This window comes from Myxine glutinosa, chromosome 7 (genome assembly GCF_964187855.1).
Source record: "Myxine glutinosa chromosome 7, kmMyxGlut1.1, whole genome shotgun sequence".
NCBI classification, from domain to species: domain Eukaryota; kingdom Metazoa; phylum Chordata; class Myxini; order Myxiniformes; family Myxinidae; genus Myxine; species Myxine glutinosa.
Genome location: NC_136267.1, coordinates 83,964,134 through 84,036,222, shown reverse-complemented (window position 1 = coordinate 84,036,222; position 72,089 = coordinate 83,964,134). Strand labels below are relative to the sequence as shown.

Below are 72,089 nucleotides of genomic sequence, written 5' to 3'. Positions count from 1 at the left end.
GATTTATCACAGTTAAGCTTGAGGAAGTTGATTTGAAGCCAGGATTTTATTTCAGTGATGCAGTTTGTCAGGATAGAGTGGGTGTCGGTGGAGACGGACTTGGTGGAGATGAAAAGCTGGATGTCATCGGCGAAGCAGTGGAATTGGAGACCATGACGGCGGATCAAGTGACCGAGGGGGGACAGGTAAAGGATGAAGAGGAGGGGGCCAAGAACTGAACCTTGGGGGACACCTTGGGGGAGGGGAGCAGTGGGGGATTTGCAGTTATTGATGGAGATGAACTGGCATCTGTCAGAGAGGTATGATTTAATCCAAGAGAGGGCAGGCAGGTAACGTTAAAGGTGGATTCAATTCGGGTGAGGAGGATGGTGTGATCGATGGTGTCAAAGGCAGCGCTGAGGTCGAGGAGGACGAGAATGTTGAGGTTGCCAGCGTCAGAGGAGAGGAGCAGGTCGTTGGTGATTTTGAGGAGAGCAGTTTCAGTACTGTGGTTGGAGCGGAATCCGGATTGGAATGTTTCATACAGGTTATTGGCAGAGAGGTGATGTTTGAGTTGAGTGGCTACAGCGCGTTCCAAAACTTTTGACAGAAAGGGTAGGTTGGAGATGGGTCTGAAGTTGTTTAGGGTGTCAGGGTTTAGACCAGGTTTTTTTAGAATGGGGGTAACAGCAGCAATTTTGAGGGAAGGTGGGACGATGCCTGTAGACAGGGAGGAGTTTATTGTTTGCAATGATAAGTCGAGAGAGACCAGGGAGGGAGGCCTTGACAAAGCTGGAGGGGATGGGGTCAAGAGTGCAGGTGGCAGTTTTCATTCCTATGAGGAGTTCAGAGAGGTCAGTAGGGGAGATTGGGGAGAACCGAGACAGGGGATGGCAGGACAAGGGGGGGGGGCAGGTGGTTGGAGGGGGAGCGGGTGCGGCGGTGGTCAAGCTGTTGTAGATGTTGTCAATTTTGCGTTGGAAGAAAGAGAGGAAGGAGATGCAGTTGTCTACTGTGAATGACTGGGTGGTGGTGTTCAGGGGGCGGAGGAGTTTGTTTATTGTCGAGAAGAGTGCTTTTGGGTTTCCGGAGCCAGAGTGGATAATTTGAGAGTAGTAGGCGGAGCGGGCGCGGGAGAGGGCATCTTTGTAGTGTTGTAGGTGGTCCTTGTAGGCTTGGGAGTGAACTGTGAGACCTGTTTTATTGCGGAGTCTTTCAAGTTGGCGAGCACGAGTTTTCATCAGGCGGAGTTCGGGGGTAAACCAGGGAGCAGAATGGGTGAAAGAAACTGTTTTGGTTTTTACAGGTGCAAGCTGGTCAAGGCAGGAGGAGAGAGTGTGGTCGTAGTAGTCAGTGAGGTCGGAAGGGGTGTGGAGGTCAACGAAGGGAGAAGTGGACATTTTTTCAGAGAACGTGGATGAGAATGAGGTAGGTGAAAGAGCGTTTAGCTGACGGAAGGTGATAGTGCGATAATGTCTTGGTGTTGGGGTGGGGATGTTGATGGTCATAGTGATAGCTAAGTGGTCAGAGAGGGTGAGGTCGGAGCCAGAGAGATGGTGCAAATTTAATCCAGTGGAGCAGACAAGGTCCAAAATGTGACCACGGATATGGGTAGGAAGGTCGACATGTTGAGTGAGGTTAAAGCAGGTGAGTAAATCAGTGAAGTCAGTGGTTATTGTGGAGTCAGTGGAGTCCATGTGGATATTGAAATCACCAAGGAGGAGGATTGAGGGGGAGAGGGAACATAGCTGGGTCAGAAAGTATGAGAAGTCAGACAGGAATGATGGGTGTGGTTTGGGAGGGCGGTAGACGACAGCCATGACTGACTGCGTGCGACCAGAGAGTTTAAAAGCCAGGTGTTCAAATGATGAGGATGAGGCGATGGGGATGAGGCTGGTCCTGATGTCTTGACGGTGGATAACGGCAATTCCACCACCTCGGCCCTCCGAGCGTGGTTTATGGACGTAGGAATATCCATTGGGTGTGGTGAGGTTGAGTGTGTCGTAGTCCAGAGGTTGTTGCCAGGTTTCGGTGAGACAGAGAAAGTCCAGTTTGTTATCCAGGATGTAGTCGTTCAGGATGAGGGATTTGTTGTTGAGGGACCGGGTGTTGAACAGGGTGAGCTTGATGTTGTTTTGAACAGCAGGGATGAATTCAGGTGATTTAGCCAGGGTTCGTAGGCAGGAGGTGCGATTGTGTGCGTTGCTGTGACCAGGTGCGCTGGGACGATGAGTGGGAGTGCGCTGAGCCGACCAGAGGATGGGGATGGAGTGACCTGATTGCAAATATACAAACTTACGACCGGAGCCACGGTGAATGTACCTGGGTCGTCGGAGGAGTCCATTGGATTTGATGGCAGAGATGCATGATGGGGTGGAGCGGGTATTGAGCAGAAGGAGCCTTGCGGCGGAGTACCGCAGAGCCATGCCAGGCAGGAGCGGAGAGACGAGACGAGGCCAAGGTTGAGGAGGTGAAACAATGGTCCCAACCCACGGGAGCGGGCCCGAGGAAACGAAGGAGCCAGGTAGGTGAAGCCAGGAGCAGAGCCGGCACCAAGCAGAGGGCAGGCAGGAGCAAAGAGATGATCACGAGCCCAAGGTTGATCACAGCAAAGCGGCAAATGCAGCGGCAATCGACCGCCGCCGCTACAAATCTAGATCACAGCGCGAAACCGCCACCAAACCGCTGCGATGGTCACAACCCACGAGAGCGTGCCCGAGGAAACAGCGAGCAGGCGAAGGAGCCGGGCAGGCGAAGCAGGGAGCAGAGCCGGGGCTATGCAGAGGGCAGACTCAATGGCCAAAAAAATCCGCACGACCACCAAAAAAGCAAGCAACTGACAGTGGCCCGGTCGAAGAAGCGGCGAGCATGTGACGCCTGCGTCCTCTTCATACCAGACCGGAAGCGGAGGTCAGCGAAATTACTTAATTTCTCATATAAATTGCTCAACACCTCCGTGTTCGTCAATCTGGGACAAGCCTGGTCATCAATGTTATCAATCTTCACACCGGCCTCAACCTCTGGATTCTCTTGCACCCTGACTACAGGCTCGACAGGTGAGACAGGAACCATTTTTTCCACAGGCTTCCTCTCCTGCTCTCCTACAACGATTCACTTCGGAACCAGAAAACCCGTCACGCAGGTTTATCTGTCACAGCGATAACGACTCTGTCACAGGAATCCCTTTCCCGGGAAAACCAATCTTCGCTCATGACCAACGTTCGCCAGCGTCTGCTCGATACCTCAAAGCAGCTCGGCCTTTCTCCCGACCTCACTTGCCCCGCTTTTCTCCTACTCCTCTTCTTCTTCCGGTTTCTCCCAATCCATTTCGTTTTTCTTTTAAAACACTCATTTTTCCTTTTGAAGACAGTTATCTCCATTTCACTCAAACTATAACAATAATAGTACATGGAACTAAAAATGCTTCCAGTGGATGAAAACCACAAAGACCGAAGTGACGAATCCATAACAGTAAGCAAGTCTCAGTTTCAACTGCGAAGAGAAGATTTCGAGCTGCAGGTTTGACAAGTCGAGTGGCAGTAAGAAAGCCATTGCTAAGACGGCAAAATAAGAAAAAGAGGCTTGCCTGGGCCATGAAACACCGCCAGTGGACTACTGAAGACTGGAAGAAGGTCTTATGGACCAATGAATCAAAATTTTAAATCTTTGGTTCATCACGCAGGGTTTTTGTACGCCGTCGAGTAGGTGAAAGGATGTTTCCTCAGTGTGCGACACCAAATGTCAAACATGGAGGAGGAAGCGTGATGATCTGGGGCTCTTTTGCTGGATCCAGAGTCGGCGACTTGCACAGAGTGATTGGCACCCGGAACCAAAAGGGCTATCACAGCATTTTGCAGCGCCATGCAATACCCTCTGGTATACGCCTAGTTGGTCAGGGTTTCATCCTACAGCAAGAGAATGACCCTAAACACACCTTCAGGCTATCTCAAAACTACCTTCGAGGAAAATAAGAAGATGGTAGGCTTCAAATCATGGAATGGCCAGCACAGTCTCCAGACTTAAACCCCATCGAGCTGGTTTGGGATGAACTGGACAGAAGGGTGAAAGCAAAGCAACCTACAAGTGCAACACATTTGTGGGAACTTCTGCAACAGTGTTGGGAAGAACTTCCCGAACAATATTTGATTTCTATTGTAGAAATAATGCCACGAGTGTGTTCGGCGGTTATATCTGCAAAAGGTGGCTACTTTGCCGAGTCAAAAATTGGTTCACGAGTTATCAAGTGGCCACTATATTCGTCATGTGTGTGTCTGTCTGTCCGCAGCATAACTACCCGATGATATCATCCGATCTTGATGAAACTTGGTTGGGAGGTTGATATCATGATCTAGTTGTGTTCTGCCTAGAGTGGGCGTATTGCGCCCATTGTCGGCGGAGTCACGCCCGAAAAAGATATATACACAAAGAATTAAGTTAAGCACCCCCCCCCCCCCCCCCGTTTTTTTACAACCTCGCACATTACAAGTTTGTTGTCGTCAAAACAGTGTAATATACCCATGATATTGCTATATTTTCTGGAGAAGTGATATTATGGTCACATAAAAACATAACAATCATGCCGTTTTCAATATTTTATTCTGAATAATTTAAGGTGAAATTTTTTGGGAAATTTAGGCATATTTTCACCTCAATTTAAGTATGGAGCTATAGGTCCATCACGGACAGTGTGGATGACGTTTATGTTTTCTAACGTACAGTCATTGTTCTGAGAAGACCTCTAGCGATCTTTGCGTCAATAACGTGTGTAGGACCCACGTGATCGGATCACTGACTCAACCAATCACTTTTTTTCACTTTGATCACTCAATTTCATCAATGGATAATTGCTAATGTCATACCAATCATTATTTGATCTCACATACCTTAGAATATATGCCAATGTATACATATACACAAAGGATATATATTAGGGGGTGCTTACCTTAATTCGTTGTGTAGGGGTGCTTAACTTAATTCTTTGTGTATATTTTTAGGGGGTAATCGAGTTCAAGCTACATCTTCTCCGAGGGAGTTGGTGTAATCTGACAGGGGTTTCGGTATTTGGTTAGGCCAATGTCATGTGTCCAGCCCCACGTAGCTCGATTTTTCATTTTCGCCCCAAGGTCAAGGTCACAAGGTCACGAAATTTAGAAAAGTCAATTTTTGATGGTTTTAATACATTGTTCGCTTCCTGATGGGGTGAAATGTCGTACATGATCTTATATTATCACATACATCATGAAATACAAGTTTTCCCACAAATTTCAGAATCTTCGACCTTTGACTTTTGAAGGTCACAAAGGTCAAATTTTCAAAGTTGCTGAAATCGAACCGAATTTTCGGTATTGTGTAGCTAACTAACCTCATAACTGATTATAGCCGGCGAAGCCGGTGTTGTGAATGAACGCCTACATATTATGTTGAAAAGCCAGATTTTGCTGGATCCTTTGAGAATTTCGAAGCTTTGATGCACCAAATCGCTCCATTGAGGCCGCCATCTTGCGTATGCGGAAGTATGCATAAAAAATTGCGAAAAAGTTCAATAGGAGTTTGTTTCACCCGTCGTACCGCGGAGAGAAAGGGGGACTATGGTTTTCCCCTTCATCCGTGTGTGCGTGCGTGCGTCCGTGCGTGCATCCGTGCGTGCGTCTGTGCGTGCGGACGTGCGTGCGTAAGTGAAGGACCGAATTCTAATTTGGTGTGTGGGTGCAACCCACGTCAAAATCCAAGATGGCCGCCGCCATGTATGTCTGACGCCATGTATGTCTGAAACTTGTGAGCGGAATATCTTGAAAAATAAGCGAAGTACCAACTTCTAATCTGGTGTGTGGGTGTATCTAGGCATAAGGAAGAACGCTATTGAAAATTGGGTTGCCACGTCAAAATCCAAGATGGCCGCCGCCATGTATGTCTGAACCTTGTGAGCGGAATATCTTGAAAAATAAGCATAGTACCAACTTCTAATCTGGTGTGTGGGTGTATCTAGGCATAAGGAATAACGCTATTGAAAATTGGGTCGCCACGTCAAAATCCAAGATGGCCGCCACCATATATGTCTCTGAACATTGTGAGCGAAATATCTTGAAAAATAAACGAACTACTAACTTCTAATCTGGTGTGTGTGTGGGTGTATCTAGGCATAAGGAAGAACGCTATTGGAAATTGGGTCGCCACGTCAAAATCCAAGATGGCCACCACCATATATATGTCTGAACCTTGTGAGCGGAATATCTTGAAAAATAAGCGAAGTACCAACTTCTAATCTGGTGTGTGGCTGTATCTACGCATAAGGAAGAACGCTATTGAAAATTGGGTCGCCACGTCAAAATCCAAGATGGCCGCCGCCATGTATGTCTGAATATTGTGAGCGGGATCTTGAAAAATAAGCGAAGTACCAACTTCTAATCTGGTGTGTGGGTGTATCTAGGCATAAGGAAGAACGCTATTGAAAATTGGGTCGCCACGTCAAAATCCAAGATGGCCGCCACCATATATATGTATGAACCTTGTGAGCGAAATATCTTGAAAAATAAACGAACTACTAACTTCTAATCTGGTGTGTGGGTGTATCTATGCATAAGGGAGAACGCTATTGAAAATTGGGTCGCCACGTCAAAATCCAAGATGGCCACCTTGCGGCTTTCACTTTGTCAACTCACATCACTTCACCAATGGAGGACCTCGGCGTAACGCTTGTTTCACCCGTCTTTGTTTGATTCACAATCTCATGCACCTCTAATTTGTAATTAAAATACTTTAAGACCAACCTCGTTCCCCGGGCCCGCACGGGCCCTGGTTATCTTCAACGAAAATCTTCACCAAACACTGGAACCAATGAGTTCGAGCATTTCAAAAAATATTTCAAAAAAGCTTATAAAATTTCTTAAAATAGGCCCTGAGCTAGCACATCGTATAGTTACTTCCTTCAGCTTCTTGTGACATTTATTGTTTGTAGGTATTGGGGTGGACTGTCTGCTCTTCTCTTTTACCAAGTCTTACCAGGTACAGTATCTACTACACCTACCTACTACCAACTACCCAACCTATTGATGCCATCGAGATGGGTAAAATAGTGGCAAGAGGCTTTGGCTTCGCCGGCTCATTGTGGCTTTGCAGTATTTTCTATCTCATTTCAAGGTCAGTAACCTTCGTTTTGACATTTCAAGGTCACAAAGTTCAAATTTTCAAAGTTGTCGGAATCGAACCGAATTTTCGAAATCGAACCGAAGAATACCGCTCGCTCATGAACCATCGTCGTCTCCTGACTTGTTTAAATTAAATTTTGTTAAACAAAATGATTTCTTTTTTATCTCTAATTGTTTATTTGTTCTATGCTTAATTTCAGAGTACATTGAGACCACTGATCTCTGAGATCAGTGATTGAGACAGTAAACTGCGTAAACGCGCGTTTGGACCCGGAAACAGAATTATGACGCGGTGCGTTACGTCATGGCTTACCAAGAGGCAGCGGCGAAGCCGGGCTTGTAAAATATTATAAACCATAAACATATTATTAGCTTTTTAAATAGTCGCTAATGCCGTTTATAACATTGCCGATGCGTTCGATATTTGATAATCATTTTAACAATTGGTTTGTTTGTTTTTCACACTGAATGAAAAATGTAAAGGGAACCTCTTGGTAAGCTGTGACGTAACGCGCCGGGTCATAATTCTGTTTCCGGGTCCAAACGCGCGCGTTACGTCACACTGAAATTGCATCTTGATTGGATGAAGTTTTGACTGGAAAAATTGAGGTGTTCTAAAAACTTTTGACCGGTAGTGTGTATATATATATACACACACACACACACCAACAACGCGCTTTTTATTCGAAATTTCACACTCGCTCGGATCGAGGAATGAGACCAGTGAGTGTACACAGTTAATATACAAACACACCGCCTTCCAGATTAACTTTACATTTTGATCACATACATTGTTTTGTACATACATATTCAATATTGTCAATATAATATGAATGTTGAAGGCACGATCATGACATTAATTGCCCGACCCCAGGTAGCCATGAAGTCATTTGTTTGCTTGCCCGACACTAAATTTTAGCTGCTCCTGTCAACCGGGCAACCGTTAATATCGAACTGAAGTGTGGTGCTGCGCACACAACTTGCTTGCCAAAGAGGTAGGCCACAACGCGTTTGATAAAACCAAGAGTCTTTATTATGAAAGCTCGAACTGCAGCACTGAGCGGGCCCGAGCCCGAGCTTAGATCCCACATATATGTGCCGAGGCCACGCCTCATCCCTGGGCGTGGCCGGTCGGTCGATAGGCGGGGCATGCATTCCAGTTCCCCGCCTGGACGTTCGCGCCACCTGCTGGTGCGCTGAGTTCGTGTACCTTGCTTGTGTCCGCCACACGCGCCCCCCCCAGAATTCTCGCGCACCTGAAGGGTGAGTTTGCGGGGAAGCCGGATGACCCCGCCGAAACGCCCCCTGGCAATGGGTGCCGGTCTGGGGGGGTGGCGGGACGGCAGGGCTGGGGGGGGGGGTGCCGGGGGTCCGACCGCCGGGGGGCGGCCTCGACGCGGAGGCAGAGCTGCTGGCGGGGGTGCCGGGGGTCCGACCGCCGGGGGGCGGCCTCGACGCGGAGGCAGAGCCGCTGGCGGGGGGTGGTCCGGATCGAGGTGGGCCGGCTTGAGGCAGTCCACGGAAATGCGATCCGGGGCACCGCCAATGTCGACCGTGAAAAACTTGTCCCCGGCCTCCAACACGCGGAAGGGCCCATCGTACGGGGGTCGCAGCGGTGCCCAGTGGGCGTCGTGCCGGATGAACACGTACTTTGCCGTGCGAAGCTCCGGGGCGATGTGGGAAGGCGGGCAACCGTGGTGTGCCGTTGGGACCGGGGTGAACCTCCGGGCGGTCTCCTGAAGGGCAGAGCGCTGTTGTGCCGCGGACCAAGGAGCCGTGGAGTCGGGGATAAATTCACCCGGAACCCGCAGTGGTTGCCCGAAGACCAGCTCCGCTGAGGACGCACGCAGGTCGTCCTTGGGCACCGTCCTGAGGCCCAGCAGGACCCAGGGGAGTCTGTCGACCCAGCCGCCATCGCGGAGGCTGGCCCGGAGCGCGGCCTTCATGGAGCGATGAAAGCGCTCGCACAGGCCATTGGACTGGGGGTGGTAGGCCGTGGTGTGGTGTAGCTTCACCCCGAGTCCTTGTGCCACCGCGGCCCAGAGCTCCGAGGTGAACTGGGGGCCGCGGTCGGACGAGATGTCCGAGGGGGCACCGAACCGGGCAACCCAAGTGGCGATAAAGGCTTACGCCACCTCAGCCGCAGACGTCGCCGCCAATGGGACGGCCTCCGGCCACCGTGTGGTGCGGTCGACCATGGTGAGGAGGTGGGTGAACCCTCGCGAGGGGGGCAGAGGTCCCACCAAGTCGACGTGCACGTGGTCAAACCGCCGCTCGGGCACCGTAAACGGGGCCAACGGTGCCTGGGTGTGGCGGTGGACCTTTGCGCGCTGGCACGCGAGGCATGTCCTGGCCCAGTCGCGGACGTCCTGCCAGAGGCCATGCCAGACGAACTTTGCCCCGACGAGTTTCTGGGATGCCCTCGCGCCAGGGTGGGACAGGCCGTGGATGGCGTCGAACACATGGCGCCGCCAGCCAGCGGGCACGATGGGGCGAGGCCAGCCGAGGGAGACGTCGCATAGGAGGGCCGTGCCCATGGCGTCGAACAGCACCTCGGTGACGCGGAGGCCCGTGACGGCAGTCCGCAAGGCCTGGACGCCGGGTTCGGCGGTCTGGGCCTCCGCCATCCGGGCATAGTCGACCCCGAGGTGGACCGCGTGCACGACGGACCGGGAAAGGCAATCCGTCACCGGGTTGTCCTTACCCGCCACGTGACGGATGTCCGTCGTGTACTCGGACACGGCAGAGAGGTGGCGCTGCTGCCGTGCCGACCATGGCTTGGCGACCTTGGCCATTGCGAACACAAGGGGCTTGTGGTCAACGAATGCCGTGAACGGGCGGCCCTCCAGCAGATGGCGGAAGTGTCGGACCAACAGGTGGATTCCGAGCAACTCGCGGTCGAAGGTGCAGTACCGGTGTTTGTGTGGGCGAAGCTGCCGGCTGAAAAACGCCAGCGGTTGCCAAGCACCATGCACCCATTGCTCGTGCACCGCGCCCACCGCGTAATCTGACGCGTCGGTGGTGAGGGCGATCGGTGCATCGGGCGTCGGGTGCGCCAGCATGGTGGCATCAGCCAGAGCCAGCTTTGCGCCCGCGAATGCCGCGGCCATCAGCTCCGACCATGCGATGTCACCTTTGCCCGGCTTGCCCCGGAGGGCCTCGTGCAAGGGGCGGAGGAGCTGGGCGACGTGGGGCACGAAGCGGTGGTAAAAGTTTACAATGCCCAGGAACTCCTGGAGCCCCTTGATCATGCGGGGCCGTGGGAAATCCCTGACCGCCTCCACCTTGGCCGGTAAAGGGACGGCCCCGTGCTCAGTGATGCGGTGCCCCAAGAAGTCGATGGTGGTGACACCGAAACGGCACTTGGCAGGGTTGATGATTAGGCCATGCTGGCCCAGGCGTTCGAAAAGCGTGCGGAGGGGGAGCAGGTGCTCCTCCCGGGACGCGCTCGCGACTAGGATGTCGTCCAGGTAGACGAACAGGAAAGGTAAGTCGCGCAAGACGCTATCCATAAGCCGCTGGAATGCCTGAGCCGCATTCTTCAACCCGAAGGGCATCCTTAGAAATTTGAAGAGGCCGAAAGGGGTGATGACGGCCGTCTTCGGGACGTCGTCCGGCCTGATGGTAGCCCCGGATGAGGTCCACCTTCGAAAACACGGTCGTGTTGGCCAACCGGGCGGAAAAGTCCTGAATGTGTGAGACCGGGTAGCGGTCGGGGTTGGTGGCATCGTTGAGCCGGCGGTAGTCCCCGCACGGCCGCCATCCCCCGCCGGGCTTCAGCACGATGTGCAGCGGGGAAGCCCACGCGCTGTTGGAGCGCTGCACAGTCCCCAGCCGCTCCAGCGTGGCGAACGCCGCTTTTGCCACCGCGAGCTTCGTGGGCTCGAGCCGGCGTGCCCGGGCATAGACCGGCGGCCCGATCATGGGGATGTGATGCTCCACCCCGTGCTTAACGGCCACCGCTGAAAAGGTGAGCCGCGTGAGGGCCGGAAAACTGGCGAGGAGGCGGGTAAAGTCGTCCGCTGCCGGAAGCGTACAAACCAAACTCGCCGGGACGGAACTGTCCAGCAAGCCGCTTGGCAAGCTGCTCGGTGAGCCGCTCAGTGAGCCGCTCAACGAGCTGCTCAGCGAACAAGCGAGCGAGCTAAAGGTTTCAGCCTGGATGAGCCGTCTGCGCTTTCCGTCGACCAACAATCCGTGCACACATAGGAAGTCCGCACCGAGCAGGCACGCTAGCGGCCACGAACGACCATTGAAAGCGCTGCCCTCCGAACCGCAGGGAGAGGCAGCGCTTCCCGAACGTGCAGATGGGTGTACCGTTGGCGGCAAGCAAAGCGGGGCCCCGACCCGCGGTTCGCTTGTCGGACGTGTAGGCTGGGATGACGCTTACCTGCGCTCCTCTATCGCAGTGGAAACGGTGCCCGGACAAGGTGTCCATGATAAAGAGGAGGGTGCCGGACTGGCTGACGCTCAGGGCCGCTACCGAGCGCCGGCTTGGTCGTTTCCCGCCCTGCCAAACGAGCACGGCGGGCAACACTTCTTAGCCTTGTGGCTGAACCTGGCGTGGAAATAGCACCAGGCTTGTGGCGGCGGGGGCGGCGGCGGTTTTCTCGGCAGCGGTGGTGGTGGTGGTCGGGGCGTGGCAGCGGCCACGAAGCACACTGTAGCATCTGCCTTGGGAACCACGACGGCCGCACCCTAACTCGCCCGCGTGTCGCAAGCCGCGAAGAACTTGTCGGCCTCTACGGCCAGGGCGCGGGGTTCCCTTATGTTGGAACCGGCCAGCGCGAGGCATACCTGTAGCGGTAGCTGGCGTAGGAAAAGCGCCCGAAATAAAAAATCCGGGGCTTGGTCACCCAACAGTGACAGCATATAATCCATCCGCATGGATGGTCGTGTGTCGCCGAGTTCGGGAAGGTCCAGGAGGCGGTCGGCCCGTTCGATCTCAGTGAGGCCGAACGTGGCGATGAGGAAACGTTTGATCGCCCCATACTTGTGGTCGGCCGGCGGGTGCCGCAGGATGGACACGACTCGGGCGGCAGTGCCGGGCCCGAGGGAGGCGACCACGTGGTAGTAACGGGTCTCGTCCGTCATTATGCCTCGAAGCTGGAATTGCGCTTCGGCCTGCACGAACCACACATCGGCCTGTGCTTCCCAAAACTCTGGGAGTTTTACCGCGACAGCATTGTTGGCCATGGCGCGTTCGGTGGTCAGCAACGGCCGAACCAATCGGGGTCACCAGTGAAGTGTGGTGCTGCGCACACAACTTGCTTGCCAAAGAGGTAGGCCACAACGCGTTTGATAAAACCAAGAGTCTTTATTATGAAAGCTCGAACTGCAGCACTGAGCGGGCCCGAGCTTAGAGCCCGCATATATGTGCCGAGGCCACGCCTCGTCCCGGGGCATGGCCGGTCAGTCGATAGGCGGGGCATGCATTCCAGTTCCCCGCCTGGACGTTCGCGCCACCTGCTGGTGCGCTGAATTCGTGTACCTTGCTTGTGTCCGCCACAGAACCATACTATAGGTAAAGCCCGTAAAGCCACCTGGAACCTTGATCAGGGAGCCAAATCGTTTCACTTTCAAACACTCAATGACCGTTCGTTCACTTTTCTTTTGCGCAGCGACCTCTGCACGTTGATCAATCGCTGCAATATATCGACACAATCGGATTGTGTCGAACAACGGATATGAAACCACGTGCTGGATGTTCCAGACCTTGCGCAACATGCGGCGGAGCGTCAACCGTTTGCGATTCAAGTGCCCGATCTCATCGAGAACAAGCATTCTGAGTATTGCGCTGCAATACATGTCCCCTTCCAAAGTTCAAAGTGCCATAACTTTGTCAAAAATGATCGAATATGCAAATTTATGCACGGTTGATGCTGGTTTTCAAACTTGATCTGAGGTATGCTGAGACACGTGTGTCACGCCTCGCCTCGTTGATAAGCCCGCAAGGTCGCTCCGTGGAGCGGCCTGCACGTATTGCACTGTGTGAATTATATAAATTATTACCAACTCACGGTCTGAGGTACTAGCGATTCAAGAGATATCCATTTTTTTATGGCACATTGGAGAAGCCAATGCGAGGTTTCTTCTTCCTCAGCTTGTCACAACTCTGTCAAATGCGACAGAGCACTCAGCAGAGTCCAGGCTGAGTTTAAAAAGTCAGAATTTGACCAAATCTGTTTTATTCGTTTGTTAATATACCTCAGCTATTGACAAATCTTAAATTAGAATTTATTTCAGGTTAAAATGACCGCGACAGGTCGTGTCCAACAATGCTTTCAGTCTGTACATGTGATAAATAATTAAATCCGCACACTTGATGCCGCTTCTTCTTCAGGCAATAACAACTTATAGCTTCCAGACCGTACATCCAATCATCTTGAAATTTTGCACACTTGTTACTCTTCATGACTTCTAGTATAGTATGAAGTTTCACGTCGATCAATAAAGCGATTCAAGAGATATCCATTTTATTTTTAAATATTTTCGTTTAATTAACGATATCTGCCAAACCACGTGAGCTATCGCAAATTCCAAAAGGACATTTTAGTAGACTGACATGCGGAACAGATCTGTGAAATTTCCCCTCGACTGGATCAAAAATGAGGGAGGGGCACGGTTTTAAAGGTTCATGCTTAGAAACGTCATAACTCTGAAACCATGTGACACATGACGTCATGCTCGCTGACTTTTTTGTTCGTCATGGGTATGCGATTCTGCCTGCAAAGCTTGGCCTCGATCTGTTCAGCCGTTGCAGAGAAAAAGGGGTTTTCGTGTTTTCACGAAAAACAATATGGCGCCCGAACCACGTGACCTGTGACGTCATAATTACCATTACAATATTCTACAGATCGAGTCGCTCCTATGGTGAAAATTTGATCTCAATCGGTCTTATTATTGCAGAGAAAATCTTTTTTAAAGGAAATTAAAACTTAAAATGGCACTGAGTTAAGGACCATCAGAATTATCAGAATTCCCAAAGTTCAAAGTGCCATAACCTTGTCAAAAATGATCGAAACGTCGTGAAGTTCGAACTTGATCTGTAACTTATCATGAGGAAACGATGTGCCAAGTTTGAAATCATTAGCATGAAGCGTTTAGAAAAAAAGTCCGGAAAACTGTTCTTTGCGTGACTGACTGACGGACTGACAGACTGACAGACTGACAGACTGACGGACTGACGGACGGAGGGACGGAGTGCAAACCTATAGTCCCCTCCGGTGTACACCGGTAGGGGACTAATAAACATGCGTTCAACTGTGGGGCTGTTTCATTACCTCCGCCACCAAATGTGGATGGACGTTATGTTTTCACCCCTGTCTGTCTGTCTGTTTGTTTGTGAACAAGATATCTCAAAAAGTTGTGGACGGATTCGGAAGACATTTGGCAGAGATATAGCGTATGTGACACGGACGAAATGATTAGATTTTGGTGAAGATCCGGATCCAGATTCGGCTACTAGAATTTTTAAAGTGATTCTTCACCATTGGGAGATCGGGTTAAAACCGATACATAGCAGGATATCTCAAAACGTTGTGGATGGATATGGACGAAACTTGTTGGACAGGTTGTGTGTGTGACAAGGACGATTCGATTAGATTTTGGTGAAGCTCTGGATCCGGATCCAGCTGGTAGAATTTTTTAAGTGATTCTTCACCGTTGAGTGATATGGCCAAAAACGAGGGGTAGATCAGGGTATGAAAGACTGGACCTATGGTGATTCCTGTGATTTATTTTGATTAAATGTGATTCTGTATTGTGATTTTCTGGTGTACTCTGAGATACAAAACGTAAACTGTTCACCAGGTGGAGGTATGCTCCCTACTGAGTGCCGTTCTCGTTTTAGATTTGATAATGCGTTCGTTGTTGAAGACAGGAATAACCTTGTGTCTGACACAAGCCCGGAGGAATCTCTCGGATAACTTGCTCGTGCGACACTTTCCATTTAGCCGAACAATGTCGTTAAGCTGCTTGACCTGTGGTCAGGGCCGCCAAGAGCCATAATGGGCCACGCCCCCGTAGCAATACGAAGTGTCGGGCCCCCTTCTGATGACCCGTACAATGCTGGTATGATTAAAGGTATTTCCACGACCGCTGTCCAAGGTAATAGACAGATAGCTCTTCCAGAGAAAGCTTCCTTGAATGACCTACAAATGGGGTGGGTGTAGGAGTTGCAGATAACGAGAGGGCGAGACACTTCTTAGCTTGTTCAAAGCTCCTTTATTCCAACAGAACTAACTCGCGACTGGAACTCATGCATCTTTTATAACACAAATCACTCTTAAGGGGGCGTGGCTCCAACAACCGAGCGCACGCCAAGCCCATACCATCAATAGCCCCACTGTTCCCGTGCCTGTGGATTATGTCCCGATGGGGTAACCACCAAATGCGCCCCCCCCCCAGAATTCACTCGCACGGGCAACGTCAGTTTTTGGGGGGCCTTAACCACCCGGCCGAAATGACTGATGACCCGAGCAGGGACTGTTAGCGGCTTGGCAGTAGGCGGGCTAACTTGGGACTTACCCGACGGGGGACGGCCCTGCCATGGGGGTTGAGCCAACCGAGGAGGCTGGTCTAGGTCCAAGTGAGCCGGCTTGAGGCGGTCCACTGAAAGGTGGTCCGGTTTGCTGCCGATGTCGACCACGAAGGACTTGTCCCCGGCCTCCAGAACACGGAAAGGCCCATCGTAAGGCGGCCGAAGTGGCCCCCGGTGTGCGTCATGGCGGACAAAGACGTACTCCGCTGTACGTAGATCTGGCGGGACGTGGGCCTGAGGAAAACCATGTTGAGATGTGGGCACTGGTGCAAACATCTTGGCATTCTCCCAGAGAACCGACCACTGACAGGCAGCGGACCAGGGGCTTGTGGCATCAGGCATGAACTCCCCGGGAACCCGCAGCGGCTGGCCATAGACGAGCTCTGCGGATGAGGACTGGAGGTCTTCCTTCGGGGCTGTCCTGAGACCCAACATGACCCACGGGAGTCTGTCGGCCCAACTGTCATCCCGGAGGCTGAACCTGAGAGCAGCTTTCATAGAGCAATGGAACCTCTCACACAATCCATTAGCCTGGGGATGATATGCAGTGGTGCAATGGAGCTTTACCCCCAACCCCTGGGCAACAGCACCCCAGAGCTCTGAAGTGAACTGGGGCCCCCTGTCTGAAGAGATGTCTGAGGGGGCACCAAAACAGGCAACCCAAGTGCCGATTAACGCCCAGGCCACATCGGCGGACGTTGTAGATGTGAGTGGGACGGCCTCTGGCCACATGGTGGTCCTATCGATCATCATGAGGAGGTGGATGAATCCCCGCGAGGAGGGAGGTGCCCTACCAAGTCCACGTTAACATGGTCAAACCGTCGCTCGGGCACTGTGAATTGCGCCAATGGAGCCTGGGTATTGCGATGCACCTTCGAGCATTGGCACTCGACGCAGGTGTTGGCCCAGTCACGCACGTCCTTCCTGAGCCCGTGCCAAACGAACTTCGCTGCCACCAACTTTTGCGACGCCTTCCTGCCCGGGTGAGAAAGGCCGTGGACGGCATCGAACACCAGCCGTCTCCAGCTGGTGGGTACGACGGGGTGAGGTTGTCCCAAAGATACGTCGCACAGTAGCGTGGTGCCCGTGTCCTTGAACGGCACATCAGACAGTCGAAGCCCCATGACTGCCGCCCTGCAGGCCTGGACATCCTGGTCGGACATCTGATCGGCCGCCATGCAGGCGTAGTCGATGCCAAGGTGAACCGCGCCAGCTATGGACCGGGGAAGACAATCGGCGACCGTATTATCCTTCCCAGCCTCCACTTTAGACGGCAGTGGGACGGCCCCCTCCCTCGTAATGTGGTGGCCGAGAAAGTCAATTGAGGCCACCCCGGACAAGCACTTGGCCGGGTTAATGATCAGGCCGTACTGACTGAGGCGTTCAAAGAGCGCTCGGAAGTGAAGCATGTGCTCCATCCTGGAAGCGCTGGCGATGAGGATATCGTCCAGGTAGACGAAGAGAAATGGCAAATCCCGCAACATGCTGTCCATCAGGCGCTGGAAAGCCTGGGCCTCGTTCTTGAGCTCAAAAGGCATACGGAGGAATTTGAAAAGCCCGAACGGTGTAATCACCGCGGTTTTAGGAATGTCCTGCGGCCGGACGGGGACCTTGTGGTAACCACGAACGAGGTCCACTTTAGAAAAAGAAACTTTACCGGCCAAGCATGCAGAAAAATCCTGGATGTGCAGGATTGGGTAGTGGTGGGGGGTAGTGGCGTCGTTAAGGTGGCGATAATCCCCGCACGGGCGTCAACCGCCACCCGGCTTCGACACAATGTGGAGAGGCGAGGCCCAAGGGCTGTCGGACCGTTGCACGATGCCAAGATGCTCCAACGTGTCGAACTCCGCCTTTGCGATATCGAGTTTCACCAGGTCGAAGCGTCGAGCCCGGGCGTAGACAGGCGGGCCGGTGGTCGGAATGTGATGCTCCACCCCGTGCTTGACGGCAACGGCTGAAAATGTGGGCTGTGTAAGGGCCGGGAACTCGGTGAGGAGGCCGGCGAAATCATCAGTGGTCGAGAGCATGCACGCAAGCCTCGTCGAAACGGACCTGCTCAGTGAGCATGGAAGAGAACTGAATGTCTCCGCATTAATGAGCCGCCGATTTTTAACATCCACCAATAGGCCGTTGGCGCAGAGGAAATCAGCGCCCAGCAAGGGGGTGGACACCTTCGCCGTGACAAAATCCCATGTAAAGCACAGTGCCATGGTCCGTTTGCCAAAAGTCTGAATAGCACTGCCATTGGCGGCTTCCAGAGCGGGGCCGTGACTCCCGGCCTCCCGGTCCAATGCCAACGCAGGTAGAACGCTCACCTGGGCCCCTCTGTTGCAGAGGAAACGACGTCCGGAGTCGGTGTCTGAAAAGAACAACAAATGGCAGTTAATGAGCGCCGGCCATCCCGTTTCCTGACTCGCTGAAGCTGCAGGGTGGCAGGCATGCCTTGACCTTGGGCCCAAACCTTGTGTGGTAAAAGCACAAGCCTGGGGCCTTCCGCCGCTGGGCCGTAATGGCGGCCACGACGGTGTCCGCCAGCGGCATAGGCTTGACGGGGCTGGGGTCCCATGCAGTCCCATGGGGTCCCATGCATATTGTTTCCTGGCTCTCCTGAGGGTGGACACACACTTGTTTCGGGCTTTGTGAAAGGAAATGAGATTTCCTTCCGTTGGATTTGCTTTCCAGGAGACGAAGGCAAGTTGTTTCTGGGCAACAGCCTCACCACAAGATTCCGTGTACCATGGACGGGAGGAAGGGTATGACAACTGAAGACGAGATTGGATAAATCTGTGCATGAGAGAGAGCAATTTACTTTGGAAGAATTCCCAGGATGAGTTGATGTCAGAGGCGATAGAGATGGGAGACCAGTCCAGATGATTGATGGCTGCTTGAAGACCGTGCCAGTTGGCCTGAGTGAAATGCCAGAATCGTCGACGCTGAGGAGGCTCTCGGAGAATGGTCAGAGAGATGTCCACTTTAACAAGCACATGATCAGATGAGCCGATTGGAGCAGAAGAAGAGCAGCAGACATTTTCAGGGAAGTTAGTCATAACCAAGTCCAGAAGAGAAGATGCTCCGTTGACTGAGATCCGGGTCGGGAAATTGACAGATTGTGTCAGTCCCAGTGAGTCGCAGAAGTCCTTTGCTGAGGAGCCATGGCTGGTGAGAGAGGTACCCACACCCAGCCAACTGGCATGGCGACAAGTGAAATCACCACATATGAGGAAGAGAGAGTTGGGATGGGTAGATAGAATTTGGTCCATATTATCAGACAGCGAGATGTAAATGGAGTCATCACTGTTTGGTGGATGGTACAACACATGTGAACAAAAGGTGGGAGCGAAGGGGAAGCCGTAGCCAGAGGTACTCTTGGGGGTGAGGTGGAGAGAGGGCAGTGCAGGGCGAGTGAGGAAGAGAGTTTTTTATATAAAGATAGCAACCCCACCTCCAGGACGAGGCTCAGGTCTATCATACCGGAGGAGGGAGTAACCTGGGAGAGATACCAAGGAATCAGAGACATCATGAAGGAGGAAAGTTTCTGTTGAGCAGATCACGTCTGGTTTGTCAGAAGCAACCTATATGGAGAGATCAGTCAAGTTTGAGCGAAGGCCCCGGAAGTTTGAGGTCCATACCGTTAATGAAGAGGAAGGGGGAGCATCGGATACAGAACAGGGGGGGGAGCGGTAGGGTAAGATGTGGAAGAGGGGGAAGTGGTAGGGAGAGCTGTTGAAGGTGTGTCAGAGATTTCAGAATAGCTTGGAGAAAGGGAAGAATGGGGTGGACAAAAGGTTTGATGGTGATTGGGTGAGCCACAGTGAGGTGTTATTTGAGGAGGGGGAAGAGCGAGGCAGAAGGTTGGGGGAGATGAAAGTGAAAGTTGGAAGGGGGAAGAAGCAGGGAGGACGCTTTGAGGAGGAGGGGTGAGAGGGGAGTCTAGGAGGGGAGGAGCGAGGGAGGGTCTCGGAGGAGAGGGGTGTGGGGGGAGTTTAGGAGGGAAGGGGCAAGGGGGGAGATTTGAAATGGATGGGTGATGGGGAAGATTTGGAGGGGAGGGGCAAGGGGGAAGATTTGAAAGAGATGGGTGATGGGGAAGATTTGGAGGGGAGGGGCAAGGGGGTAGATTTGGAGGGGAGGGGTGATGGGGAAGTTTTGGAGGGGAGGGGTGATGGGGAAGTTTTGGAGGGAAGGGGTGATGGGGAAGATTTGGAGGGGAGGGGCAAGGGGGAAGATTTGAAAGAGATGAGTGATGGGGTAGATTTGGAGGGGAGGGGCAAGGGGGTAGATTTGGAGGGGAGGGGTGATGGGGAAGTTTTGGAGGGGAGGGGTGATGGGGAAGTTTTGGAGGGAAGGGGTGATGGGGAAGATTTGGAGGGGAGGGGTGAGATTGGATTTTAGAAAGTGTACAATTAATGGGAAACGAACATTTATTGCAAAATGAGTTTCTTGTGACCTTCGAGTCAAAAATACGTTTGAGGACGCTGAAGGAGGGGTGGAGTGCAGGAGAGTTTCGGGAATGTAGAAAAGAGGAACTGTAAGAGATGGAATTTTTCTTTGGAATGAATAGATTTGGTGCTCAAGTCGAAAGCATCCTTTTATAGAAGAAGAAAAAAAAGGTGTTATAAATAATATACGACAGAATACAGTTCTTCAGGGGAAAATTTAAACATATTAAAATTGAGCAGTGAAAACTATCTGGGGAAATGGAAAATGGAAATGGGGGTGAAACACGTGATCGAAGAACGAACGAACAAATAAGAAGAACGAATAAACGAATAAGAACAGAGAAGGAAATAATTTTTTTTTATTTATTTGAGTTGAGATTTTAAACAAGGAAGTATGGGGTGAAAGACTGGGACAAAAACAGAGAACGAAAGTAATTGCAGCGCAATCGACGGACCGCTGAGAGAAAAACAAAGCCTCAAGGTCGGACACGGTAGCCTACTGGGCCTCAAAATACGCGACACAAATTAACCGACGATTTTGTATACATGTATGAAAAATTAACACCGAGAATCTTACTAAAGACACACTATAGGTACACACACCGAAAGATAGATAGTTTCGACAAAAACACAATTGTGAAAAATTACTTAACTTCGAAAGCGTGAGCGCATGGACAGCTTCGAAAAGACGTGACCTTGCCGACAAAGATCTCGCGAGATAGTTTGGCACATGTGTTAGTTTGGCGAATGTGTTAGTTTGGCGCATGTGTTAGTTTTTCGCATGTGTTGGTTTGGCGAATGTGTTGATTTGGCGCATGTGTTAGTTTTTCGCATGTGTTCGTTTGGCGAATGTGTTGATTTGGCGCATGTGTTAGTTTTTCGCATGTGTTCGTTTGGCGAATGTGTTGGTTTGGCGCATGTGTTCGTTTTTCGCATGTGTTCGTTCACTTAGTTTGGCGCATGTGTTGGTTTGGCGCATGTGTTGATTTGGCGCATGTGTTAGTTTTTCGCAAGTGTTCGTTTGGCGAATGTTTTGGTTTGGCGCATGCGTTCGTTTTTCGCATGTGTTCGTTAACTTAGTTTGGCGCATGTGTTGATTTGGTGCATGTGTTAGTTTGGCGAATGTGTTAGTTTTTCGCAAGTGTTCGTTTGGCGAATCTGTTGGTTTGGCACATGTGTTCGTTTGGCACATGTGTTGGTTTGGCTTTAAAAACCACTGAAAACACATCCTGTTGAGGGTCTGCAATCTGATTGCTCTTTCTTGTTGTCATTTGTCGAGCACTCGCTGAGTGGATTAAGCACTCAAGCAAGCACTCCATTTGAAAGCGAAAGGAACGGCTGGCTTGACAAGCGCTCGCAAGCGCTACTTGGTAATCGATGGTAATAATAATGGGTAAAATAGTGGCAAGAGGCTTTGGCTTCGCCGGCTCATTGCGGCTTTGCAGTCGGGTACTAGTAAATGGTAATAATAATACCATGCCTTGGTTTTTTGTATATATTTTTTTCGCCGGAACTCGCTCGTGGAAACACCGGAACTCCGTCGGGGAACCCGGAACTTTCTCGCTGCGTGAAGAATCATGTGTTCGGTGCTCCAACGCGCCAAAGAGAACGAACGGACATCGCACGATTGCACCGTTTCCTTCCGATAACCAGGGAGCCTTCCCTCGCCTCCGTTATGGCGAGGCGCTTACGGCTTCGGTTTGTGTCGGATGCAGACGCGAAGCAGCTTATGGTGACTCGCCCAATTAGTGAGTCCACGTTGTGAAATGTGTGAATCAGAATAGTCGTGGATTGGATGGTGGAGCACGATTCGCTGCTTCGGTGCACTCTGTGTCGGCTGTTCTCGTGGTTCGGTCCACTTGAGGGAGGCTACAGTGGATATTGTGCGGTGTTTTGTGGCCATGTTGTGTTGTTTACTTGTGAACAGTTACCGTGCATTATTGTGCGGTATTATTGCAATTTGTAAAAACCTTAGGTCGTGGTTCATATGTTCAAATTAAGCTGTGACACAGGACGATAAAAAGGTCATTTAAACATTTTTTTTTAAAGGTTGTGTCGTTCTCTCCAAAACAAAAGGCAGAAATGAACATTTTATGTCAGTTGTCACCTAACGGCTAACCAACTCGTGCACCAAGTTTCGTCCGAATTTTTGAATCGACAACTTTTTGAGATATCATGCTATATATCATTTTTGGACCCATCTCTCAATGGTGAAGAATCACTTGAAAAACACTCTACTTGGATCCAGATCTGGATCTTCACAAAAAGTGAATCAATTATTCCTTGTCACATATACCCAAGTTTCCTATGGTACCCATGCTGTACCAGAACAAGAAATTGCACAGTGGCACATGTTACAACTACCACCACTACACACTAACACGCCTTTGTAGGTGTCTCTACATAATAGGATGTTGTATGAACATTGAACTTGAACTTGAAGGAGCTGCGCTCCAACGCGAGTCGAAAGAATTGACGCGACCAAAGACGGAATTCGTCCGAGTTGCTTTATTGAAACAAAACAACTCAGGTATTCTGACAAGCCCGTTTATCGGGCAGCAATATATATACACATTTATGCCAGGGCGTTTGCCCGGGAAAACCGAGACCGGGCATGCCCGGGTGTCAAGGGCGAGTCCTGGAAAGGCGAATCTGGACATGCCCGGGCGTCCTGGACGCGGCCTGGCAAGTCGACGCTGGGCGTGCCCGAGCGCTCTGGGCGAGCCCTGGAAAGGCGAGAGCGGGCATGCCCGGACGCTCTGGGCGAGCCCTGGAAAGGCGAGTCTGGACATGCCCGGGCGGCCTGGCAAGTCGAGGCTGGGCGTGCCCGGGCGCTCTGGGCGAGCCCTGGAAAGGCGAGAGCGGGCATGCCCGGGAAAGACGGAACCGGGCGTGCCCGGGAGGTTCGGGCGTGCCCGGGAACAGCGAGTCCGGGCATGCCCAGGAGAGGCGCGTCTGGGCCCGTCCGGACGAGCCCGGCATGGCGATCGCACCCTGGCCGCGTCCTGGCAGGTGCAAGACGATTGTGTACATTCAGCGGGAACCGCTACACACGCCCCTCCATAATCGACCTGCACCGGCAGGGTCAATTTAAGGGGGGTCCGGATGACCCGGCCGAAGCGACCCCTGGAGGGTCGTGGGGGGGGGGGGGGGGGGGGTCCGATCTGGTGGTGGGTGGTCGAGCGGGGGGAACTGTGGACGGGGGGCGGCCTCGCTGCGGAGGAAGGGCCAACCGTGGTGGTCGGTCGACGTCCACGTGCGCCGGTTTGAGGCGGTCCACAGAGATCCGGTCCGACTGGCCGCCGACGTCGACGACGAAGGACTTGTCGCCCCGTCGCAGGACCCGGAAGGGCCTGTCGTACGGCGGTCGGAGTGGCCCCCGGTGCGCGTCATGACGCACAAAGACGTACTCCGCTGTGCGAAGCGCCGGGGGGACGTAGGACTGGGGGCCACCATGGCGGGACGTTGGCACGGGGGCAAATCGTCGGGCGGCCTCCTGGAGGTCCGAGCGCTGGTGTGCGGTGGACCAGGGACTGGTAGCGTCCGGCACGAACTCACTCGGGACGCGGAGCGGCTGGCCGTAAACGAGCTCGGCGGCGGACGCCCGGAGGTCCTCCTTGGGGGCCGTGCGGAGGCCCAAAAGGACCCACGGCAGCCGGTCGGTCCAACCGTCGTCCTGAAGGCCGGCCATGAGTGCGGCCTTCATGGAGCGGTGAAACCGCTCGCACAACCCATTGGCCTGGGGGTGGTAGGCCGTGGTGCGGTGCAGCGTGACCCCCAATGAGCGGACGACCGCGCCCCAAAGTTCGGACGTGAACTGTGGGCCGCTGTCGGACGAGATGTCTGCCGGTGCGCCGAAGCGCGCGACCCAGGTGGCGATGAACGCCTGCGCCACGTCGGCGGTGGTGGTGGAGGTGAGGGGCACGGCCTCCGGCCACCTGGTGGTCCTGTCCACCATGGTGAGCAGGTGGGTGAACCCCCGCGATGGGGGCAGAGGGCCCACCAGGTCCACGTGGACATGGTCGAAACGCCTTGCAGGCACAGTGAAAGGTGCTAGCGGGGCCTGGGTGTGGCGGTGGACCTTGGCCCGCTGGCAGGCCGTGCAGGCGTTGGCCCAGTCGCGGACGTTCCGTCGAAGGCCGTGCCAGACGAAACGCGCCGACACCAGCTTCTGAGAAGCTTTCCGGCCCGGGTGAGAAAGGCCGTGGATGGAGGCGAAGATGCGGCGCTGCCAGGAAACGGGCACGATGGGGCGAGGCTGGCCCTGGGAGACGTCGCAGAGCAGGACGGTGCCCGCGAAGGGGATGTCGGCCAGGCGGAGGCCCGTGTCCGCCGCACGGAGGGCCTGCACCGAGGTGTCGGTGGTCTGGTCGGCCGCCATGAGCGCGAAGTCCACGCCGAGGTGGACCGCGTTCGCGCTGGCCCGAGAAAGACAGTCGGCCACGGCGTTGTCTTTGCCGGCGACGTGCCGGATGTCAGTGGTGAATTCCGACACGGCGGAGAGGTGGCGCTGCTGGCGGGCCGACCACGGCTCCGTGACTTTGGCCATTGCGTAGACCAACGGCTTGTGGTCGACGAAAGCCGTGAACGGGCGGCCCTCCAGGAGGTGTCGGAAATGGCGAATGGCCAGGAATAGACCGAGCAGCTCGCGGTCGAACGTGCTGTATTTTAACTCGTTCGGCCGGAGTTGCCAGCTGAAAAAAGCGAGTGGCTGCCAAACCCCATCCACCCATTGTTCATGGACGGCGCCCACCGTGTAGTTGGAGGCATCCGTAGTGAGGGCGATGGGCGCGTTGAGCACCGGGTGAGCCAGCAGCGTTGCGTCGGCGAGGGCCCGTTTTGCGCTCGCGAAGGCCGCGTCCATGGCAGCGGACCAAACGATGTCATGCTTGGCCGGCTTGCCCCAGAGGGCCTCGTAAAGGGGCCGCATGAGCTGAGCAGCGCGGGGCACGAATCAGTGATAAAAATTCACCATGCCGAGGAACTCTTGTAGGGCCTTGATGGAACGGGGACGCGGGAACGTGGTGATGGCCTCGACCTTGGTCGGCAGCCGCACGGCCCCGGTCTTTGTGATGCGGTGGCCCAAAAAGTCAACGTTCGTCGTGCCGAAGTGGCATTTGGCCGGGTTGACAATTAAGCCGTGCTCGCTGAGGCGACCGAACAGTGTTCGGAGGTGGAGGAGGTGCTCGGCGCGGGACGTGCTGGCGACGAGGATGTCGTCCAGATAGACGAAAAGAAATGGCAGGTCGCACAGCACGCCGTCCATTAAGCGCTGGAACGCCTGGGCCGCGTTCTTGAGGCCAAACGGCATCCTCAAAAATTCGAACAGGCCGAACGGCGTGATGACGGCCGTCTTCGGGACGTCGGCCGCCCGGACAGGTACCTGGTGGTATCCCCGTATCAGGTCAATTTTGGAAAATATGACCCGTCCCGCCAAACGGGCGGAAAAGTTCTGGATGTGCGGGATCGGTTACCTGTCGGGGGTGGTAGCGTCGTTGAGGCGGCGGTAGTCGCCACACGGGCGCCATCCGCCCCCCGGCTTTGGCACGATGTGCAGTGGTGAGGCCCACGCGCTATTGGAGCGCCGCATGATGCCGAGGTGCTCCAACGCGTCGAACTCGGCCTTTGCCACGGCGAGCTTGGCCGGGTCGAGGCGGCGGGCCCTGGCGTAGACCGGCGGGCCAGTAGTGGGTATGTGGTGCTCGATCCCATGCCGCACTGCGACGGCCGAAAACGTCGGCCGCGTGAGGGCCGGGAATTCCGCGAGCAGGCGAGCGAACTCGTTCGCCGTCGGGAGGGCGCACGCCAGTTCGGTCGGCGCGGAGCTGCTCATCGTGCACGCCAGGGAGCTGAAGGTCTCGGCGTTGACAAGGCGACGTCGTTTGACGTCGACCAGCAGCCCGTGCGCGCAGAGGAAGTTGGCGCCCAGCAAAGCCATGGGGACGCAGGCGGTCACAAAGGTCCACTGAAAGCGCTGGCTGCCGAAGCAGAGGGTGACGTCGCGCGGGCCGAAAGTGCGTATGGCTGAGCCATTAGCAGCGACCAAAGAGGGGCCGCAAACAGCGTCCCGCCTGTCCTGCTCGGAGGCGGGTATGACGCTCAGTTGGGCGCCGGTGTCACAAAGGAAACGCCGCCCGGACGCTTTGTCCCGCATAAAAAGCAAGTTGCCCGAGTGGCCGGCGCTCATGGCTGGGAATGAACGCCGGCCCGGCCGTTTCCCGACTTGCCGAAAGTGCACGGGGGTCGGCACGTCCGAGCCTTGTGTCCGAACCTGGCGTGGTAATAACGCCACGCCTGGTCAGGTGGAGGCCCCGGCCATCGTGTCGGAAGCGGTTGCCGCGGCGTGGCGGCCGCCAGTTGCACCGGCAGTTCGGCCTCCAACCGCGCAGGGCGCTCGGGCGTCGTGGGCGTCGCCTCGGACGGCGGCAGGCTCCAGGTAGCCGCGCCGATGTGTTGGCCCGCCGAGGAGATCTTATCGGCTTCCCTGGCGAGGGCGCGGGGATCGGTGATCGACGTGCCAGCCAGGGCGAGGCGTACCGGGTGAGGCAGCTGGCGAAGGAACAGCTCGCGGAACAGAAAATCCGGAGAGTGCTCACCGAGCAACGAGAGCATATAGTCCATGCGCTCGGACGGGCGCGTGTCGCCGAGCTGGGGCAGGTCGAGCAGGCGCCGTGCGCGTGCCGCCGGTGAGAGGGCGAAAGCATCGAGGAGGAGCGTCTTCAGCGCGTCATACTTGTCAGCAGCCGGCGGGTGCTCGAGGAGGCTCAGGGCGCGGGCCGCGGTGGCGGAACCGAGCGCTGCCACGACATGGTGGAAGCGGGTGTCGTCCGCGGTGATGCCTCGCAGGGCGAACTGGGAGTCCGCCTGGGCGAACCAAACAGCCGCGTGAGCCTCCCAGAAGGTAGGCAGTTTAAGAGTCACTGCCGTGTCCATGTCGGTTGATCACCAGTGAAGGAGCTGCGCTCCAACGCGAGTCGAAAGAATTGACGCGACCAAAGACGGAATTCGTCCGAGTTGCTTTATTGAAACAAAACAACTCAGGTATTCTGACAAGCCCGTTTATCGGGCAGCAATATATATACACATTTATGCCGGGGCGTTTGCCCGGGAAAACCGAGACCGGGCATGCCCGGGTGTCAAGGGCGAGTCCTGGAAAGGCGAGTCTGGACATGCCCGGGCGTCCTGGATGTGGCCTGGCAAGTCGAGGCTGGGCGTGCCTGAGCGCTCTGGGCGAGCCCTGGAAAGGCGAGAGCGGGCATGTCCGGACGCTCTGGGCGAGCCCTGGAAAGGCGAGTCTGGACATGCCCGGGCGTCCTGGACGCGGCCTGGCAAGTCGAGGCTGGGCGTGCCCGGGCGCTCTGGGCGAGCCCTGGAAAGGCGAGAGCGGGCATGCCCGGGAAAGACGAGACCGGGCGTGCCCGGGAGGTTCGGGCGTGCCCGGGAACAGCGAGTCCGGGCATGCCCAGGAGAGGCGCGTCTGGGCCCGTCCGGACGAGCCCGGCATGGCGATCGCACCCTGGCCGCGTCCTGGCAGGTGCAAGGCGATTGTGTACATTCAGCGGGAACCGCTACAACATGCTCTTTGCTGTGCTTACCTGGTTGATGTCCACAGTGCGTGCTGGAAGATCACTTTCTCCCCAAGCAGTACCATTGGTACATTGTCTGAGTCCTTCAAACTCCTTGTTTGCTCTGTGTACCGGTGAATGTCCTTATAAGACTTGGGTGTTGTTAATGGTGAACATGCAAAATAAGCCATTGCCCATGTGCATGCGCTGATCGCACATGGTACTGGAATGTACCTGATCATCCGTGTCCAGGATTCCCAACATGCATGTTTTGCTGTCCGTCACCACTTGCTTCCTGTACAAGCCCTCCATTGGTGTGGCATTGTATTCATTCATGTGAAGTGTTTCTCGATGAGCTTTATAGTCATTGGAATCTTGCTGTCACAATGGGCACGCACTCACCACCATCAGCTTTTACTACTTCATGACCGGTGAGGCTGTAACTCCCTTTTGGTTGGTGAGGCTGCAAACGTGTGGGCCGGGGCCACACGGTGACGAGGATAATCTTAGAGAGTAAGACCTCAGCGTACAAGGGTTTCTTGATCCGTAGTGATGAAAACGAATGGTTGGTTCATGAAATGCCCCAACAATTGCTTTTATTAGCTGAATGTTTACGTGTAAATGTCAAAAAGTATCTACAATATTATACAGTATGTATTAGTGGGGCAGCTTAGCCCAAATATTCAAAAGAATTGTGCATTTTGTGAAACAAGCACCAAATTTGGCACAAATGTACATTAATATGTTGCGAACATTTTCAGATATTGGGCCACTTGAAATTCCGTAATTTTTTTTTTCAAATTTTTTCAAATTTCGTAATTTCAAATTTTCGGGTGACACCGTCACAATTTCGGTCTTCGAGGCCGGCCGATAGGCAAAGTGTGACCGGAAGGGACGAGGTTCTCCTGACCACGTGGCCCTCGATCTGGGAAGCGAGAGGCGTTCCATTAGTGGACGCGCCCCTCACGCCCGACTTTTGGGCGGCCCCGGCAAGCCGTTTGTTTTGACGTTCCGTGACAGGCCCCGCACCCCCACCTCCGGGCCGACCGGAAGCTTGTGCTGAGTACATCATACCTGAACAACTCAGTGAGGCAGAACACAGCAGTGCACACCAGGGTGACCCCTTCAGTGCATAAACCAATTAACCTGTCCACTGCAGGGCATATAGAAATGAAGTTATTTTCTGCATATAATAATAATATAAGTTCAGTTCTATATAACAATTTCTGTTATCACCACTACCACTACAACTACCACTACTACAAGCTTTGTCTGGAATTTTGTGGACTAACAGACAAACAGACATACAGACAAGCTGGGATCAAAACATTACCTCCTTCCACCATTGAGTGTAGAGGTAAACATCATGGAAATTATATCATGCCCTAGATTTAATTCATGCTTACCCGTGTATTTGCTTCACTGGTTCACAAGGTCTTTTGCATACATGTAATTCAGACTCTCGTCTTCATTGCTGACCACACAATGTTCGCAACATATTAATGTACATTTGTGCCAAATTTGGTGCTTGTATCACAAAATGCACAATTCTTTTGAATATTTGGGCTAAGCCGCCCCACTATATCGGCCGGCCTCGAAGACCGAAATTGTGACGGTGTCACCCGAAAAATTTGAAATTACGAAATTTGAAAAAATTTGAAAAAAAAAATTACGGAATTTCAAGTGGCCCAATATCTGAAAATGTTCGCAACATATTAATGTACATTTGTGCCAAATTTGGTGCTTGTATCACAAAATGCACAACAGGTTTGCTATGCTGCTACACTATATATTATAGTAATAATAATTAAAGGATTTAGGTATTTTATTAACAATATTGCATGTGTTCATTTGTGTATAAAGGACAATCGTTGGAGTCTGACCATGACGGCGCTTCACACTCGGAGCCCGAGGGAGATGAGGACAAGAAAAAAGGAATTTGTGAAGTGAAGGGCAAGAAGTTTGCAGGGAATGAGATTCCCAATCAGGTCCGTCCTTCCTGCTCCAGGTTGACTCAGGTGTGTGGTTTTTTTTTTTTTTTGGTTTTTTTTAATAGCACAAAATTTAAGTTAACCGAAAAGCGAGGTGACCGAGGGTAAAACGCCAAAGAATCTACAGTGGGGCCAAAGCTTGACAAAGCAAGAGAAAATGGAGGAGAAGAGGGAGGAAACTCAGCAATCTGCAAGTAAAGGGATTGGGTTGGGTTGGGTCAGTGGGGGTAGAGAAGGTCGTGAGTACAGATGGGGGATAACCTGAGATGGTGCTGCATCGCCTGCTTGAAGACCTGGAATGAAGAGTGGCATTGAAGAATCTCCAGAAGACAGTTCCACAAATAGGAGAAAGTAGTTGAGCTATATGGGTTGAGCGAATGAGTTGAGCTATATGGAAATTTGAATTTGGGGAGTTTAACTAACTGTAGAACAAGTGCATCCTGGGTAGAAAAGATCATGGTTTTGGATGGGTGATGTTGCTCGCCACCATTCGATGGTGGTTAACAACTGTCTTGAAGATCTGAATTGAATGTGCAAGGTTTTGTCTCGTTTTAGCTCCTTTAACATTTAACCATGAATTGTTTGGCAATCCCTCACAGGATAAGCGCAATGCACTGGAAGCTAAAACTAGAAGCCCGATTGATAATAATAGTTCTCGTGATATTGAGAAATTTCCAAAGCACACTTCATTATTCTCACACAATGAAAATGGTTTAACGGCAGGCCCATCTCATTGATCCATCAATGAATTGGCGCAAATCAATGATTAGCTATGCACATTATACGCTGTAGTGTAATGCGAGGTGGTGTATCTTCAATTCCTGAGCTCAGCCTTAGTTACGACACTAATAAACGACGTCGAACTGTATGTGGTGTTCAGGTATTTGTCTGTCCGACTATTTGATTTACTTTTTATATGCATAGCTAGTGTGTATTTTCCCAATTGGATTTATTTGTTTTGGTGCATGTTGCTTTCCCCGAAATTCCATTTAATCGGTGGCATTGAGTGAGTCAGTCATGCAGCATCCCTTCACGCCAATAACTCTATTCCAATGTCTCAGTTATGCATATGTTGCTCCAGTCCTCCATGTTTGATTGATCTCGGATTGAATTTGAGGATCGTCAGGTTAACGATGATACAACGGTTTGTGGTGCCCAGATTTCTCAGGCCCAAGCCACACGCAGACTCTATCAGTTGTTCTCATTTCCTTGGTCTTGACTCAAGCTTGTTGCTTGTTTGCTTCATTTAGCTTGGCGAATAGAGAGCTTGGCGTAATAATTCCGAAAATGATCGATAACACGTGTAGACCACTTCAGTAAAATATTTATTCTAAACACAATTTGCACAAACCCTGTTGCTGTGACCAGCACAGACCGAAGAATACAAGCAGTCTTGATGGGAATTAAATGGCTAGCATGAAGGAACTGCGCTCCAACGCGAGTCGAAAGAATTGACGCGACCAAAGACGGAATTCGTCCGAGTTGCTTTATTGAAACAAAACAGCTCAGGTATTCTGACAAGCCCGTTTATCGGGCAGCAATATATATACACATTTATGCCGGGGCGTTTGCCCGGGAAAACCGAGACCGGGCATGCCCGGGTGTCAAGGGCGAGTCCTGGAAAGGCGAGTCTGGACATGCCCGGGCGTCCTGGACGCGGCCTGGCAAGTCGAGGCTGGGCGTGCCCGAGCGCTCTGGGCGAGCCCTGGAAAGGCGAGAGCGGGCATGCCCGGACGCTCTGGGCGAGCCCTGGAAAGGCGAGTCTGGACATGCCCGGGCGTCCTGGACGCGGCCTGGCAAGTCGAGGCTGTGCGTGCCCGGGCGCTCTGGGCGAGCCCTGGAAAGGCGAGAGCGGGCATGCCCGGGAAAGACGAGACCGGGCGTGCCCGGGAGGTTCGGGCGTGCCCGGGAACAGCGAGTCCGGGCATGCCCAGGAGAGGCGCGTCTGGGCCCGCCCGGACGAGCCCGGCATGGCGATCGCGCCCTGGCCGCGTCCTGGCAGGTGCAAGGCGATTGTGTACATTCAGCGGGAACCGCTACAAGCAATCCATTTAAAATGCAACAGGGAAAAATGGGTAATTGTGATGATTTGCAAAGCACCTGTCCTTATGGATGGGTTAATTTCCCCTCTTTTATGATCTATGACTTGTAATACAGGCCTACAGCAGGTGGTGCTATAAGATATAAGATCTCCTGACTGCCACTGGTAACAGTAACCCAGTGGTACCGGCCACATACCTGCCGCATGGTTGGGTAGTGACTAAACCGATTACTCTCACTGGCTTGCCAGTGGGGAGGGTGACTGTGACACCCTGCGGGACTAAAAACAATACTTGTTAAAAGGCGAACGAGCTCCCTTCGGGAGCCATCTGCCATCCAGTAAGGAGAAGGTGTCTCTTAAAAAACACCCATCCGGTTGGACCGGTTTTTTAGGTAGTAGGTTGTTGACAGCAACCATTCAGGGTAGTACTACCATTCTGACTTAGGAGCGTTAAAATCGTGCCCGGAACCATCTTGCACTCTCCATGTCAGGATTGCTGGTCTCCTTTGTCTCACTCAAACTATCGCTGCCGGCCGGGCTAGCTTCAATCTCTCTTTCTTCCAAACAAACATCATACACTTTTCATCATACACTTTTCTTCTCTTTTATTTAAGACGTGGACTCGATGAGGGCCATATAGTCTGTGCCTGGAGCCTTCACCATTAAAAAAAAGAAGAAATTGCATCCTCCACTCACCCTGCAACTATGAATGTTTTTTACCCTATAAATCTTCCTGTACACACCCTGAGTATAACCACCAGTTTTCAACTTGTTTTGTTCCCACTTCCGGAAGTATTATTATTATTATTTTTTACTGCTAAAAAGCTTTCCGGGTACACCTCAAATATAACTAGTAGTTTTCAATTAATTACATCCGTGGTTCAGGAATGCATATAATTCAAACAAACAAACAAACCCACAAACAAGTAGGCACTTCTTGAAATATAGTCGGACCCCGCTATTCGCGGTCCCGCTATTCGTGGAATCTTCGTATTCGCGGTTGATAAAATACGACCTGTTTCTCTATTCGCAGAAAAGTGTCCCGTGAATTTGCGGGTTTTTTCCATTTGCGGCTGTGTTCCGCGAAATCGCGGTCTCCCCCCTATTCGCGGCTATGCTCTGCGAATTTGTGGTGAGTGGAGGGAGAGGTAAGGGGAAAGGGAGGATAGGGGAGGGTTTTGATAAACCTGTCGGTTAAAGCACTATACCATCTATTTATCACATAAACAAAAATGGCAGAATTTCCCTCTTCCCCTCTGCACTGTATTCTCCATACGTGAGGGTTGGCTGACTGGTGCGATACATGCTGTAACAACTCATATTACCCAGGTGTGTGTGTGTGTGTGTGTGTGTGTGTGTGTATGTATGTGTGTGTGTGTGTGTGTGTGTGTGTGTGTGTGTGTGTGTGTGTGTGTGTGTGTGTGTGTGTGTGTGTGTGTGTGTGTGTGTGTGTGTTCAGATTCACCGGCCACACCATTTGACCCATGGGGCCCTCAATTGGCATCAAGTGTGACCATTCCTCCAGAATGGTTTTGCACTTTAACTTTCCCCCACTCCAACACCCCTATGTCCCTCACAAGCCAACCCCCTCCAAACTCAGGTTCACTTACTCAACTTGGATTTACATATTTAGAGGTCCCTCAAGGTGAGGGAAGTTTGCATTGTCGTAAGATAGCTGATCAATCTCCCAGTCCCACGAGCGAGCCAGAGATCCCTCACATCTTGGATGATGTTATTTTGCCTTCGTGAAGCCTGAACCTTGCAGTCTTCCATTTAAATGTTATTGTTCTGCACAAACTGGCCCGCAGCATGCGACAGCCAATAGATCCTGCAGGAGCGACCCGTGAACAAGCCGATACGGTTTAGCCTTTAAGTTTGGCTGCTTCACAGCCTCAACTGACTGTCGTATAGGTTTACCCACACAGGTTTTTCCTACTTCATCACTGTGGTCTAACTATTTGACCTGTTGCTCTGTGCAGGTTGTAACACATTTCTCATTTCAATTCCAATCCTGCTCTCCACTTTGTTGACAGGTTTAAACAAAAGACAGAGGCATTGGCGTTTTCCAACTCGCCTCTCACCACTAAGTCGGGGGAATAAGCGGGTCATTTCATAGGTCCGTCTCTATCAATCCAATGGTCTGACAAAGTTTCATTAAAAACACTTCAACAATTCGAACAAAGTGAGGTGCTGCTCCATCCTGTTGAAAGATAGCTCTTTGAAACAAGTCGGGATTTTCTTGGAGTTGCAGAATAAAGAGCTCTCGTAGCATGTTGAGGTATGAAATGCTGATGATGCTGCATTCATCAACAAAATGGGGTCCATAGACGTGAAATCATGACCCGGCACACCAGACGTTTACTTTAGGCGAATCTCTTTCGTGTTCAAACAATCCATGCAGATTTTCTTCTTCCCATATCCTACAGTTGTGACAATTAACTTTTCCTGAAATGTGAAATGTATCCTCATCACTAAAAATCTGCTCAATCAATTCTAGACAAACATTTACTCTTGTTTCATAATCCTTCTCTAAAACTTCATGAACTGTTTGCATTTTATAACATTTAAACCTCAATTCTTTATGAAGGATGCCATGAACAGAGCTTTTTGGGATGTTTGCTCTTCTACAGACTTGGCATTTAATATGGAATTTTTTTTTGTGGGGGTGAACTTACTTTTCAAGATGACTTAGAACCAAAAGTTAATTGGAATTATGTTGAAATTATTCTAGATTTTGTTAATGTGACCTTTAAAAGAAACAAAAACCACATTTGACATTTCGAAGCATATAAATTGATCCTTGAAAGTGATGTAAACTGATATCGAACTCAATTCACGGACAGTACTGTGTTAAACTTCTCTGCGTTTTCCAGAAGTATCTCTTTATTTTGCACATTAGCCCAATTTTTTTTTTAACAAAAACAAAAGTTAAATTACGACTGGGATTACGGACAGTAAAATTACAGTTCAGTACTTTGTGTAACCCCCACGAGCATTCAGGAGAGCACGTACATGTTGAGGCATGCTGTTCACGAGATTTGCCAAGGTTTGGACAGGAATCGCTTGCCATGCAGTGATAATAGCCTGCTGCAATTCACGCACAGAGGCAGGCTGCTGGTCCAAGTTGTCGATTTGACGCGTTAATTCTGCCCACAAGTTCTCTATCGGATTCATATCCGGGGACATGGCAGGCCACACCATATGCTCTACACCACGGTCAGCAAGAAAGTGTTGGATCATGCGAGCACGATGAGGCCGTGCATTGTCATCTTGGAAGACAAAGTTTCCTCGAAAGGCTGCACGAACAAATGGAAGCAATGTTTCTTCCAGAATGGCCCTGTGCTTGAACTGGTTCAGGTTTCCATTCAGAACAACCAGGTCAGTTTTGCCCCCTGCATGAAAAGCAGCCCAAACGGTCACCCCACCACCTCCAGCTTGGACTCTTGGCACGATACAATCTTCGTTGTAGGCTTCATGCATTTGTCTGCGCACTCGGACGCGGCCATATTGACGATAGACCAGAAATCTAGACTTGTCACTGAAGATCACATGATTCCAGTGTCCTGGCTGCCATTGACGGTGCTCTCTGGCCCACTGCAATCGGCGCTGGCGGTATTGTCTGGTCAGACGTGGCTTTCTCAGGGGACGCCTGGCACGATAGCCTGCTTGAACCACTCGTTGGTTGACTAGCCTTCTGGATACAGGCACATTTGTCAGTTGCTGCCACTCAGCCCTAAGCCAATTAGCTGACTTGGTACGGCCATTGCGGACTAACCGGTGCAGCTGGCGATCATCCCTCCTTGTGGTTCAGCGGGGACGTCCTGACCTCGGTATTGGAGTAGGGACACCCCTCTGAGCATTTCGTTTCAGGATCTTTGACACCTGACCTTGAGTGATGCCATACTGCCGAGCAATAGCACGCTGTTTCATGCCGGAATTTCGTAAAGCCACCACTAAATGAAAAACAGCATTGTCGAGTTGACGGACCATCTCCAGGGGAAGCGGCAATAACTTTTGTAGATGTGCAGCAGTTGTTTTCCACTAATACAGAACGCAACAACCCTTATATACCCGATTGTGAAGCCAATCGTCAAATGTACATGTCTGTACATTTTGTCACGCCACCTGTGATATAAACCTGTTATTGACTTCTTGCTGCGACAGACAATCAGTGACATGGTTCTTTTCACAAAGAAATCACCGAAGCGTAAAAGAAACTCACCAGATTGATATACCGAGTTCAGAAAGTAAACCCAAGTCAAGAAAAAAAAAAAGATTCCATATTAAATGCCAAGTCTGTAATTGACGTTTTGGGGCTCTTGGTAAATGCCCCCATAACAGCATTCGCCCTTTCATTTGACTTTCTTGGCCTTCTAGCAGATTTCCCTTTCAGCACAGATCCTGTAGCCTCAAACTGATCACCCATCCTCATATGGAGTGTCGTTCATGTGCTGGTTTGTTCATTTCATACTGAAAACGCCTTTGGACTTGTATGATTGAATCACATTCATGACAAATCTTACAATATTTTGTTTTCTCTTGAGGACCTGTCATATCAGAAAATGGGGTTTCTCCTGAACCAGAAAGATAATAATCGATTATGAGTGAGGTTTATATTGTTTGTTTTTTTGTCCGAGTGGCAAATGTGGATTATTGATGGGAATAAAAGTTCAACTTAAGGAATGGTGAATTAGCATTGTGACTTTTTCTGAACACCTGAGTGTTTCCTTTTAGGCAGAGCAGGGAGACGTACAGAATTATTTTGAAGCGCACCGAAGCTCCAAAGTGGGTACGTCGAATCGGACGTTGTCCTGCCTTCGCTCTGCACACCTGGACCAGGTAATGTAGAGATTTAACGGCAAGAAGTTGGGTATGGTGGAAAAGGGTTGATGAGTCTCAGGTTGTTTCATTGTCAGTTGCATGTTTCTTGCTGATATTTGTCTTCAATGTTTTTTAAAATAATCTGATTGCATTGCAGGATCGGTTGCTGGACCTTCTGGCTGATGCACCACCGGTCTTTGTTAAAGAACGGCAAGCACTTAAGGAAGGGTATCGTCATCTCTTCTCAAAATGGTTGCTGCAGCTTAGGTTGGTATCCCAGCTTATTGTGCCTTACCTTACATATTAACTTTCCTGATGAGATACGATTGTGCTGGAGTTTTTTCTATAGAGAGTCGAGGCTTGTGGAAAAGCTAAAATACTGAACAGATCAGGAAGCAATAGAACCAAAGGAACAGCAGAAAGAGGGGGAAACACCAACCGCAGGCTTGAGGGACAGAATAGAGGGAGACTTAGACAAATGAGTTTGAAGCATGGGTTGGTTACTTGCATATTCACCTATTTACTCTGTGTATATGTGATTGACATGAAATGTAAACACTATAACAGTAGAGTTCTGGTACAACAAACTTGCTACAATGCACAGCAATGATTAATCAGTGACATCATAATAACCAATTAATACTTTGTTACTGCAACAACGGAAGGGCCAATCGAACCAGCACGTGAAAGCAATATTTCTTTCCTAAATTTCAGACAAAGCAACTGGGGTTCATCTCATGGGATTGATCCTTCAGTTAGGAAGCAGGCATATTAAATAATTCCACCCTTTCAAGCCAGTATGAAAAAGTATCTATCATGCAGCCATCATGCAGCTATCATATCATGCAAAGTATCACCTGGCGTTGGCTTAGCGGTTAGGGTGCCGACTGCCGGCTTGGGATCCTAGGATCCTGGGTTCGAATCCCGGTCGATCGCTGAATTAACGCCAGGGGGGTTGACTCAGCCTGTCATCCTTCCGAGGTCGGCAAATTGAGTACCAGCTTGCTGGGATGAATGATCACGGTGTGTACCCCGATTTAGAATAGGTACACCGTATCCCTGTGCATCGTAAGAGCGTGACCAAGGGTTGGCGTCAGGAAGCGCATCCGGCCATAAAAACATTGCCTCAAACAGGGAACCATGATTGTCATGGGGCCCGCAAGGCTAACCCCCACTCTAGCGCAGAAAAATGGCCTTAAAACGATCATTCATTCATTCATATATTCATATGCAGCCACCAAGAGACTTAGCTAACTGCTTAGGAGCCAGAAGCCACTGGAAGATCTCACACACACAATTTGTGATTTTTTTTTACACACATTTGTTGTATGATCTACCTTTATTGGAGTGTTAAGGCAAAAATAATCTTGGTATTTTAGTGAGAAAGGAAAGTACATTGTATATAATGTATTTGTTTCTGAAGATGGGAACAGATCTGATGGAAGAAACACTTTGTGTGTTTGTTTAAGCACGAGTAAAAGTATGTGAACGCACTGTGAACGTGTTTTACCTCACACTGTGAATCGGCGAGTCTCCACGTTGTGATGCCGTCAGTGCGTTGCCAATGTTGCGATGCCGTCGGCATGTTACCACATTGCATGTTACTACATTGTTACCACAGTGCGTTGCCAATGTTGCGATGCCGTCGGCATGTTACCACATTGCAATGCTGTCGGTGCTTTGCACACACGGAGGTGGATACTTTGAGATCTGGTAGGTCTCTTTTCCATCCTCTGAAAACCACCCACGTGTGTGGAGAAAACATATATATATATATATATATATATATGTATGTATATATATATATATATATATATATATATATATATATATATATATATATACACATGAGTTCAAAACACACCTGGTCACACGTGTGCCGCACTGACCGGGTCCTCAGTCGAGGTCCTCAGCATCATCCCGTTTCGGCCCTTCAACCTCGATACGGTCAGCTAAGGTGGGCCAGCATGGGCACATACACATCCACATGCAGCAACTGCACCTGGATGCGTACATACCCCCACTCTCAGCCAGTGCGAACAACAACAACAACAACACCTCCGCATCCAGAATCCACAGCACCAAACAAACATGGTGGAACACTCAAACACCCACCTTTATACCCTCACCACTCACCAACAAAACACACCAGATCATTCATACACACACATACACACCCATACACACACATACACACACACACACACAACACCAACCAACCAACCACCTACCCTTACATCATACACCACCCAACATTCAAAAACACACACTCATGCAAAAATTAATTCATGCAAAAACACACACCCTCACCCACTCACTCATATACACAAAATAAGAAATAATAATGGTAACAAAAAACCTCAAAAAAAACAAACAAAAAAAAACCACACACAACCAACCTACACCGTTCGACGTGCCTCCATAAACTTCCTCCATAAACTTCCTCCATATCCAAAATGAGCCTTTCAAGGCACCCTGGGCCACCTTGTCACACATCCTCCTTCTTTCTGTCACACACACTCCCAGCCTAGCAAGAAATGCAGAAAAGGAATTGCCAATATACCCTCTACACCCCACCTCAAATGGCTGACACGAAACTCGCCAACCCTTCTCCCGGCACTCTGCCTCCAGCTCACTGTACTTTCCTCTCTTTCTCTCGTGCACCTCCTCCATGTTCTCTTCCCAAGGTACCGACAATTCCCCTAAGATGACCTGTCTTGTTGCACCTGACCAAATGACAATGTCAGGCCGCAACCTTGTCACACAGATCTCCTCTGGGAATACCAATTGTGGCCTTAGGTCTGCCACCACCTGCCAATCCCAAGCATCTGACAGCCCTCTTGTATATATATATATATATATATATATATATATATATATATATATATATATATATATACACACACACACACACACACACACACACACACACACACACACACACACACACACACACACACACATACTGAGGTGGATACTTTGAGACCTGGGAGGGCTCCGTTCCATGAAGGCCGTTTCTCCATTGTCTAGCTCTTTCATGGGCCCCAATCTCTGTTTAAAAAAAAAAAAAAAGTGTCAAATCGAATAGCCTTGCGATCAAATTGAACAGTGCTGTATTTTTGGCACCTTTAGATTCTTCATTCGTTTCCTGTGCTGTAATTAATTTGTTACCCATAGTCTTGTCTTGAGTATCAGAATAAATCAAGTGCACTCCTTTTAATGTTGTACTTGTATTGCTCATGTAACAGGCTCGGATTCAATGTGCTGCTTTATGGTTTGGGGTCCAAGAGATGTTTGCTGGAAGAGTTCCGCTTGACAGCCCTTTGTGATGAGTCACTTGTGGTCCTTGATGGCTCCTTCCCAAACCTCACTCTGAACTCAGTAAGTGCTGCTTCAGTCAGCAGGTAGGGAGAGAGAGAGGGGGGCGGGGGGCGGGGGGGGGGGGGGGGGGGAGAGGGTTGGATGTTAGAACAAGTGCTTAGTTAAACCTTAAACCTCTTGACCTTGTGTTTTGTACCTATAAGGTAAACTAGAACCGCACTCAGTAGAGTGCATACCTCTGCCAAACTGAACAGTTTATGTTTTGTATCCCACTGATAGGCCAGATCTGGAGTCTAAACTTCACTAGAATTGACTCGATTCGTCCTTGTCACTCACCCAACATGTCCACCAAGTTTCGTCTGAATCTGACCACAACGTTTTGAGATGTCGTGCTATATATCGGTTTTAGCCCCATCACTCAATGGTGAAGAATCACTTTAAAAAATTGTCTGATCCGGATCCGGATTCGTATCTTCAACAAAATGGAATCAGTTCTTCCTTGGCCCACACTCAACCTGTCCACCAAGTTTCGTCCGCATCCTTCCACAACATTTTGAGATTTCCTGTTCACAAACGGGCAGTGGTGAAAACATAGCATTTACCTTCGGTGGAAGAGTCAAGCATCTCAGTCAAGCAATTTACCAATACCATAAGTCAAGCATCTCTAAAAAGCAAAACAATAAAAATATACATTTAACCAATAAAATCACTATTTAATATTTATTCAATCTGGTTATTCATAAAGGCTACAATTTACACCACCTCAATCTATTTTACCCTTACGCTCCCTTATTTTACTCCAGTTTACTCCAAACATTATTTTGCTGCAAACCTGCAACTTTTTCACTTTCTACCGATAAGTCACTCTCACAATTGGCTGCCAGTTTGGTTCAAGCACACTTTGATGAAACTATAGGTGATTCTGCTTCATATTTACTGGACATGTGGTGTCTTTGTGCTGATGAAATCTATATTATAAAAGGAGCCATGTCTGTATGTTTGTCGTGTAATAACTTGAGAACGGATTTTTTTTTTAACGGAACGGAACGGACAAAAAAAATTTTTTTGTATGGGTACATGCACATGTGTGTCAAAACTGCAAATGCCAGACGTTGGTTATCCCTGCACAGAGAGCAGGATCTCCCAGGAATCCTTTGTTAACTTGAGATTGGATTTTAATGAAACCACTCTCAGGAAGTAAAGATAACCACTTATCCCTCTCCCTACAAAGATGTTTTATCCACCACGTTGATTCCTAATCCATACGAGTCTCCACGAATCCAAATCATACAAATGATACATCTTTCCCCATTTCTTTCATTTAATGTCTTTTTTTTAACACCAAACAACAACAACCTTTTTTTTTTTTAAGTACGCAAAGATTGGTGTTCCCGTCATCGAAGCGACGGGTCTTATATGCTAGTATGTTATAAACGCCTCCCCTCCCCTTCCACGGTGATTTAAAAAAATAATGACTGCGCAGGTGTTGACCTTGATTCTGGAAGAGATTCTGGAAGTTCCTGTTCCTCGAGCCGGTGTTGAGCAGCTGGAAGCAGTAAAGAAGAGTTTTGGAACAGGTGTGAACACAGCATTTGCTGTTTTTTGTTCATTGTACTTTCAACCTGGGCCAGAGGTCATAAAGCTGCACGTTCTAAGGTACAAAACGATGAGTAAATGCAATTTTCTCACCATCCCTCTCCACATATGCCCAATACATGGCAATTCCCCTTTTCCCTCCCCTCCTTATATTATCCCAATCTTCTCACAAACCTCTTCCCCTTCTCTCCGTAATCCTCTCCATCTGTCTTCTCCTTTTCTCTTCTTGTCCTTTTACACATGTAATATATAGATCAGACTTATAGCTGAGAATTGGTTTGGAAAAATAGATTGTTAGAATATATTTCCTCATACTTTCTGCTTCCCAAGCTCTCTACCTGTGTCAACGAGGATTACCCACATTCCTGTCTTAACAACTTCCTCCTGTCGAGCATTCAGCATGTGGCCCTCAATGGAACTCTGTCATCTCCTTTTCTAGTCGTTGCTGGAGTTCCCCAAGGCAGTGTCTTGGGCACAGTCCTGTCTCTCATATACTTTGATTACATCTCTGATGCCATGGATAACCCTGTCTTCCTCTTTGCAGATGACTCAACTTTATACATTACTGTACTCTTCCCAACGGCAGGATGGTAGCAACACTGCTTCCATCTCTGCTGGCCTAGAAAGGATCAGATGCTGGTCTGACAAATATAATATGTCATTCAATTAAAGTCCCTGGTGTTGGGCTAGCGGCTAGGGTGCCAGCTTAGGATCCTAGGATCCTGGGTTCGAATTCCGGTCGATCGCTGAATTAACGCCAGGGGGTTGACTCAGCCTGTCATCCTTCCGAGGTCGGCTAATTGAGTACCAGTTAACTGGTAATTCCCTGTGTGTCGTAAAAAGGCGACAAACAGGGTTGGCGGCAGGAAGGGCATCCGGCCGTAAAACATTGCTTCAAAAAGGGGACCAAAAAACAACAACAACCACGGTCCCCGAAAAAGGCCAACCCCCGCTTGCGGGGAAAAAAAATGGCCTCTAAAGGTGGTTTTATTCAATTAATGCAAGTGTCATATTCTCACCCTGTCTTTCTGGAAGGATAGTCTCATAAACTCACATGTATTTCCACAATCAACCATTGGAATAGGGTTATTATATTGAGCTTACTATCAACCACCATGTCTACAAAGCAGACCTTTTATCTAAGCGAGCCTCCATGGTGAGCTGCAGACTGGGCATCTTCTGTCATGCCAAGTCCTCCTTTGCTAAGTACGATTTCTCCTTACAAGATCTCCACCTTACATGGCCTTTCTCTGTAGTTCCGTCTGGTCTCTAACTACGGGCTGGTACCCACCAATTTGAGCTAGTGCCCACACTTTGGCCAGGCACCCTCAATTCCAGCTGGTGCACCAACTTGTTACCTATTTTTTCTGGATGTTGTGTAATCCAAAGCTCTCGACATCAGTGGCCTCTACCACAAAGAAGTAGATGCATAGGGCCTGGTGCTTTGCCATAGCAGAAGGTTGGTGGCTTTTTCTTTTTTAACTATCTCTTCCTATCTTGCTCTCTCATCTTTCAACCCTCTAGCCCTCCCCAGTTCCTCGAGTCCATGATGGTCTAAACTGTCCATGATGAATGAAATGAATATGAATGAATGAATGAATGATCGTTTTAAGGTCATTTTTCCCCGCTAGAGCGAGGATTAGCCTTGCAGGCCTCATGACAATCATGGTTCCCTGTTTGAGGCAATGTTTTTATGGCCGGCTGCCCTTCCTGACACCAACCCTTAGTCACCTCTTACAATGCGCAGGGATATGGTGTACCTATTCTAAATCGGGGTACACACCGGGATCATTCATCCCAGCAAGCTGGTACTCACTTTGCCGACCTCGGAAGGATGACAGGCTGAGTCAACCCCCCTGGCGTTAATTCAGCGATCGACGGGGATTCAAACTCAGGATCGTAGGATCCCAAGCCGGCACCCTAACTGCTAAGCCAACACCAGGCTCCATGATGGTTTCCTTTAAAAGCACAATGCGCTTTCTTTGTGCCTTTCTTCTTAAATGCCCCAAGTACTGACCCGGCCTTACCTGGCGAGAGGTTTTGCACAACAAATGTAATCTATACTGTCTTACAGTTAACACTCACTGCCTTCTCGGTACACATTGTATAATATGACTTACCTCTTGACAAATAGCTATTATAAGACAAATGTAACGTACGGGGTCACACGGTCCATACTATTCTTAACACTATCCACCTTTGGACCCCTCCCCTTCCACGGAACAATATCGTTAATAGAAATGTAGCCAATACCCAAATATATATATATATATATATATATATATATATATATATATGCTCCCAAATTATTAAAATCAGATTGTCATTAAAATAATTTGCTTGGTTTTGTTATAAAATTGTGAAACCGTGCGTTGTCACTCATTTAAATGCAGTCAGAGTTGTGTAGACGTGATGACAACATGTTTGCAGTTTTATTGTGATTCAATTTTATTTTTGCATCCGCGTGTGGAGCGATGACAGGTTGCCATTGATTTTCGTATTTGTGTTTAGACGGCGGTTGTGAACTGTTTCTGCTGGTGCACAATGTGGATGGGCCAACATTGCGTGCTGCTCGCACTCAAGAATTGTTTGCCCAGCTGGCTGCTCTATCCGGGATTCACATCATTGCAACAATTGACCACATCAACGCACCACTTGGTGAAAACATCCTTTTTGATAGTTCATTGTGAACCTTGCACTCACAAACCCTTTAAATGAGTTATAAATCATTGCTTGGAGTGTTCTGCTTTGACAAGGTGGTAGTGTAGTTGGTTGAGAGATGAACATTTCAGATTGTTATTTTAAATTAATTTGTGCCGTGGTTCTTGTTGTGCCCAGTTTGGGACCAGGGGCGTGCGGGACAATTCCGTTGGTTATGGTTCGAGGTTCCAACATTTGAAGCATACACGAAGGAGACTGCCTTTGAAAAGTCATTGCTAGCTCATTCCTCTGGAACCCTGGTGTTGAGCTCACTTACACATGTTCTGCGCAGCCTGACTCCAAATGCTCGGTGTGCAACTGTTTCTTGTATGTCTATGTGGAGTCGTTCATTACCATTTTTGCTGGGTTGTGCTGTTATTTTATCTGACCTAATTTTGTCATGTTGTCTTCAGAGGAATTTTTGCCCTCTTGGCACAATACCAGTTGAAGCACAAGAACACCACATCTTACCCAGGTAAGATTGATATACCTGCTTCCACAAACACCAAAGAAAACACACTTTACTTTACGCTCTGCTGGCGCCAACCTCCTGTCCCCTCCTATCCAGACCAAATTCAGATCCTGGGGGGACAGGGCCTTCTCCATCGCTGCTCCCACCCTCTGGAACTCACTACCTCACACCATCAGAGACTCCTCCTCACTCACCACATTCAAAACATCACTCAAGACCCACCTGTTCAACACTGCATTTAACATTTAACCCACAGCATTTAACCCCCGACTCTCTCTTCTCCTTCTTCCTTTTGCTTTGATTATTTACCTATTTATTTGTTTTTTTGCACTTGTTTTTTGTACTCTGTCAAAGCGTCTTTGGGCTTCTTGAAAAGCGCTATATAAAATAAATGTATTATTATTATTATTACTTCAAAAGTGAGACCACCAACTTGCGCAACTGCCCGACATGGCTAGGATAGCTTAAAGGTGTAGTGTAATTTCCTTCACGCTTTCTCATCTAGGTTTGATTGGATCTTTCCAAGGTAATACATTGCATCAATGAGAGTGCCCGTCTCTTGGATGGATGCTATCTAGGACTTGTCTGCTAGAATTAGTCGGTGGACATTAAAGATCCCATGGTGTCTTCATAGAGTAGGTGAGTTATCACCGGCATCCTGAAAAAAGTGACAATATTCCTGCCTCAACTTCACTTTTGGTCACACAATGCAGCCATCTGAAGGAGGTCTTCGGTGGACACGCCACATGACTGTGGCCTTAAAGTTGCTAAACTGACGGCAGAGAATAGGATATAAAGGCTGCCCAGCAAGAAAAGGCTTAAGTCTAATCTCTCATCAAGTTCCAGATGAAGACCAGGTAGTGGTTAAAATGTCAATATTGGTTTTGAGTACGCCATCTGTTGGAGCGCCTTTGGTGCACCGCCCGTGGGAGTGCTGTGCCGTGGGCACACCTCTCCTTGGGGTGCTGCACTGCACTACATCAAGGGTTTTAAGACATGTTCACTGTTGTGTTTTTAGCTCGTCTACGACAGCCATAACGTTGTTCAGTCAGTCCGTCCTTTCATCAGTCAGACAGTGGATCCATTAGCGGCTCAATGGATCGTTTTAAAACTTGGGGTGATGATTCATGGCATCCATGAGCAAACATTGATGGAGCCCTTTTTAATATTTCCATCCAGGTGGTGAGGTAATTCGCTGGTTAACTCAAAAGTAATCTATGTTTGTATGCCCATCATATTTTGTGAGATACCGTCGTCTCACGAGATTGTGAATTAAATAAAAACGAGAACGACACTCTTCGACGCCACGACGTCAACCGATATGCCTCCACCCACATTATTGCATCATTATAATACTTGCACCAAGTTTTATTCAAATCCATTCAGCTGTTCTCAAGTGATCAATTTTTTAACCGGACATGACCTCTGACCTTTGACCTCTTGACCCCAAAATTTCATCCGTTCATGTTTACATCATTATACATACTTGTACCAAGTTTGAATTATATCCCTTCAGCCGTTCTCAAGTTATAAACCTATTACAGACTTTGACCTTTTACCTCTTGACCCCAAAATCATATAAGTTCATCTATGCATCATGATAATACTTGTACCTATTTTGGTCAGAATCCCATCACTGGTTCACAAGTTATCATGGTAACAGGAATTCTACCTAACATGACCTTTGGCCTTTGACCTCCTGACTACGAAATCTAATCAGACAATCTTTACATCATTATACATATCTGTACCAAGTTTGAATTATATCACATCAGCTGTTCTCAAGTTATAGACCTATAACAGACTTTGACCTTTGACCCCAAAATCGAATATGTTCATCTTTGTATCATACATAATACATACTTGTACCAAACTTGGTCAGAATCCAATCACTGGTTCACAAGTTATCGTGGTAACAGGGCTTTTACCTAACATGACCTCTGACCTTTGGCCTTTGACCTCGTGACCCCAACATCTAATCGGTTAATCTTTACCTCATTATACATATCTGCACCAAGTTTGACTAAGATCTCTTCAGCCGTTCTCAAGTTATCATGGTAACGAAAACCTATCATGGACGGACGGACGGACGGACAGACGGACGGACAACCTGAAAACATAATGCCTCTGGCGACTTCGTTAACGGAGGCATAAAAAATACGATGTTTTGTTGTTATTTAATTTTAACCTCTTGAAGCCTCTTAATTTGATTTGATCTTAATCATAATTTAATATAAGCTCGTAATTACATTTTAACCTCTTAATGTCCTCTTGATTAAGGATTAAGAGAGGGGTGTGGGCAGGGATTTTGTCCTTTTAAGACCCTTCTGGCAATTTAGACCCTTAAGATCCTTAAGACCCTGACTACTATTGAAATGTACCCTTTTGGCCATTTAGACCCCCTAAAACGATTAATATCCCTGTCCCTGTAGACACTTTGACTCTAGACCTGGTAAATGCTTACGTCCCTTGACCCTTTACACTTTGGACTTTAGACACTTTAAACCCTGAGATTTTAAAGACCCTTTCTAGACCTTTTAAGACCCTTTGGATGCCTTTGGAGATGTTCATCCTTTAGACCCTAACTACTTTTGGAATGTACCCTTCAGACTTCTTATGACCCTTTAACCCCTATCGACCCCTTACATCTATAGACCCTCTTGACATTTCGACTGTTTAGACTCTGTAGAACCCTTTAGGCCTTTTAAGACCCTTTCAACAAACACTTTCAACAATTTCGACCTCTTTAGACCACACAAGACCCTTAGACCCTTTTACACCACTTTAGGGTAAAAAAGGGTTTATGGGTCTTTTCACTGGACAAAAACTAATGGAACGTTTTTGATCAATTCAGAACCCACTCTTCCTGCATAGTTTTCACTGTGTGAATACAATCGTGTTATCGGGCCTTTTATCCTCATCGACGGGCCCATAATTTTCCATCGAATCAAACTAAAAATCAACTTTATCACTGAAAGCAAATCACCACAACTATGACGGCCCTCCATCGGGAGACGAGCGTCTGTCCACTTGGGACTATCTTACTATAATTCACCAATTGTCCGTCTGTCCGTTTGAAGGTACCGCAAAAACGGCTCAACCGATCGCAACGATATTTTGGGTGGGTATTCCTGGGACCCCTGGGAGTAAAATAGGCTATATTGTTTTTCCAATTTTTCCAAGTTTTCCAATTTTCCAGTTTTTCCAAACACGATGGAATAATATTTACCGATATGAACAGTTATGTGGCTTTTATTGAAATTCTACAAATACTGTTTATATTTTCATGACAATTATGAACCTGCCGCAAATGCGGAAGTGGACAGATGACGGCAATGCGCGGGTTTGATAATATCCAAATACAACCATCATTCAATCGTAATGTTAAATCGTTAAACGTGAATCGTGTTAATCGTTTTGTTAAAGTATCAATTTATGATTGGAATTGAGTGAATACAATTACGATTTTGAATTCGTAATTGTGTTCACCCAACCGTACGGAACTTCACATCAGGATTTAAATATTTGTTTATGTCACGAATGTTGTTAAAAGTTTATTTTTTATATTAATGTTATTTCATTTGTGATTGGAGTTATGCTGTTTGGAATGAAAAAAGAGATATCGAGTTCAAGTGAATGAAGAAATGCCTTGACGGTTTCTCCTTTCTAAACATGAATTCGCGGATCGCCATATGCAGATTCGCCATTGACTGGGTATGGAACAAACATACCCGTTTGTTTGCCAACGGGTACGTTTTTCATGGAAGTCCTTCACGAACTTGCTGTCCATGTCTGACGTGCGACTGAAGGTGCTACAGGAATGTGGAATTTATTGGTTTCATGCTTTAGCATTCGCCGTTTCTGCATTGTCTGTTTGCTTCTGGCCTCCCACCCGTGCATAGCACGGGTACCTCACTAGTTCAATAAATTTGTCACTGAGAAAGGAGGAAACTTTATTGATACATTGAACTCTAGGTAACATGAAGCAACATTTTACCAGCGTCAGGGCAATCATCAGATGGCATGATGGAACCTTTTAGTATAGCGATTAACTGGCCAAATTTACCTTAATAGTTCAAATCATGATAGAAGCATGAAATTTAATTGAAATATACTTTATCATATATGTAGAATTATAAATTAATATTGGTACCCAGCATGGCAACCAATGAGAAGTCCATCAAAATGGACACCATTTCCAAGATGGCCACCAAATGTATAACAAGTAGCTAATTTACAATCTTTATGGAGTCATGTTCTCATGATGTCAGAAACATGCAATTTGGTGGACAGGTAACTTATTATATGTCGAATATAAATGATTGGTAACCCACACAAAGAGCATGTATATAGTTCATAAGCAACAGTTCAAGTTCCAAAACCATTGCCCAGTACTTAGATTGGGAATGCTGTTCACATTTTTCTTCACACCATGCATGGATTCAAACCATATCTGCATGACCATCATTTTCATCACCCTCACTGCTTTGCTAAGTCATCTTTTGCAAGATTTATAATGCAGCAGCTGTGACCTGGTGTGCATATCAAGAACGAGTGACTTGGATGCTCTCGAGATTCCATTGGCTTTTTCAGTTGTCGTTAAGCCAGCTTGCTCAAATACTCCTACCCATCCACGATTGTGCAACCAGTCACCAATAATTTTCAACACTACCATCTCTACATAAAGACCACCTAACATTATGATATAGTTGTCCTCATTGTATGGACTCATATCCCATTGAATCTCTTTTGCGATATGGGAAGCATGGAATGTGACACGGCTCATTTCTTCATAGGTGTCTGTAAAAATATAAAATAACATTTTATAGCATGTAGATTCATATATACGTAGCTATATATACTGCATGGCAGTGTAATATGCATGGTACTTCTATATGATAGGAATAATAAACATGGAACGATGTATGCAAGCTACATCAAAGTCACTGTAATCATCCATGCATGTCAGAAGGGTTGACCTATGCTGAAACTCAGATATAATATTAGGAGATGAGTTTTTTTCTTATTTTTCTGTATACAAGATCGAGGCTCATGTAAGAGCTAACATTGATCACAAAAAGACAAACTGACACCTAAAACATATGATATAGGGAGCGGGAGACAAGATGGGGAGAGAGAGTGAAGCACACAAGTACAACATTTGAGGGCAGAGACATCGGGAGATCTGTGGGAGGGAGGGGGCTTGGGGGAGGAGGCATGGGAAGGGGGGGGGGGTGAGTGGGAGAGGTATAAAACACATGGACACTGCTAGGACTTCCAGGAAAGACGTTGGTATTTCAAAAAGTGCATCTGGGGTGAATTAACGGGGGTAGAAACGATCAAGGTTTTGGATGGGGGAAAATAAGCGATGTTGGTGAACAGCTGTTTTAAAGACCTGGAGGGAGGAGTGGGATTGAAGAGAGTGAGGGAGTTTGTTCCAGAGGCGGGAGAAAAGAGGCATGAAAGATTGAAGGTGAGCATTGAGTCTTGATTTTGGCAGTTTAACCATAAGAGGGTTGTCGGCAGATCTTGTGTGACCTGTAGGAATATTTGGGAGACAGAGCTGGGGGAGCAAGGCTGGAGAGGAGTCGGTAGAAGACAGAAAGACCACCTCCCTGCCTGCGTTGAGCGACTGAAAGGCCCTCGGAGTTAGCTTCATTGCGGGAGTTTCCAATGATTCTGAAGCATCACTGCTGAGATACCCGTTCTATGCCCGGGGAAATCTGAGTATGTGGGGGAGTGGGTGGGATCGGGGGGAAATGTGCAGGAGGAGGGTATTTGGAGATAGAAAGTCGAGTGGGGGAGATACCTGGTCACCCAGGTAAACTTGAGTTTGTGGGTGAAGATGGATGGGGTGTGGTTGTGGGGCTTGGGCGTGTTTTTTAAATATATATATATATATATATATATTTTTTTTGTATACTGAATCGAGGCTCGTGAAAGAGCTGACATGTACTTCACAAACAAATCAACCAGACAAACAAAATATATAAAAAGAGGGAGCGGAAGACAAGAGAGGGGGAAGCACACAAACACTTGAGAGCACACAACATTTCAGAGCAGGGAGATGTGTGGGAGGGAGAGGGCTTGGGGGGAGGAGGCGTGGGAAGGGGGGTGGGGGGGGGGGTGGGAGAAGTATAAAACACAAGGACACCAAGGACTTCCAGGACAGAAGTTGGTATTTCAAAAAAGTGGAATTGGGGTGAAATTAGCGGGGATAGAAAAGATCAAGGTTTTGGATGGGGGAAGATAAGAGATGGTGGTGAACAACTGTTTTAAAGACCTGGAGGGTGGAGTGGGATTGCAGAGAGTGAGGGAGTTTGTTCCAGAGGCGGGAGAAAAGAGGAATGAAGGAGTGAAGGTGAGCAGAGAGTCTTGATTTTGGCAGTTTAACCATAAGAGGGTTGCAGGCAGATCTTGTGCGACCTGTAGGAATATTTGCGGGACAGAGCCCAGAGAGAGCTGGGGGACAAGGCCAGAGAGGAGTCGGTAGAAGACGGAAAGACCACCAACCTGCCTGCGGTGAGTGAGTGAGAGGCCCTTGGAGTTAGCTTCATCGCGGGAGATTCCAATGATTCTGAATGCTTTGGTTTCAACAGCGTGAAGACGAGCTAGGTGTGAGGCAGGAGCACCAGCCCAGAGGGGAGAGCAGTATTCCATTGAGCTGCGGATGAAAGCCTTGTATGTGGTGAGGAGCTCAGCTGTGCCAAGGAAGGACTTCGCACGACGGAGGATGCCCAGTCGGCGACTGGCTTTGGAGGCCAGATTTGAAATGTGGTTTTCCCAGGAAAGATCATGGCAGATAGTGAGACCCAAAAGCTTGAGTGACAGAACTTCTTGGAGAGGATTATTCAGAAAGTGGATGGGAGGGTTGTCCAGTCGGTTTTTTCCGAGAGACATCGTAAGAGTGTGAGATTTGTCAGGATTGAAAGACATGTTCCACTTATTTGCCCAGTCTGTGATTTTGTCCAGGTCTGCAGAGAGTGAGGAGGCTGCAGACTGCCGATCTGAGGGATGAAGAATGGAGTGACAGAGAGTAGAGTCATCAGCAAAGAGATAGAGAGGATTTTCAAGAGAGTCAGAGAGATCATTGATGAAGACCAGAAAAAGCACAGGGCCCAGAACACTGCCTTGGGGAACTCCAGCCTGAACAGGAAGAGCAGATGAGAGAAACCCATTCAGGGCCACACGTTGACTACGACTAGAGAGGAAGTCCGCCAGCCATGCGTGGAGATTTCCATGGATACCAAAAGAGGAGAGTTTGGTGAGCAGAGCGGGGTGCCAGACCGTATCGAAGGCACGTGATATGTCAAGGGAGACAGCTCTTATTTCCTGTTTGGCATTGAGGACCTCCATCCATTGTTGAGAAAGCAGAAGCAGCATGTCCAGAGTAGAGTGACCAGGTCTGAAACCAAATTGATGATCAGAGATCAAGCCATTGGAGAAGAGGAAAGATTTCATATCTGAAGCAATGATGGATTCCATGACTTTGCTGATAATTGGGAGAAGGCTGATTGGTCTGTAGTTGCTGGGATCTGTTTTTGCACCTTTTTTGTGCAAAGCGGTGATGTTGGCAGATTTCCAAGCAGATGGCAGATGATCTTGAGCAAAAGAGAGGGTGAAGAGAACAGAGAGAGGGAGTGAAAGAGCGGAAGAACAGGATTTTAGGACCCGTGGGCTGATGCCGTCAGGTCCAGTTGCAGAATCAGAGTCGAGGGTTGACAGAAACTTTTCCACCTTGTCAGGAGGAAAGGACACAGAGTCCAGGAGCAGCTGGGTACGACTGGGTACGGTGGGTACAGAGAGGGATGGGTTTGGGACACAAGATTTAGAGGCAAACACAGAGTTTAGGCATTCAGCTTTTTCACGTGCGGAGTCAGCCGTGTGGCCGTTTGAGGTGAGGGAGGGGATGGAGGGGGAACAAACACCAGAAACAGATTTGACCAGATGCCACCAGGATTTGGAAGAGGGAGACAGATAAGAGAGTTCTGTCCTGAGAACGGAGAGATATTGTTTCCTGGCTCTCCTGAGGGTGGACACACACTTGTTTCGGGCTTTGTGAAAGGAAATGAGATTTCCTTCCATTGGATTTGCTTTCCAGGAGACGAAAGCAAGTTGTTTCTGTGCAATAGCCTCACCACAAGATTCCGTGTACCATGGACGGGAGGAAGGGTATGACAACTGAAGACGAGATGGGATAAATCTGTGCATGAGAGAGAGCAATTTACTTTGGAAGAATTCCCAGGATGAGTTGATGTCAGAGGCGGTAGAGATGGGAGACCAGTCCAGATGATTCATGGCTGCTTGAAGACCGTGCCTGTTGGCCTGAGTGAAATGCCAGACTTGTCGACGCTGAGGAGGCTCTCTGAGAATGGTCAGAGAGATGTCCACTTTAACAAGCACATGATCAGATGAGCCGATTGGAGCAGAAGAAGAGCAGCAGACATTTTCAGGGAAGTTAGTCATAACCAAGTCCAGAAGAGAGGATGCTCCGTTGACTGAGATCCGGGTTGGGAAATTGACAGATTGTGTCAGTCCCAGTGAGTCACAGAAGTCCTTTGCTGAAGAGCCATGGCTGGTGAGAGAGGTACCCACACCCAGCCAACTGGCATGGTGACAATTGAAATCACCACATATGAGGAATTGAGAGTTGGGATGGGTAGATAGAAGTTGGTCCATATTATCAGACAGCGGGATGTAGATGGAGTCATCACTGTTTGGTGGACGGTACAACACACATATGAACAAAAGGTGGGAGCGAAGGGGAAGCCGTAGCCAAAGGTATTCCTGGGGGTGAGGTGGAGAGAGGGCAGTGCAGCGCGAGTGAGGAAGAGAGTTTTTTATAAAGATAGCAACCCCCCCCCCCCGCCCCCCCCCCCTCCAGGACGAGGCTCAGGTCTATCATACCTGAGGAGGGGGTATGGTGGGAAGGTCAAAGTGCAAAACCATCCTGGAGGAACGGACAAACTTGATGCCACTTTAGAGCCGTACAGCGTACATGTATTCCGCAATTCTCTCTAAACATCCCTCTGGTATCGGCACTTGTGCGTCGGCAATTCCGCATGCATTGTTCAGTACATCCGGGAAATAAATGCAGGATTATTCAAGGTTGAATGATGTGAAAATAAAGAATCGGTGCCCGTCATTACAATGGGCTTTTGTGCTCGTCCATGTAGATTAATGAAGGTGGCTGTGAGGCCGATGTCGAGGGGGAAGGTGGGGATGGAGTGGGGGTTGTTGGAGAAGCATGTCATAGTGCAAAACCATTTTGGGGTCGTGAACACTTCATGCTACGTTTGAGCACCATGTGTCAAAGGATGTGAGTGGTAAATCAGAAGAAACACACACAGTAGGAGTGTGAGGGGTAATGGGGGTGGGAGTTGTAGCAGGAGCTATCCTGAGGGAGTGGGCACTGTTCATGCCAAGTATGAGTGAGCCCCATGGGTGAATGGGTGCACCCGTGATATGGAAACAAACACACATGAAGTGTGGGTGGGGGAGGTGGGCGTGGGGGTGGTGGAGAAGTGGGTTGGGGATTGGTAGGAGGTTTACAGTGCAAAACCACCATAGAGGTTCATGGCAAAAGAAAAAGCAAAAAATAGCTTCATGGCAAGGTTGAGCCCCTTGGGTCAAAAGGTGTGGCCTGCAAATGATGCAGGCCGGCGCTGATGCAGGAGATCACGGCGAGGTCACGTCTTTTCGAAGCTGCTCCATGCGCTCACGCTCTCGAAGCTAAGTGATCTATCACAATCGTGTTTTTGTCGAGACTGTATCTATCTTTCTGTGTGTGTACCTATAGCGTATCTTTTGGAAAATTTTCGGTGCTAATTTTTCGTACATGTATACACAATCGTCGGTTAATGGTATCCAGTATTCTGCGGCCTAGTACTCGTAGGCTTAGACTACCGTACCGTCTCCGACCTTGTGGTTTTGTTTTTCTCTCAGCGATTCGTCGAATGCGCTGAAATTATTTTCGTTCTCTGTTTCGTACCAGTCGTTCACCCCGTACCTCCTTGTTTAATATCTGTACTCACAAAACAAACAAAAAAAAACCCCAAAAAAAATATTTCCTTCCCAGGTCTTATTCGTTTATTTGTTGTTCTTTTTGTTCGTTCGTTCTTCGTTCGCGATCACGTGGTTAGAAATGTATAATCTCTCCCCTGAACAACTATTTTCTCTCATATATTATAACACCCTTTTCTTCTTTTCCTACAAAAGGATGCTTTCGTCTTGCTCACCAAATCTATTCATTCCAAAAAATAAATATAATACCATCTCTTACAGTTCCTCCTTTCTACATTCCCTAAACTATCCAGAACTCCACCCCTCCTCCAGTGTCCTCAAACGTATTTTTGACTCGAAGGTCTCAAACTCATTTTGCAAAAAATGTTCGTTTCCCATGAATCGTACACTTTTCAAAATCCAATCTCACCCCTCCCCTCCAAATCCTCCCCATCACCCATCCCTTTCAAATCTCCCCCCTTGCCCCTTCCCTCCCCTCCCTCCTAAACTCCCCCCACACCCCTCCCCTCCGAGACTCTCCCTCGCTCCTCCCCTCCTAGACTCCCCTCTCACCCCTCCTCCTCAAAGCATCCTCCCTGCTTCTTCCCCCTTCCAACTTTCACCTTCATCTCCCCAAACCTTCTGCCTCGCTCTTCCCCCTCCTCAAATAACACCTCACTGTGCCTCACCCAATCTCCATCAAACCTTTTGTCCGCCCCATTCTTCCCTTTCTCCAAGCTATTCTGAAATCTCTGAAATCTCTGACACACCTTCAACAGCTCTCCCTACCTCTTCCTCCTCTTCCACATCTTACCCTACCCCTCCCCCCCCTGTTCTGGACCCGATGCTCCCCCTTCCTCTTCATTAACGGTATGGACCTCAAACATCCGGGGCCTTCGCTCAAACTTGACTGACCTCTCCATACAGGTTGCTTCTGACAAACCAGATGTGATCTGCTTAACAGAAACTTTCCTCCTTCATGATGTCTCTGATGCCTTGGTATCTCTCGCAGGTTACTCCCTCCTCCGGTATGATAGACCTGAGCCTCGTCCTGGAGGTGGGGTTGCTATCTTTATAAAAAACTCTCTTCCTCACTCGCCCTCCACTGCCCTCTCTCCACCTCACCCCCAGGAATACCTTTGGCTACGGCTTCCCCTTCGCTCCCACCTTTTGTTCATATGTGTGTTGTACCGTCCACCAAACAGTGATGACTCCATCTACATCTCACTGTCTGATAATATGGACCAACTTCTATCTACCCATCCCAACTCTCTCTTCCTCATATGTGGTGATTTCAATTGTCACCATGCCAGTTGGCTGGGTGTGGGTACCTCTCTCACCAGCCATGGCTCTTCAGCAAAGGACTTCTGCGACTCACTGGGACTGACACAATCTGTCAATTTCCCGACCCGGATCTCAGTCAACGGAGCATCTTCTCTTCTGGATTTGGTTATGACAAACTTCCCTGAAAATGTCTGCTGCTCTTCTTCTGCTCCAATCGGCTCATCTGATCATGTGCTTGTCAAAGTGGACATCTCTCTGACCATTCTCAGAGAGCCTCCTCAGCGTCGACGAGTCTGGCATTTCACTCAGGCCAACTGGCACGGTCTTCAAGCAGCCATCAATCATCTGGACTGGTCTCCCATCTCTACCGCCTCTGACATCAACTCATCCTGGGAATTCTTTCAAAGTAAATTGCTCTCTCTCATGCACAGATTTATACCATCTCGTCTTCAGTTGTCATACCCTTCCTCCCGTCCATGGTACACGGAATCTTGTGGTGAGGCTGTTGCCCTGAAACAACTTGCTTTCGTCTCCTGGAAAGCAAATCCAACGGAAGGAAATCTCATTTCCTTTCACAAAGCCCGAAACAAGTGTGTGTCCACCCTCAGGAGAGCCAGGAAACAATATCTCACCATTCTCAAGACCGAACTCTCTTATCTGTCTCCCTCTTCCAAATCCTGGTGGCGTCTGGTCAAATCTGTTTCTGGTGTTTATTCCCCCTCCATCCCCTCCCTCACCTCAAACGGCTTAACGGCTGACTCCGCACGTGAAAAAGCTGAATACCTCAACTCTGTTTTTGCCTCTAAATCTTGTGTCCCAAACCCATCCCTCTCTGTACCCACCGTACCCAGTCGTACCCAGCTGCTCCTGGACTCTGTGTCCTTTCCTCCTGACAAGGTGGAAAAGTTTCTGTCAACCCTCGACTCTGATTCTGCAACTGGTCCTGACGGCATCAGCCCACGGGTCCTAAAATCATGTTCTTCTGCTCTTTCACTCCCTCTTTCTGTTCTCTTCACCCTCTCTTTTGCTCAAGGTCATCTGCCATCTGCTTGGAAATCAGCCAACATCACCGGTTTGCACAAAAAAGGTGCAAAAACAGATCCCAGCAACTACAGACCAATCAGCCTTCTCCCAATTATCAGCAAAGTCATGTAATCCATCATTGCTTCAGATATTAAATCTTTCCTCTTCTCCAATGGCTTAATCCCTGATCATCAATTTGGTTTCAGACCTGGTCACTCTACTCTGGACATGCTGCTTCTGCTTTCTCAACAATGGATGGAGGTCCTCAACGCCAAACAGGAAATTAGAGCTGTCTCCCTTGACATTTCACGTGCCTTCGATACGGTCTGGCACCCTGCTCTGCTCACCAAACTCTCCTCCTTTGGTATCCATGGAAATCTCCACGCATGGCTGGCGGACTTCCTCTCTGGTCGTAGTCAACGTGTGGCCCTGAATGGGTTTCTCTAATCTCCTCTTCCTGTTCAGGCTGGAGTTCCCCAAGGTAGTGTTCTGGGCCCTGTGCTTTTTCTGGTCTTCATCAATGATCTCTCTGACTCTCTTGAAAATCCTCTCTATCTCTTTGCTGACGACTCTACTCTCTGTCGCTCCATTCCTCATCCCTCAGATCGGCAGTCTGCAGCCTCCTCACTCTCTGCAGACCTGGACAAAATCACAGACTGGTCAAACAAGTGGAACATGTCTTTCAATCCTGACAAATCTCACACTCTTACAATGTCTCTCCGAAAGGACCGACTGGACAACCCTCCCATCTACTTTCTCAACAATCCTCTCCAAGAAGTTCTGTCGCTCAAGCTTTTGGGTCTCACTATCTGCCATGATCTTTCTTGGGAAAACCACATTTCCAAGCTGGCCTCCAAAGCCAGTCGCCGACTGGGCATCCTCCGTCGTGCGAAGTCCTTCCTTGGCACACCTGAGCTCCTCACCACATACAAGGCTTTCATCCGTAGCTCAATGGAATACTGTTCTCCCCTCTGGGCTGGTGCTCCTGCCTCACACCTTGCTCGGCTTCACGCTGTTGAGGCCAAAGCTTTCAGAATCATTGGAATCTCCTGCGATGTAGTCAACACCGAGGGCCTTTCACTCACTCACCGCAGGCAGGTTGGTGGTCTTTCTGTCTTCTACCGACACCTCTCCGGCCTTGCTCCCCCAGCTCTCTCTGTGCTCTGTCCCCACAATATTCCTTCAGGTCGCACAAGATCTGCCTGCAACCCTCTTATGGTTAAACTGCCAAAGTCTAGGCTCTCTGCTCACCTTCACTCTTTCATTCCCCTTTTCTCCCGCCTCTGGAACAAACTCCCCCACTCCCTTCAATCCCACTCCTCCCTCCAGGTCTTTAAAACAGCTGTTCACCACCATCTCTTATCTTCCCCCATCGAAAACCTTGATCTTTTCTACCCCCGGTAATTCACCCCAGAGTCCTTGCAGTGTTCATATGTTTTATTCCTCTCCCACCTCCCCCCAAGTCCTCCCGATGTCCCTGCTCTCAAATGTTGTGTTTGTGTCCTTCCCCCTCTTCCCCCTCTCTTTTGTGTCCTTCCCCCTCTCTCCCCATCTTGTCTGCCGCTCCCCTTGTTTTTTGTGTTTTGTGTGTCGGTTTGTCTTTTTGTGTGATTAATGTTAGCTCTTTCACGAGCCTCGATCTTGTATACAAAAAAAAAAAAAAAAAAATCAGAACACACACACACACACACACACACACACACACACACACACACACACACACACACACACACACACACACACACACACACACACACACACACATCTCTCTTATAGTATGTATAGATTTACTGAAAATCAAACTTTCAACCCTCTACATTGAACCACCATCCGAAGTCTCATGAAATTGACGATTCAAGTATTATCGATCTACATCCGGGTGTTGGGCTAGCGGTTAGGGTGCCGGCTTAGGATCCTAGGATCCTGGGTTCGAATCCCGGTCGATCGCTGAATTAACGCCAGGGGGGTTGACTCAGCCTGTCATCCTTCCGAGGTCGGCAAATTGAGTACCAGTTCACTGGTAATTCCCTGTTTGTCGTTAAAGGCGGCAAAAAGGGTTGGCGTCAGGAAGGGCATCCGGCCATAAAACATTGCTTCAAAAAGGGGACCGAAAAAACAACAACAACCACAGTTCCCGAAAAAGGCCAACCCCCGCTTTGCGGGGAAAAATGGCCTCTAAAGGTGGTTATTTTTTTTTGTATATCCGGGTCTACAACATGGCTGCTGATTCACTTCAGATACAATGTTCATGGCTACAATGTTTCTTCAAACGGAATGATTCACTTCAGATAACAACAAACACGTTAAAAAACTGTTGTTGAACTGGTCTCAATAACACGTTGGCTGCCAGCTGCTGCTGCCATTTTTAAAAACTTCTGGAACTAACATTGGCTTGGCCCACCTGGGACCCACAGAGGGCCTAGTTCAAAGCCCACTCAAAGTCCAGTTCAGCCCCCCCCCCCTAACCGCCAAAAACCCACGTGGGCCACAGCCAGCTTTGTAACATGGGATATGACGTCAAAGAGTGTCGTTCTAGTTGTATAATGACATTGGCAGCCCAGATGAGACCCATGTGGAACCCAGTTAAAAATACCCACCCAAAATCCAAGCCCAGCTTAGCCCAACCAAACCACCTATTTCCCAGCTGGACCCCAGCTGTACATGCTGGCTGGGATATGGCTTGTCACTAAGGAAGATAACATTTTATGCGATGGGTCCCAATCTCAAATGTGTCATCATATTTTTTTCAGTGTATACGAAAAGATTCATGCTTCTATGAAAAGGTGAACAATCTTTACCTTAACCGTTGTCGTATCTGTTTTACTGTGAAAACCTTTGGCTTTTTGTCAATCCCGGTGCAGTTGACTCTTTTTGTTGTTGTTGTTGTTGGTCAACCTCTTTGCCTCTTTATTTTGGATGTGAGCTTGGCCTCATGAAGCATAAAGTGAATGCTGACCTTACCTCACACTTGGCAGGTCTGTCATTCCAAAGCTGCTACCAGCAGTGCCGTGAGGCTTTTCTAGTGAGCAGCGACATTGCCCTTCGTGCCCAGCTCACCGAATTTCTTGATCATCGACTTGTACGCACTAAGAAGGTCAGTCTGAGAGGAATCAATTTCAGCTCCGTTTTGGGTTCTGAGGGCCCAGTAATAGTGAGTTGCTGTAAGGTGAAGACAAGTTTTCTCCACTAAATGAGTCTGATTCCCTTCGCTACCAAAGGTGGATAAAGGTTATGTTTTCACTCCTGTCTGTTTGTCTGTTTGTCCGTTTGTTTGTGAACAAAATATCTCAAAAAGTTGTGGACGGATTCGGACGAAATTTGGCAGAGATGTAGCGTATGTGACGAGGACGAAATGATTATATTTTGGTGAAGATCCGGATTCGGATCCGGCTACTAGAATTTTTTAAGTGATTCTTCACCATTGGGAGATCGGGCCAAAAACGATACATAGCAGGATATCTCAAAAAGTTGTGGACGGATTTGGACGAAACTTGGTGGACCGGTTGGGTGTCTGACAAGGACAAATAGATTCGATTTTGGTAACGATCTGAATATGGATTCAGATATGAGAATTATTTAATTTTTTAAGTGATTCTTCACCATTGGGAGATAGGGCCAAAAACAATACATAGCAGGATATCTCAAAAGGTTATGGATGAATTTGGACGAAACTTGTGGAATCGGTTGTGTGTGTGACACGGAAGAATCGATTCGATTCTAGTGAGGATCTGAATATGGATTCGGATATGAGGATTATTTAATTTTTTCAATGATTTTTCCCCATTGAGTGATTTTCCCCTGGTTTGACCAATCAGGCGGAGGTATGCTCTCTACTGATTGCCGTTCTAGATGTTCATGTTTTCGTTTTCACAAAAAATGTTTGATTTGATTTGAAATTTATGTTTTGATCTAAATACAACCACTACGTTTAGGTAAGTCAGCTTTTAGTCATTCTTCAATTCTCCGATTTAAAATTAAAATGCCCTAAAGTTGTAACAGGATGTGACAAACGATATTTATATAAATTAATAATTTGCTCCAGTGCCATTCCTGCTAAATACCAACATTATTTTGATTTTGTTTCCCTTCCATATCATTCATACATTTTCTGCTGTTGTAAAATGCATACTCTGTCTGTTGTTTGTGTCCAAGTTCATAAAAAATGAAAATTACTCATGCTGGTTTATAAACATCAATTTACAGGGTGTTCCAAAATTACCTGGATAAATTTGGTTGTTAATATTGTCATGTCCACGGCCGATTAACACCGGCCTCAGATGGATAGCCGAACGGTCAACTCAGACACAGCAGTTCGAAACTTATGCGGTATTTTTTGGAGCGCGCAGGATGGGAAGGAACCTTCGTGCCCCTCTGCTGTCAGGGTAAGCACAACGCACCACACCCCCCCCCACCCCCCCCCCCTCCCCCGTGCCTCCAAAGAGCACCACCATCGCCAATCCCTCCTCCTCATGCTAAAACGTGAAAGTTGTCCACAACAGTTCTGGAAAAGCTCTCTTCGCAAGCGCACACGAGCCAGATGCAGCCCCGAGCCCGAGACAGAAAACGTCCACTCGACATGGAGCGCGCGTGTGTGTGTGTGTGTGTGTGTGTGTGTGTGTGTGTGTGTGTGTGTGTGTGTGTGTGTGTGTGTGTGTGAGAGAGAGAAAGAAAAACCGATTCTTCCTCTTCATTATTGAACCTTCTCGCTATGACGTCACACCGACCAATCGCTGAGCTCCCCCCAATCGCTCCATGATCGGGCTTGACGAATCACGAAGGTTGGGGCGTGGACTTGCTGCCACGATAGTTTCCACGCCCTCGTCGCACTATGGGGGTGTGGCCTTGTTCCTTAGTCGGTTGGTGGGGCGGGGTTTACTTTCCGATCGTAATGTCCGGTCTCTGTCAGCATTATGTCCGTTGTCGTGGTTTAATGGAGCGCTCATTTGCATGGCTGGTGGAGTGAATGTTAAAACTGAAGGGAAAATCACAGGAGGCAATTACATACTGGGAATTATCCTTAAGCCCTATTTAACTAACACAAAACCACCCTCCGTGTTTTGACATGTAAACACTCTTAAGCTCACAATTTCCCTGCTTATGTACATCGAGATGGGCTTCCTACTCGCATGCAGTCCATGCTAATTATACACAATCCTATCTGTTATGTCATCACCTACCCCCACAAACGTAACAATATATTTTGTACCACAAATGACACAACCATACAGTTTTGGTTTATATGATACAGAAACTTAAAGTTTTCTTTATTTTCAGGTCTGGTGTTTTTTTTGTAAAATAAAATGGCGACTCCACAGGAGAAATCTCAGTGTGTCGAATGGTTCATCAAGATGAGATCCGACACACAAGTTCAACGTTATTTCCGTACAAGGTATGGAAGGAATCCGCCATCGCAGACTAGTGTCAAAGAGTGGTACAAGAGGTTTAAGGAGACTGGAAGTTGCCAGAAACAGAAAAGTACCGGTCGACCAAGCAGTTCCAGAAAATCAATCTGATGTGCATCCAGAGAACTGGAACTACCAACCGCCACTGTACAAAGGATTTTGTATGAAAGACTGAAGCTTTGTGCCCATAAGGGCACAAATAAGCATCTTTCAATCCTGACAAATCTCACACTCTTACGATGTCTCTCCAAAAAGACCGACTGGACAACCCTCCCATCCACTTTCTGAATAATCCTCTACAAGAAGTTCTGTCACTCAAGCTTTTGGGTCTCACTATCTGCCATGATCTTTCCTGGGAAAACCACATTTCAAATCTGGCCTCCAAAGCCAGTCGCCGCCAGGGCATCCTCCGTCGTGCGAAGTCCTTCCTTGGCACACCTGAGCTCCTCACCACATACAAGGCTTTCATCGGCAGCTGAATGGAATACTGCTCTCCCCTCTGGGCTGGTGATCCTGCCTCACACCTAGCTCGTCTTCACGCTGTTGAAACCAAAGCGTTCAGAATCATTGGAATCTCCCGCGATGGCGCTATCTCCGAGGGCCTATCACTTACTCACCGCAGGCAGGTTGGTGGTCTTTCCGTCTTCTACCGACTCCTGTCCGGCCTTGCTCCCCCAGCTCTCTCTGGGCTCTGTACCCCAAATATTCCTACAGGTCGCACAAGATCTGCCTGCAACCCTCTTATGGGTAAACTGCCAAAATCAAGACTCTCTGCTCACCTTCACTCCTTCATTCCTCTTTTCTCCTGCCTCTGGAACAAACTCCCTCACTCTCTTCAATCCCACTCCTCACTCCAGATCTTTAAAACAGCTGTTCACCACCATCTCTTATCTTCCCCAATCCAAAACCTTGATCTTTTCTACCCCTGCTAATTTCACCCCAAATCCACTATTTTGAAATACCAACTTCGTTCCTGGAAGTCCTTGGTGTCCTTATGTTTTATACTTAAACCCCCCCCCCCCCCGCCGTTCCTACGCCTCCTCCCCCCAAGCCCTCTCCCTCCCACACATCTCCCGATGCCCCTGCTCTCAAATGTTGTGTTTGTGTGCTTCCTCTTCTCTCCCCATCTTGTCTACCTCTCCCTTTTTTTCCTTTCCAAAATTCTTTGTTAGTGTGATAAATGTTAGCTCTTTCACGAGCCTCGATTCTGTATACAAAAAAAAAAAAAATGTGCAGATTCTGCAGGAACTCAAACCACATTACGTTCCCAAACACAAGGTGTTTGCCTTGGAAATGCTCCATTGCATAGAGAATGATGAATATTGCCTGAAAAAGGTCATGTTCGCAGACGAAGCTTGCTTTCATGTATCGGGAAAGTACAACCAATACAATATGAGGGGCTCTGATCTGGGGCTTTGAAAACTCCCACGTGGTCATTGAACACATATGCAACAGACCAAAGGTCAATGTGTGGTGTGACCTTCATGACTGCTTGATGGGTCCGATTTTCTTTGCAAAGGATACAGTGACCTCAACAATTTACATGAACATGTTGGAAGGATTCTCCTTCCCACAGGTTGAAGATCTGCAACCTGATATCATTTTTCAACAGGATGGCGCTCCCCCTCATTGGGCCTTAGTCATGCAAGCCGTCCTGAATGAAAAAAAATCCAGGTCGCTTGATTGGCCTAGATGGACCAACTGCCTGGCCCCCATAGTCGCCAGACATAACCCACCTTGTTTTTTTCGTTGGGGGTTTGTCAAAGATGTTGTCTACAACACCAAGGTGGAAAACCTGCAGGATCTTCATTCTCGGATCACAGCTGCATGTGCATTGGTGGACGCAAACATGCTGAGCCAAACATGGCAAGAACCCGTTTACCGCCTTTATGTCCTGCATGTGACAAACGGAGCTCATATTGAAGTGCATTGATGATGTGCAAAAAAAACTTTGAGTTTCTGTGTCATATAAACCGAAACGGTATTGTTGTTTCATTTGTGGTTCTAAATATATTAACAACCAAAATTGTCTGGGTCTTTTTGGAACACCCTGCATATTGTTTGACCTTCACCCTATAAATGAAGAGTTTTATCATTAAACGTGTTTTATAAAAACGGTTTTATTTTTTAATCAAATTCGTGTTTCTCATGTGTGTGTCATTGTGTGGTGCAGGGATCCGATGGTGTGGAATACCTCAGCATACCCATTGATACTTCAACCCTGACAGATTTTTTGGATTCGCAGAAAGAGACGTGAGGGGAAGTCCCCTGGGACACTTCTATGTTGTGTTGGTTTGCAGTCTCTCCTTCTCACAATAATACTTCAGACAGAGCTGGTTATGTTTTTTTTTTTACATTAACTTTGTCGACTATGTTGAAATGATCAATTGTTTGAATAAATTATACTACAAATAATGAGGTTCTAATAACTCTGATGCACAATGCAATGTCATTAGGAGTAACTGTGGAGTTAATATGTTTGTCTTCATGTGGAAGTAAAACCAAATACACAAAGAGTTGTACAAAATATGGAATACTTAACTAATGAATGCTGATGAGTCGAGGATAATAGCGGAAGAGGTGGCTGATGATTTTTCCAACATACATGTTGGGGGAAAATGGAGAGGTGTTTGGAATTTTAAGAGGAACTAGCAGGGTGCCCGTCTCTGACTGGTTCATGGATGTCTCACCTCAAATGAGCAATTTTTTGGAGTGTGTATGTATTGCTATAAATGGGAATTCAATGTAAGGTGATAATGTGGACCATCACATGTAGTACATGTTTACCTTATAGACAATGGTGGTCTGCTCAGAAGAAGAACTATCATTAGTGATTAAAAAGCATTAGTTAATGCATAAGCATGATACTTGCGAAATCCATATAGACAATAGTTGCCATGGAAACAGCAATTTGGTAATTTGGAAGATTTGGCCTGTCAAGTGTTTTACATGGTAAAATGTTGCGCAGAACAAACTGGGTTGATACATTTTTGATTGTGGCCCTTATAGGTGTTTTACATGTTTTGGATGGCATTGACCTTGACCTTTGACAAATTTTGACCCGATTTTATACACATTTACTGCACATACTTACAAATATATTGTGTAGGTTTCAATGTGATTTCTTTTTAAAAATCAATAGGTTTGGCTATGATGAAATCACAAAAAATTCCCATTTGATTATAATCCAGTGAAATTGTGTCATGGACACCGTTTTCTCTTTGCCACATGGGGCTTTTATCTTTGCCATGTCTTAGGCAAAAGGAAAAGGGTATTTACTTTTGTTGTTCATTTCTTGATCGACTTCGCTTTATCGAAGCGAAGTCGCTTCGATATCGTATCGAAAACACTTCGCTTTACAAATTAAAAATAGCTTAAAACCAAACGTTATTAATAAATATTGCAGTCCATAGTTGGTCCACATATACAATTTATTGTGTACAAAGTTTTTCGAAGTATTGTTTAATTAAGCTGTCATAGTTGGAAAAGAGTTAACTTCGACTTCGACTTCCGTTAACTTCGACTTCGACTTCCGAAGTTAACTTCGAAAAATGTCGACTTCCGTTTCCGGTCTTGCTGGCGAGGGTTCGTTTATTCTCAGCTCTCCATGCTATCCATCGAAATCGAAGTTAAGTAATTGTTCCCATTTGTATTTTCGTTATAACTATTTATTTTATGGTGTATATATTGTCTCCCGACGAAGATTTTCGGTGCAAATCTTTCATACCTGTATTGATAATCGTGTTAATTTGGGTCATGTTTTGAGGCCTTGTAGTTGTACAGTGAACAACTCTCAGCGGTCCGTGTTTTTGTGATCCAATAACTTTCGTTCTCTGTTTTCCCAATCTTTTCACCCCATAGCCCTCTTCCTTGTGTAAATCACAACTCAAAAAAATCCAAAAAAAAAACATTTCCTTCTCTGTTCTCATTCGTTTATTCATTCTTATTCGTTCGTTCGTTCGTTCTTCGACCACGTGTTTCTCCCCCATTTCCCCAGATAGATTGTCAAATTTCAACTCGTTATTTTATCGTCCATGCGTTATTGTTTTGATTATAGTTACTTTTTGTTTGAATTTCCTGTAACTTGTAATTATTTAATCGTGTTCTGCTCCTCGTGTGCGGCCTTGTAGTTGTACCCCCGTCGGTGTTTGTTATCTTAATCGTGTTTTGCTTGGCTCTTAGTTTTTTTCCCTTCTACCCCGAACATAATACTCTGTCTAACGTTCTAAATCCCCACCTCCCCCCCCCCCCCCACCCCCAAAAACCAAACAAAAAAAAAAAAAACCAAAAACATTTATTTTCCTTTCTCCACGTGTACTGTTGACTCATCCTGTATTTTCTGTCCAGGTGTGCTGTTCGCCCCGCCCCCATTAACTCCTTGCCATCCACCGTTTGCCCTTCACGTGACTCGTGGTGGTCCCTCTCGGCTCTCCCCCCGTTGGTATTTTTGTGCACATAAGATTGTTTACGGTTCTGTTTAAATATTATTTAAATATGTATAACCTTTCCCCTTCAGTGTTTTACTCAGTGGTATTTTACAACACGCTGTTTTTCTTCCTATTTAAAAGGCTTTTCTCAATTTCCTCTCCAACTCATTCCACCTCAAAAAAAAGAAATTCAATATCTTATACGTCTCCCTCACTACATGGTCTAAATTCACATTCATTCCATCCCTCCTCCATCATTCTGAACCGGATTGCTAACTTGAAAATCACAACAAACCCAATTTGTTTTCAATGTTCGTCTTTCATTAATCATCCACTTTCTAAACTCCCCTCTTGCCCCTCCCATCCAAATCCCTCCCCTTGCCCCGCCACTCTTAAACTCCCCCCCTACCCCTCCACTCCTGAACTCCCCCCTTGCCCTTCCACTCCTGAACTCCCCCCTTGCCCTTCCCCTCCTAAACTCCCCCCTCACTCCTCCCCTTCAAAACTCCCCCCCAACCCCTCCCATTCAAATCTCCCCCCATACCATTCCTCTCCAATTCTCCCTCCTCTCCCCTCCTCCTCAAAGCTGCCTCCTCCCCACTTCGTCTCCCTTCTATCTCATACCTCCACCCCCCCCCCCAACCTTCTTCTTTCCTCTGCCCCCCCCCTCAAACAACCCCTCACTGTGCCTCATCCCTTCACCTTCAAACCTTTCATCCTCCTCATCCTTCCCTTTCTTGGAACTCTTCTGCAATCGCTGACACACTAACAACTGCTCTCCCTACCTCCCCCTCTCATCCTTCATCTTACCCTACTCCTCCCCTCCCCTGTCCTGTACCCGATGCTCCCCCTCTCTCTTCATTAACGGTATGGACCTCAAACATCCGGGGCCTTCGCTCAAACCTGACTGATCTCTCCATACAGGTTGCTTCTGACAATCCAGACTTGATCTGCTTAACAGAGACTTTCCTCCTTCAAGATGTCTCTGATTCCTTAATATCTCTTCCTGGTTACTCCCTCCTCCGGTATGATAGACCTGAGCCTCGGCCTGGTGGTGGGGTAGCTATCTTTATCAAAAACTCTCTTCCTCACTCTCCTTGCACTGCCCTCTCTCCTCCTCACCCCCAGGAGTACCTCTGGCTACGGCTTCCTCTCCGCTCCCACCTTTTGTTCATATGTGTTCTGTACCGTCCCCCAAACAGTGATGACTCCATCTACATTTCACTGTCCGACAACATGGACCAACTTCTATCCACTCATCCCAACTCTCTCTTCCTCATATGTGGTGACTTCAATTGTCATCATGCCACCTGGTTGGGTGTGGGTTCCTCTCTCACCAGTCATGGCACCTCAGCAAAGGACTTCTGTGACTCACTGGGATTGACACAATCTGTCAATTTCCCGACCCGGATCTCAGCCAATGGAGTATCTTCTCTTCTAGACTTGGTTTTGACTAACTTCCCTGCTAATGTCTGCTGCTCTTCTTCTGCTCCAATCGGTTCTTCTGATCATGTGCTTGTCAAAGTGGACATCTCTCTGGCCATTCTCAGAGAGCCTCCTCAGCGTCGACGAGTCTGGCATTTCACTCAGGCCGACTGGGACGGTCTTCAAGCAGCCATCAATCGTCTGGATTGGTCTCCCATCTCCACTGCCTCTGACATCAATTCTTCCTGGGAATTCTTCCAAAGCAAACTGATCTCTCTCATGCACAGATTTATCCCATCTCGCCTTCAGTTGTCTTACCCTTCCTCCCGTCCATGGTACACTGAATCTTGTGGTGAGGCAGTTGCCCTGAAACAACTTGCCTTTGCCTCTTGGAAGGCTAATCCAACTGAAGGAAATCTCAGTTCCTTCCACCAAGCTCGGAACAAGTGTGTGTCTACCCTCAGGAGTGCCAGGAAGCACTATCTCTCCTCACTCAAGAATGAACTCTCAAACCTGTCTCCTTCCTCCAAATCCTGGTGGCGTCTGGTCAAATCCGTTTCTGGTGTTTGTTCCCCCTCCATCCCCTCCCTTACCTCAAATGGCCACACAGTTGACATCGCACGTGACAAAGCCGAATGCCTCAACTCTGTGTTTGCCTCAAAATCCTTAGTCCCAAACCCATCTCTCTCTGTTCCCACCTTTCCCAGTCGAACCAAACTGCTCCTGGACTCTGTGACCTTCTCTCCTGACAAGGTGGAGGAGTTTTTGTCAAACCTCGACTCTGATTCTGCAACTGGACCAGATGGCATCAGCCCACGGGTCCTAAAATCCTGCTCTGCCGCTCTATCTCACCCTCTCTCTGTTCTTTTCACCCTATCTTTTGCTCAAGGTCATCTGCCAGCATCCTGGAAATCAGCAAACATAACCGCTTTACACAAAAAAGGTGCAAAAACAGATCCTTCCAACTACAGACCAATCAGCCTGCTCCCAATTATCAGCAAAGTCATGGAATCCATCATTGCTTCGGATATGAAATCTTTCCTCTTCTCCAATGGCTTGATCTCTGATCATCAATTTGGTTTCAGACCAGGTCACTCTACTCTGGACATGCTGCTTCTGCTGTCTCAACAATGGATGGAGGTCCTCAATGGCCAAACAGGAAATCAGAGCTGTCTCCCTTGACATATCACGTGCCTTCGATACGGTCTGGCACCCAGCTCTGCTCACCAAACTCTCCTCCTATGGTATCCATGGAAATCTCCATGCATGGCTTGCGGATTTCCTCTCTGGTCGTAGTCAACGTGTGGCCCTGAATGGATTTCTCTCATCTCCCCTTCCCGTTCAGGCTGGAGTTCCCCAAGGCAGTGTGCTGGGCCCTGTGCTTTTTCTGGTCTTTATCAATGATCTCTCCGACTCTCTGGAAAATCCTCTGTATCTCTTTGCTGATGACTCCACTCTCTGCCGCTCCATTCCTCTTCCCTCAGATCGGCAGTCTGCAGCCTCCTCACTCTCTGAAGACCTGGACAAAATCACAGACTGGTCAAACATGTGGAACATGTCTTTCAATCCTGACAAATCTCACACTCTTACTATGTCTCTCCGAAAAGATCGACTGGACAACCCTCCCATCTACTTTCTCAACAATCCTCTCCAAGAAGTTCTGTCGCTCAAGCTTTTGGGTCTCACCATCTGCCATGATCTTTCTTGGGAAAACCACATTTCCAAGCTGGCCTCCAAAGCCAGTCGCCGACTGGGCATCCTCCGTCGTGCGAAGTCCTTCCTAGGCACACCTGAGCTCCTCACCACATACAAGGCTTTCATCCGCAGCTCAATGGAATACTGTTCTCCCCTATGGGCTGGTGCTCCTGCCTCACACCTGGCTCGGCTTCACGCTGTTGAATCCAAAGCTTTCAGAATCATTGGAATCTCCCGCGATGAAGCTATCTCTGAGGGCCTTTCACTCACTCACCGCAGGCAGGTAGGTGGTCTTTCTGTCTTCTACCGACTCCTCTCCGGCCTTGCTCCCCCAGCTCTCTCTGTGCTCTGTCCCCCAAATATTCCTACAGGTCGCACAAGATCTGCCAGCCACCCTCTGATGGTTAAACTGCCGAAATCTCGGCTCTCTGCTCACCTTCACTCTTTCATTCCTCTTTTCTCCCGCCTCTGGAACAATGTCCCACACTCACTTCAATCACACTCCTCCCTCCAGGTCTTCAAAACAGCTGTTCACCACCATCTCTTATCTTCCCCCATCCAAAACCTTGATCTTTTCTACCCCCACTAATTCACCCCAGATCCACCTTGTTTGAAATTCCAACTTCTTTCCTGGAAGTCTTGGCAGTGTCCATATGTTTTATACCTCTCCCCCCCCCCCCCCCTTCCCATGCCTTCCCCCCAAAGCCCTCTCCCTCCCACAGTTCTCTCGATGTCTCCATGTCTCTCGGTCCCTGCTCTCAAAAGTTGTGTTTGTGTCCTTCCCCCTCTCTCCCCATCTTGTCTACCGCTCCCGATGTTATTTGTTTTGTGTGTCTGTTTGTCTTTCTGTGTGATTAATGTTCGCTCTTTCACGAGCCTCGATCTTGTATACAAAAAAAAAAAAAAAAAAAAAAAACTTGCCATTAATAAACTCTATCTATACCCTGGGAATATGAAAAATATATAATTACACTACAGTTCGATCACTAACTTCAGTTTTCATTCACTGTACTTGTACTAAGTATAATAAATGAGTAATTCACTCGTGGGGAACCTTACCCTCCCTCATGTCTCCTCCTCCCTCTTTCTCTTTTCTTTCCTCTCTCTCTCCTCTCCCCCCCTCTCACCCCATCCCCATGTCAACCAGGTACATTCCAAACAGCTATTAGAACTATGAAAAATGAAATCAGATGTTAAATTAGAGTTGAGATAAAGCCGTGAGGGAGGCTGAATGGACTTTATATTGCAGGCCTTAATTTCATTTAAAATGCATTCTTGTCTAAAAATGCTAACTTTAGTCCAATTTTCTTCCCATTCTTTGCAACTGAGTCTCTTATTCCATCGAAGCGACTATGAAAAATGAAATCAGATGGTGAATTAGAGTTGAGATAAAGCCGTGAGAGAATCAGAAAGCACGAGCCTTACAAAAGAGGCTTATAAGGCCTCAGAGCTATGAGGAGTGAACAAAATGGTGGGGATTTGATTTTGAAGCCCATCCCTAAATGGGCGATGACCCTCCCTAAATGGGTGGAGCCATCCCTGAAAGGTTAAAGCCCCTCCCTGAATGGGTGAAGCCCCACCTGAATGGATGAACAGACAGACTGGAGGTGAGTATTATAGTGTCAATATATAGGTATAGATATATACAGTGGCCTGCAAAAGTATTCAACCCCTTCAAAGTTTTCACATTTTGATGCCACCTGAGCTTATTTCATGATGTTTTCAAATCAAACTTAATATTTAGAGTCTTCACAAACTACTCCAAAGTGATGCAGCTAAAAATGCAGACAAAAGGTGAATAAATTAGATTAGCAGAGAAAATCAGATTATTCTCATTTGTATAAGTATTCACATCGGGCAAGGCGGGCAAGGGGGTTAACAAGGAGAGATGCAGAAAATAGGGCAAAATGGAGAAGATTGTCATGTGGACCGCAAGGCTAACCCCCGCTCTAGCAGGGAAAATGGCCTTAAAATGCATGTTGTTGTGTTGTTGTGTATAAGTATTCACATCCTTTGCCTAATTAACCCGAAATCACTTCAGGAGTAAATTATTTGTTTGAAAGATTACAAAATAAGTGTAATATATTTCACCTCTGTGTAATCAGTGGTTTAACTTAAAAATTAAGCTCCCCCACTTATCCAAGGAGTTTCAAGGTGCAACTCCCTTGGTCAACCAACAAGGTAAACATGAAGACCAAGGAGCTTTCCAAAGAAGTCAG

The 72,089-nt window shown here is 48.4% G+C and overlaps 1 protein-coding gene across 1 annotated transcript; it reads left to right on the top strand.

The window, feature by feature from the left end:
* The first annotated feature begins 21,639 nt into the window (after positions 1-21,639).
* ORC2 (origin recognition complex subunit 2) lies at positions 21,640-66,211 on the top strand. The gene is made up of 11 exons (XM_068122615.2): positions 21,640-21,853; positions 29,534-29,688; positions 36,437-36,541; positions 36,681-36,790; positions 39,772-39,904; positions 41,328-41,421; positions 43,952-44,098; positions 44,279-44,450; positions 44,554-44,615; positions 59,897-60,015; positions 64,497-66,211. The coding sequence occupies exons 1-11, from the start codon at positions 21,781-21,783 to the stop codon at positions 64,578-64,580; spliced, it is 1,254 nt and encodes a 417-aa protein (XP_067978716.1). The 5' UTR covers positions 21,640-21,780; the 3' UTR covers positions 64,581-66,211.
* Positions 66,212-72,089: the final 5,878 nt, after the last annotated feature.

Excerpts from the sequence above, each read along its gene's own strand:
- ORC2 (XM_068122615.2), top strand. The coding sequence starts at position 21,781 with ATGGCGAGGCGCTTACGGCTTCGGTTTGTGTCGGATGCAGACGCGAAG. Across the intron at positions 36,542-36,680 it reads GCTCTGCACACCTGGACCAG|GATCGGTTGCTGGACCTTCT; the intron begins GTAATGTAGAGA and ends ATTGCATTGCAG. Across the intron at positions 60,016-64,496 it reads GACTTGTACGCACTAAGAAG|GGATCCGATGGTGTGGAATA; the intron begins GTCAGTCTGAGA and ends TGTGTGGTGCAG.